This window comes from Cupressus sempervirens, chromosome 3, assembly GCF_028749045.1.
Source record: "Cupressus sempervirens isolate cs-2001-9-10 chromosome 3, ASM2874904v1, whole genome shotgun sequence".
In the NCBI taxonomy this organism is placed as follows: Eukaryota; Viridiplantae; Streptophyta; class Pinopsida; order Cupressales; family Cupressaceae; genus Cupressus; species Cupressus sempervirens.
In genome coordinates this window covers 256,126,763-256,198,851 of record NC_143120.1, presented here as the reverse complement: position 1 = coordinate 256,198,851, position 72,089 = coordinate 256,126,763, and the positions used below count along the sequence as shown (strand labels likewise).

Here is a 72,089-nt window from a genome sequence, read left to right as displayed (position 1 = left end):
AGTTAAAGTAATAAGTAATCACAGATAACATCTTAAGATTTACATGTTAAATGTTTTTCGAGCATTCTCAGTATTTACTGAGTTACAACATTTTTAGTGTGTTTACCGAGCATTAGCAGAATTCAATTTTTAGAGATTATTTTTGTACTGACATCTAAGGGATTTGGGATTTATTTTTGCAGTAGAAAATTCACCCCTCCCCTCTTAGTTACTTCTCTTATATTTCCAATAGTAAGGTCTTCCTAATTACGGCCAAATACAATAGCAATTACAATAACAGTTCTACAAGATCCCTCAAGATCCAACCCTAACACTAGCTAGTCTAGATACACACTCTAATATAAACCTCTAAGGAAGATCTAAGCTTGTGCTCACAAGCCCACCAAGAAATCTCCTTATTTCCCAATCCTTAGCTACTAGCTCTTCAGAGTTCACTCTTCTGCCACGTCCTCTTCTCCAAGCTGGATGATTATGAAAAAAGACTCCACAAGACCCCCTACATATACCCAATTAAGCCATAGTTCAGCCTAGTATGTTATAAATTAAATAAACCATTGCATTAAATGCACATTTAAGCCACAAGTTGGCTAACAACAACAATTAAATACAACCAAATTAAATGCCAAGGTCATCTCACACTAGAAACCAAACGCAAACAACTTGGGCAAAGCTGGAACCAAGACATGACCAAGCATTAGAAAACCATTTCTGAATATCAACAAATCCACTAAGCATAATTGAGTTTTCACAAGCCTTGTTGAGCACTAGTATGTGCCCAATAACTGAACCTCTTCATTAACTAAGCCACTCGGGCAATACTGCAACCAAGTGCAACCAAACCATGCAATGTAAGTCAAGCTCCCTGTGTACGCCGAGTACCTTCACCAACTGAGTACCACTAGGACATGACCAATTAATTTTATTCCAACTAAACACCTCAATTAACATTGCAGCCATAAACAACTCAGTAATAACCAAGCCACACCTCTTCCTTTGACTAAGTCCTTAAACTCCAAGCTCAAAACACACCAACATGCATGATTGCCAACAATTCCAAGATGCTTCTGCATCATGATTGAAACAATCTCATACTTTTTATGGAATTGTATCCATGGATCCCCAAAAACACCAAGTCTTCTCCAACTTTATCTTCTTTCTCACATATTACATCCCCAAACACCTAAAAAAACCCAAAACAACATAACTAGCACTTGCACCATTGAAAGGTGCAAGGGTTAAGCTGATAGTATTATATACTTTTAATGATGCTTTTGAATAATTACTCATAGAATCCTTTCTCCCTCCCTATTTCCATCTTATATTTCCTCTCTTTACCTTTTTCTCCTCTATTTGTATATCCTAATTCTTCTATTCCTCTTGATCTACTATATCTATCTATCTATCCACTATCCAACTATCATTCCATATCTCTTTATCACTCTCTCTTTATCTCCCTCATTTCCTCTTCCTATTTCTCTCCCTCCTACTCCTATCCTCTTTGTCTCTGCCTTCATACATTCCCTCCACTTTGATATTTGATTTTGATCCACCTTTCTAAATATTGTCTCTCTCTCTGTTTCCTGGTCTATTTTTATCTCTAGCAAGCTTTTCACCTCTCCACTCTTCTTTTTTCTTTATATTATTAATTTTACTCACTCTCTCCTTATCTCATTATAATTATATATCCTTTTAACTACTATTTTCTATATGAAATGGACAATCTAGCTATTTGGAATCAATAGTTCAAAACTCTCTCTCTCTCTCTCTCTCTCTCTCTCTCTCTCTCTCTCTCTCTCTCTCTCTCTCTCTCTCTCTCTCTCTAAGTGTGTGTGTTTGTAGACCTTGCTATTTCTTTATCTTTTATGTTTGTGTGATAAATACTTTCATGGATAAAAATAGGAGAAATCATGACAAAAAAATTTGGCAAAGTGGTTACACTACTAGTGAAATCTAAAATCTGAACTTTGAATGATCTATAGGTGTATAGGCAAAGTGGTTACACTAATAGTTAAATATATATCAAATGATTATGTTGTTGTATATTTATGAATTTTTTAATTCTCTCTATTTTTGCATCTATGTCTATCTATAATTCCCACTCTCCCTAAGCACCTCTATGATCTTTCCTTTATATGTTTCTTATAGACACATACACTCCTTTCTCCCTCCTTGTCTCTATCTTATCGTACCCCTCTTTACCATTCACCTCTCAATATCTATATTCTATTTTCTCAATTTCTCTTTGATCTACTCTATGTATCTATCTATATATTATCTATCACCTTAGATATCTTTATCATTCTATCTCTTCATCTCTCCACTCTCCTCTCTTCTCTTCCTATTCATCTCCCTCCACTTCCTTCTTTTCCTTTTCCTTCATATTTATTTCCCTCATATACACACTCTCTCCCTAGTTTTTATCACTATCCATCTTTACATCTCTCCACCTCTCTTTTTTCTTCATATTATTCATCTTACTCACTCCCCTTGGTCTCTCTCCCTTTATCCCTCCCTAATCTCCCTACCCATCTAACTATCATTTGTGATATAAAATAGACAACCTAGTCTTTTAAAATAAATAAGACAAATCTCTCTCTCTCTCTCTCTCTCTCTCTCTCTCTCTCTCTCTCTCTCACACACACACACACACACACACACACACTCACCCATAATATATTATTTTACTTTTGCTAATATTAGTTGATGTCTGTATCAAATGTAAGAACTACCAAAATTTTAGAAATGACACCAAAAATTCTCAAAGCTATCATTTTAAAAATTCCAAGAGAAACCATTTATCACTATTATTTAGACATTAATGATAATTAATTTGTTATAAACAAACATTATATTTTTATTATAGAAGCTATCATTTAACACTCTTAGTCCCTTTTAAGCCTAAAATATGAGATCCTTTTCACCTTCACTCAAAAGAGACATTGAAGAATAGGGATTTTTTTCTCCCAGTCAATAATTTCAATCTAATAGTTATTAAATATTTTTGGAAACTTATAAATTTGTTCAAATTCAATTATTTTCTTGATAATTTATTTTAGAAATTTAATTTAAATCCCCATAATGATTGAATTATTGACCTCCATGCATAGATGGTGCAAATTTTAGAACTCATGTTGACATTCTTGTTGATGTTATCCCAATTGAGGAATGGTAACAATGTTGGTTTATTTAATATGTAACTTACTATTTCTATTATATGTAATTTTATGACTTTTGCTTTGATGGATCCTTTTGTTAAGTTGTTTTCAACAAAATGGAATGCAAACATCTGAAAAATGCAGAAGATCCTATCATTCTTCCACATGTAACATATACTTAGTTACTATTGCATAAATTTTGATATGATATATTTCCAAAAATGGTATTGTACCAATATATCATAATTGTTTTGTCTAGGAATTTGGGTCTTTTAAATGCAAAATCTTTGGCCAAAGGGAACATTTTGGATAGGAAAGCAATAATGAACATAAATGGATACATAAACATGGAGCTGATTAAACAAATAGTCAATAAAAACATGGAGGCAATGGTGATAGAATAAAAAAACTCTACAAAGTTTCTAAACTTTATAATTCAATTGTTATTGGCAGATCATTGAATTAAAATGATCCACTAGAAAATGTATTCATTATATTTTTGTGCTTTTATTTTAATATGGACTATAGAAAATTGATGCAATATTTAAAGAATATGTTTATGATACCTTCTTTGACCTTATCACTAAAATATTAATAATGGATTGTTGTCTTCCATTGAAAACATATAGAATTAATTACAAGATCTTTTTCAATTTATTAATACTAGCTAAACTTTAATTGTCTCAAAATTTTCACATTACACTGCTTTGTCTAAATTGTGGGCAAGAAATCATATTATATATTCAAATAGTAGTACCAAAGTCTTCCAATTTAGTCATGACATTATTATAATTCTAATTATCATCCATCTTTTCATGGTAATGCATTTTTTTAAAAAAATAGCCTAGTCACTTGATAATGTATATTGCAGGCTTTAGGATTTTTGGGAGGAATAAATTTAGCTTTATTGCTTTCTCTTGTCCATCTTCATAATTCAAATTTTGGTGCCAATTCATTACCATGTGAATTCTTGATTGGACTTCAAATCTTTTTAAGTAGACTGTAATGTAGTGATAGCCTCTTCAATCGTGAGAGCATCAGACAAGTATGTGTTTGGCATATCTTAGCCCAATCAATGCATCATATTCCTCAATTTTGTCTACCATTACCTATAATTAAATAAACTCTCAATGCTCATTTGGTTATAGGAATACATATTTTGGATTTGTTATTATGGATTAGAAAATGAGCATATGTATTCCTATTCTCTGTTTGGTTAGACAAAATTGAAAATTTTGAACCGAGAAATTCAACAACACTCCTTAACCCATGTCTAGCATTGATTTCTATGATTGTGGGGCACTTGTGAAGAAATATGATGACACATTTTGATTGCGTGAAGAAATACTTTGTCCTCTCGATGAATCTATAGGCATTTTGCAGCATATTTTAGACATCTGTGATTTTCATTTGGTAGGGTGCATTCGTGGGATCGACTATCAGATTGTTGTGGAAATGCATGTTGATTATGGCTTCATTGAAGTAATGAACCCTAATATCGTTGTGGAAGTCTAGGAGCGGGTAAGGTGTGAGCTGGTTGTGGAAGTTCACACGGCCTCTGGTGTTCAACACACAAAGCTCCCTCTCTAGATTTGTGACATTCCATGACAAACCAGCATGGTACAAATATAAAGAGGGGCAGTCATTTTTTTCTCTCAATGTGTTGCAAGAAAGGGTCACCATGGCTCAAAGAAAAAACCAATAAAAAATTGTTGGCTTGATGTAAAACAAAATGACAAAGACTAAAGCAATGCATGAAAACTTGAGAACGGACTTGAAAATATTATGTTTTTTGAAAAAGTAAAATTATAATAAGAATACATATTCTAATTCCACCTATTTCGATGGAATAACAAATGCTTTTTTTTTTGTCAAAATTAGAATACATATTTCTATTCTCAATTCCGATTTAACACATCCAAACGAAAGATTAACATTTTTAGAATTTATAAATGCATATTCTAGTCTAATTATTATTGCACATTCGCCTTAAACTAAACAAAAACAATGCCAAATGCTTAGCATTGATGTAGAGAAAATGACCAAACACACACGAGTTGTCCATAATGATGGTGCAACTGCAAACAACAAATATTTCATTAATCCATATGTTTGTCATTGAATCCTGCCTGTACTTAAACTGTAGTTTTTGCTTTACAGCATTAGACAACCACTGGAAAATTAGGATTTCTGCCATTTTCCAATTTTCTTGGCGTCTGACAATGCTAGAACATCAGACAATTCTGGCGGCAACTCTACGCTAAATAAGCCTATCGGCTTTTATATGTAGAAATTAAGGTGAAAATCAGATGTATTGTCACTGTCAAACTCATTGCTATGAAGCTCAAAATAGTCATGCTTCCAATTGCCACTTACATGCCTGTGCACACCGCCTTAGCTATCATATTTCCACTAAGCTCATTTCGCACTCTTATAGAACCTTCCATGTTCAATGATGATGGAATATGTTAAGCTCCCGAAGGTAGTTCAAGGGAAGGCGGTGATGAGTTAATGACTCATCCTCTTTTGTCAACCTAGTGATGGAACATTGTTCTCTGATGATCTCAAACCCACCTTATGTTCACAATGGTTTCATTGGTGTTTTGATTCCTTGACATTTTTTAAATCTTAGAAGAGAGTAGTGAGTAGAGGAATGATGGAGGCCAACCGTTCTGGTGTTGATGATGGCTCCTAGTGGGACTGGTGCTATCGACATTAATAGAAATAATAGTGAATGTGACAACACATCAAAGCAAAAGGCTCTGTCTCGTAGCAGATTGTTTTTTCTTCTCAGTGACAAGTTTGGCTGGTTCCTTGTTCCCAATACGAGACATTAAATTCTTCAGCTGAAGTACCTTATATAAGAGGCCATTGGCTAATTAAATTAAATATGTAATTCTAGATTTAGTGTAGCATTAAAAGAATTAGGAAATAGAAGAATTAATTTAGGAATATAGTATATACTCTTCAAAGGAAGAGAAGATGGAATAAGACTATGACTATGAAAAAAAATTATGAATCAATGTTAATAAAAAAAATTATATTTATATTCTATCAAGATTAGAGATCTTTATAATAAATGAAAAAGGGTGTAAGTCAGAGGAAATATACTCTACGAAAATGTTTGCCAGCGAAATACTTCAGTGGAAGCTCGTAAAACAAAAATTGTGAAATTCAAAAAATAGTCACGAAAAGGGTCATGGGAAAAAATTCTTAAAGGAAGGAATGAAGTTCGGAAAAAACCCTAAACTTGGTGGCTCAAAGCAAGGCTTTCACAGGCATCAACCTCCTACAACATGTGTTGCATCTCCTATTGAGACCACCAACCCATTTTTGCCATTAGTAAATCAAGGTAGACCAAAAATTTTGAAGCAAAATGAGGTACTGCTCAGAGGAAAGAAGGCAAGAATCAATGATGGAATCATTCCCAACCATGATGATTTAATCGCGCCACATCCAAATCTAGAATCTAAGGTACATGGTTTGTGCCCGATCATTTTCACTACTGAAAAAATAGACTAGCAAATTAGATTCTATAATCATACCAAATAGGCAAAGGGAGGGTTTCAACAGAAGTTGAGTTCCTCTGTTATCGCAAGCCCTAAAACACCAAACCCTTATATTGCCCTAGCAAGCCCTAAATCTTCTCCTGTGTATACTCTACCTCGCCGAAGAAAGGAAGATTTCAAAGCAGCCGCCCCTAGTGAACATCTAAATAAGGGTCCAGTCTGCATATCTTACTACCCTGCACTTTCTTATCCTGATGATGGATCATGTAGTGTGATCCGAAACGTTGATGAAATAAACAAACACAATCTAATCCAGAAAACTCAGTACTTTACAAATGGATTGTGGAAATCTGTTACTGTTAAATAATCTAAATAAGGGTTTATTTCAAAAGGTTGCCAAGACAAAAGAAAATATTATTATCATTAGCAATCAATGCAGTGAAAAATGTTGGCAAGAATGTCAGGAATAGGTGTCTTTGCCTATTGGCATAGTCTGACAGCAAAATTCAACAACCTGATAGATTGGTTGGAGGATTTTTGCCAGCACCAGGTAAGTATTACTCACTTCTCAGATAGACTAGCTTACATACATTGCTAAAACAAATTGGTTAAGAAAGATCTTTTATATCAATCTAATTGCTTTTTCAAAGGATATGCAATCAAATTCTTTGAATGGTTTCTAGACTACAAGGAGGAAAACTTAAACTTTTCCATTCCAACTTGGATTACCCTTCAGTCATTACCACCTGAATTGATGCATTTAGAAATTTTTAGGAAAATAGGCTCCTCCATGGGAGACTTAATAGGAATAGATGTTTCTTTTGAATTCTATAATACCATTAGATTACTGGTGAATTGTAAAGTAAACTCTTTTTCTTTTGAACCTATTAAAATTATTACCAATTCAGCAATATACAATATTAAATGTCTCAAAAAAGAAATTGAGATATTTGATATTATCAAACTAGATGATGAAAGTAGAACAACTTTTAAGAATATACAGTTAACATCTGATATTAAGGATGTCTTCCCTATGATTAGAATCAAAAACCAAAAAGAATAGCAAAAGCATGAACTAGACCTCTTGAGGCCATAGCTGAAATCAATGGTGGTAAAAGAAATAGATAAAGAAAATAGTCCCAAGAGGCTAGATAAGTTTGCTTAGTCACTCTCAAGTATCAGAGAATCAAAAGTAACTCCAAAGGAAGGGCATAGGAAAATTAAAATTTTGGATAAGGAAAAGCAGCAAGTATCAACTCAGGGGAAATCAGGAACCCGGGAAGAAAAATCTAGAAACAAAAGTAAAAAAAGAGAAGCAAAGGAAAAGAAAAAATAAATAATATGAAAATCTATAGTTACAACAAGGAAAAGGAAGACTCCGTTAAGGAAATTAGAGACTCAAACATGGATCTCTTAATTATTAATGCAAAATCTCCACAGGACATAATAGCATCTGAATCAAACTAAGATCTAGTAAATAAATTAAAAGACAAATCTCGTTTAGACAAAGCAAAAAGAAGTTATCAAAGTTTTGGCAAACAACAGAGCTTCATAAAAATAGTGAAAGCAAGGATAAGACAAGTAGCCACAATTAGGATATTGGAGCAATCACTTAGGATTTTTGTGATTTTTTGAATAACAACACCAGCTACTTAGAGGATTCAGACAAAGTAGCCAAAGAAGATGAGAATCTAGAACAACTCATTAAGGACCTAATCCAAGTGTTCAGCTTTGAGAATGTAGACAAAAGCAACTCAGCCCAAAAAGAAAGCTTGCTAAAAAGAGTGCTTAAATTAGGAGGGGAGGATTATTCCTTTGAAGATCTAAGACAAGATATGATAAGTATAGAAGAGGAAGACAAAAATAAGAGGCAATATTCAGATAATAGCAAAAAGGAAGACAAAATGGAACAAATTACAAGCAAAGCAAAATAATAGAATATTATTGCAGAACAAATTCTGCAAGAACTAGAATATGAGGAAAGAAGTGATACGGAAGGAGATCAAAATGATACTATTAATAATGCTAAAGAAAATATTGAACAATTGGGCATCCTAATGAATCAAGAAGGAATTAAGGATCAAGATATGGAAAATCAAAAGTCAAAAGAGGAAGGAAATCACTGAAAGAACTCAGAGAAGCAGATGGGCAGGCCAAAGAACAGCAAAAGATTAGTCAAATTTTTAATACTAGGAAGGGGAAGGTCCTTCCCAAGGCAACATGAAGATTACATCCTGGAATGCTAGAGGCTTAAATGCCCTAGCAAGCAAAGGCTTTTATGTCAAAATTTAAAAGCCTTTGAATCAGATATAATTATGTTACAAGAGACTAAATTGAATAAGGACGAAGGTCATAGATTAGAAAAGAAAGTAAGAAGTTGGAAGATTCATCTGCAAGAGTCTAGAGGGGCCTCATGAGGTCTAGGCATAATCTGAAATCCTAGGAAAGTCATCCTCAACATCATCAAATCAAGACATTCATGGATCAACGGCACTATTAAAGGTATCAAATCTAATTTACAATTCATTTTGATTAATGTATATGGTCTGATTCAAAATGCAGATAAAAAAGTTGTATGGGAGGAAATTAGTTCTTTTGTAAATGAATATAGTAATGAGATCATCCTTATTGGAGGAGATTGCAATATCATATTAAGTTTAGATGAAAAGGTTGGAGGTACACAACAAATTTCCCCAGCCTCTATAGATTTCAAAAACTGGGTAGATAGCAACTATTTAGTTGAAATTCCCACTAATAATGGGAAATTTACCTAGAATAACAGAAGAAAAAATTTGAATTACATAGCTAAAAAACTAGATAGGTTCCTTATCAAAGATCTTAGTAATTTCAAATTTGATATTCAATCCTCTATCCTACTCATAGTAGGATCAGACCACTATCATGTTTAGATTGTCCTATCTGAACCCAGTAAACCATACAAAAACCCCTTCAAATGTGAAAAAATGTGGTTTCTTGATCAAAATTTTACGAACCTCATTAAAAATTGGTGGATACAAGATAACTTTAAGGGTCAAAAATGTTTATCTTTGTATCCAAAACGAAATCTATTAAAGCAAAAATTCTCAAATGGAATAAAGAACACTTTAAAAATATCTTCAAATAAAAATTAGATATTGAAGAAGAATTATGTAAACTAAATATTGAAGTAATTAAAAATGGTATGAATAACAGTTCCTACTTCTTAGAGAAAGAATTATTAGCTAAACAGGAGAGCATCTTAGAAAAAGAAGAATTTTTCTAGAGAAAAAAGTCAAGAGAAAAATGGCTAGATGAAGGTGATCAAAACACCAAATTCTTTCATAATAGCACATTATTTAACAGGGCCATTAAGAGTATCACCAAGATTAAAGACTTATTGAGAGTTGTCACAGATAATCCAAACACAATAGTTGAAACTCTCGTTAGCCATTTTCATAATATTCTTAATAATTTTGATAGCTCCAATATGGTAGCACAAACCAAAATGTTGGAAGCTATTCCCCAAATGATAACAATAGAAGACAAAAAAAGTTTAAACAAACCTATTACTATGGAAGAAGTTAAGTCAGCGCTTTTTAGTATGAACCCAAATAAATCACCAGGGCCAAACGAATTTCATGCTTTCTTATACTAGAAATGTTGGGATATCATCATCGGTCTAAACTTGTGGAAGGCTATCGAAGCCACAAGAAATGGAGTTTTATTATTATTTGAGATTAATTTTACATTTTTAACCCTTATACCTAAAACTAAGAACCCAAAAAATCCAGGAGATTTCAGACCAATAGCTCTGTGTAATACCATATATAAAATCTTCTCCAAAATTCTATCTAATTGATTAAAACCTCTTTTATCCAAACTTATTTCTGAAGAACAGATAGGTTTCATTCTGGGACGAACTATTTTAGATGGTATTTTAATTATCCAAGAAACCATTCACTCAACCATTAAGAACAAAACCCCAAGTATGTTTACGAAACTAGACATTCAAAAAGCCTATGACATAGTTGACTGGAGATTCTTATGCAAAACTCTAGAAGCCTTTGGTTTCTCACATCAATGGATCAATCTTATATTCCAATGTATCTCAACCACCAGAATTTCCATTCTTACTAACAAAACTCCAAAAGGCTTTTTCGAAACCTCTAGAGGGTTAAGGCAAGGAGACCCCTTATCTCCTTTCCTTTTCATTACCATGGCTGAGGCGTTTGGGAGAGCCTTTTCTAAAGTTCATAAGGAAGGAAAGATTAATGAATTTTTGTCACGGACAACATACCCAACATTACTCATCAAGAGTATGTTGATGATACTATTCTTCCAAGTGAAAGCACAGTTGCAGAAGCCCTCAATATTCAATCCATTATACAACTATATTCGAAAGCACTAGGACAAAGAATCAACACCTCTAAGTTTGAGATCTTTTTCATCAACACCAATCGAAAGGTGGAAAAATAGATTTGTAATATCATGGGCTTCAAAAAGGGTAATTTCCCATGTAAATATTTAGGAATTGAGTTAGAAAATGGAAATAAAAACAACAAATTTTGGAGTCAGGTCCTCAAAAAATTAGATTCAAAATTTGGAGGATGGAAGGATAAATGTTTAACTAAAGTAGGGAAGACCACCAAAATCAGAGCAGTTTTATCAGCCCTACCCATATATCCTTTATCTTGTCTTCCTCTCCCCAAATTTATCAACAAAAAGTTAGAAGCTAAGCTCAGAAATTTTCTATGGAAAGACTATGAGGAGGATAAAAAGTTAGCTCTCATCAAATGGGATAAGATGAGAAAACCTAAGGAGTTGGGAGGTTTAGGTATCAAGAAATAAAATTGGCAAAGTGAAGCATTAGGTGCCAAGTTAACTTGGCGGCTTTTCAAGGAGCAAGACCAAAAATGAGCTAAGATCATGTATAACAAAAATCTTAATGCAAATGACCCCTTCTCCATTTTTAGAATGAAAACTCTTCCAAAAGGATCTGATAGCTAGAATTTTATAGCAAAAAGTAGAGCACTCATTACTAAATACCTCTCATGGGATGTGGGCAATGGATAAGAAGCTCTATTCTAGGAAGACTCTTGGGATAGCCATCCCCCTATTGATTCTCTGGGCTTATCAGATAGTAGCAAAGAACTTCTTATTAACCTCTGGGGCACCAAAGTGAGTGATTATAAGACACTCTTGATGACAAGTGAAGGAACCAAGTGGGTATGGAAACCAGTAGATAATTTGGATTTAGATCTAGCATTTAAAGAAGCCTTCAGGAATAATATCCACAAAAGGAGAATCAAGCAAGTACCTAGGGAAGATAAACTAATATGGATAGCATCTAAAGAAGGCAAGTACATTGTTAAAGAGGGGTATAGATCAATTATAAACTCACAGAAATGGGAAGAAGTAAATATCCCACTCAATCTATGTTGGGATGACTCTTGTCTACCTAAGGCAGGATTCTTTCTCTGGTTGGCATTTCAAGAGAATATTCTTACTGCCGAAAAATTACAAAAATGCAGTATTCAAGGACCTTCTAGATGTGTTCTTTGTAAGCAAGATAGTAAAGATGCAAACCATCTTTTATATAAGTGCAACTTCGCTCATTTTTGTTGGGAATGACTTAGACAAAGGATGATCTGGATCTCTCCTCTACCATTATCATTAAAAGATCTCCTGTTAGGATGGCCAATAGGTCAAAAATACGGAATCTATGGTAAGCTATGGAACATTAGCCCATCCATTCTCATTTGGAAAATCTGGAAAGAAAGAAATAGAAGAATCTTCAATAATCAAGAATTGCAGGCAACTGATCTTATTAAAAAAGTTAAAGCTAGTATAATAGAAACACTTAATTCCCATATCAAGAAATCTCAATTTGAAGAAGGATCTTTCTCCTCGTGGGATGGTTTAATTAAAAATAATTGGATAAACTTGATTAATCCTCCTCAAGTATACTTAGCTAGGAATCAAGAAGCCAGACACAATTGTAAATGGAATCCTCCACCCTCAAGTTGGGTTAAACTTAATTTTGATGGTGCTTCTTGAGGTAATCCAAGGCAAGCAAGTATTGGATGTATCATTAATAATGAAGAAGGTAAGTGGATTATAAAAAGAGCCAAACATATTAAACCTACTTAGGACTAAAATTATCCAATTATGTCTAAAATTAGGACTATCTAAGGTAATTATAGAAGGTGACTCTCAGATTTTTATTAACGCGACTCTTAGATTGTTATTAACTCTCTATGAAAAAGAATAATTCCTAATTGGGTCATGAACTCTAGATTAGAAGAAATTCTCAATTACTTAGATCAATTAAAAGGATATCAATTGAATCATATTTTTACAGAAGGCAATTCTAAGGCGGATAAACTAGCTAATAAAGGTGCAGATGGTTTCAATTTGATCAAAATCAATAAAGATATTAATATTAATTTAATACCTTTCTAGTGTCCAAATTTTTAGCTCTAGTCTAGTTATTAACTCCCTTACCGTTAGACTTTAGGTTTCTCATTTTATATAGGTATTATTCGCTTTTAATTTTGGCCCCCTATAGATTACTAAGAGCACCTTTCCCTTTTAAGATCCATATAAACTTCTCTCAAGAATGGCTTTCAAAGTACTTAAACATTTTCAGGTCTTATATTGAGCCAAGAACTTATCTGAACAACTTGGATTCTATGGACTTTTGTATGCCTAACATGGAGAAAACTAGCAAAGAAAGGAATTCATTCATCTTTCCTCTGAATTTCTAGTCTGACAACCCTAATGAAATTGTTGAAGTTCTTATGGTGTTAAAAAAACAAGAGTAATTTGCTCTCCCAAGCATCGTTTTTGTTTTTATAGGGTTTTTAGTGCTCTCGGGTCCTGTTAATATTCCGTTTTTATAAAATGTAGGATTTCATGATTATTATAAGTCATTTTGTTATAAGTTTAAGTAGAACTAGCAGATATTTTAAACTTCTTTGTTGGTTCAATTACAGTTGTTTCATGTCTCAGACAACTCCTAGCAGCACCTGAACTATACCTTGAAATTATAAATGTTAATTAGTTTAGTCTATCTTGAAGCTTATTAAGTCTTTCAAAATTTAAAGCTTACAACTATTTTTCAAAAAAGGTTGACTTATTTCAGTAGAATGCTCAACTATTATTTTGCTATATTGAGATTTCGACCAATTATTTAATTTATTCCCTTTACAGCTTCGTCTCTATATTTGGCATCATTTTTGCTTTTATAGGGTTTTTAGTGCTCTCAGGTCCTATTAATATTCCATTTTTATAAAATGTAGGATTTCATGATTATTATAAGTCATTGTGTTATAAGTTTAAGTAGAACTAGCAAATATTTTAAACTTCTTCATTGGTTCAATTACACGCTTAAGCATTTGAGGTCATTTTGCGACCAAAAATTGCGACCAAGTTTTTTAAATGGGCAATTTTTTGTTTTTTTTTAATAACTAGCCCGTGTTGGTCGCAATTGCGACCAATTAGTTTTGTCAGAATTGCGACACACAAGGAAGCATAAAACAAAAAAAAAGGGCAAAACATTTCATTTGGCTTTTGCGCGAGGTTCATTTGGCTTTGGCGCGAGCGAGGGTCTCCATCAACATTGGCTTTGCTACAGATCATTTTCATCTGGCTTTGGCGCGAGGGTCTCCATCAACATTGGCGCGAGGGCACGTCTTGGCGCGAGGGCACGTCTGATCTGGTGCGTTTGATTGTAGAAATTTTGAGGGCACATCTGAAATTTTGAGGAGTTCCATGTGATTCCATTAGTATCCTGCCTACAGCAGGAACTAATATGTTTTAGGAGAAAGTTGGATCTTTAACTAATTTATGAAAACCATTGCAATGTGCCTTTAAAATAATGTATTGGGTACCGTCACATGATCGTAAAATGGTTAAATTCAATCGCACATATACTTATATATTATATCAGGTGCATTTTTTTATACTATTCATTTTACCATGCTACTTACTCAAGGACAAAAGTCATTATATTTATTATTATTGAATTTAGCTTAATGAAATGAATTTTGGTGGGTCTACAATCTTACTATTTCTTGTATATCAATAACTAAAAGGCTAATGAGTGTTGTCATTTAGTTTGGTTTTCTATTTATATTACCATGTTTGTGGTTTGGAGCAATGGTTAATAGATTCCTAATTTCTGATTAGGAATATATGTTTGGGTGCATTTCATTTCTATTTCCATTTGAAATTGCTTTCAAACAGTCTACTGCATTATGCTTTGACATCAGCTGATGGGTTTATGATAGTTTGCATTCATATTAATTGGTTATTGTATAAAATTAAAGTTGGCTCAATGTTTTGATTTGTATAGGCATAACATTCCACTTATTCTCATTTGTGAAGGAACTCCAACTGATCATAGTACCATTTTTATCACTAACCATTTATATCAGATAGTGATAAAAATGGTCAGTGGGTCATTCAGAACATCGACTTTTCAAAGAAACAGCTTTTATCTCTAAATTTTTGATATTTTACTTGAATTAGATGGTTGCAAAGGCATTTATAGGAAGCCAAACAACATTACATAAATCTTGGAAGAGATTGCTTCTCATAGTATTGGGGAACAAATGAGTTGGGTGGCAGGCCACAACACTCATAGTTGAATGCCATTTACACCGCACATCTTTTTCCAAATCTTTTATTCAACAAGACCACATCACACACCATAATAAAAATGGACCTTCCTGAAACTTATTCAATATCTCAATTATATAGCCCATGCAAGACATCGTTTAACATCACAGTCAAAACGGTCATCATGTGGTCAATCTTTCTACTTATTACAGTATACTACGGGTATGTCTATTGAGGGAATGATTGGAAAATTGCACAGAAAAATGTAAAAAATTGTATAAAACATGGGTGAATACATAAATCTTAAAATGGTGAAACTAAGGGTAGAGATTCTAGGGAGTCAAAGAGATGTTTAGTGACATGATTAGCTTCCGACATAGATCAGATTACATAATTAGGGATAAGAATTGTATTCTGTAACTCTTTTTTGGGGCATCCTTTTTATGATATGCAGTGTATCATCTCATTAGATTCTTCACTCATACTATGCGACTTTCCACGAACTGCCTATTTGGATTATGTTCATGATCTCAACTATTAGGGGAAACTCTGCACACTCTGTCTTCTCTCGATTGTGTAGGGTTCTAGAATTTTGAACACTTTTGATCTCCTTACGACTTGAAGAGCCTTATCTTTATCAGGTCTTCTTCCTTTGAAATGGATGTCATCTGAATTGACACTGAGTTTCTTATCAAATGCAATTGGCTACTTTGCATAATTCACACTAATAGAAATAGCAACACCAACTACTTGTTGCTCTGCAAGGAAAAAGTGAGCATCTTCTGCACCCCTTTCACAACTTTCATGCAATCTTTTATGTTTGTTACAAAGTGCACTCCACATTTAATGATTCGTCTTGATATAAGTCCTCTCCTTGGAAAATAAAACGCTTTTTCATTCTTGAATAGGGCTTGACTACTATTCTATTTATCCCAGGAATGCCATGTAAAACTCTCTGCCATATACTGACATATTCAGGCTGTATTGTGTTTTTTAATGGACACTTTTAATGGATTGCTACCAAGTCACTACTTTAAGAATATGCTCTCTTTCGTCAAGATTACTTTCTAGGACAGTTACTAAACTTTTTATGTCAATACTTCAGTTAGAAATATGCTTTCTTGTTCAGCAACACAAAATCTGCCTTGTCTTCATAATTTTGTAAAGTTCTATGATGCTCATCTTGCAAAATCAACCTTGACATTTTTAAAAATTCATTGAAACATAGTGCATATTTCTTGTTTCTTGTATCATATTTCATTATTCCACAAAGTTTTGCTCATGATCAAATCATACAATTACATAGCCTAACAGTTCCTTAAATCAAATTAGCATACATATAGAAAAAATGCACGGAGATGGCAGGTTGTGAAAGCAATCATATAGGGCTGCAACGTGGGTGGCCTATATTAATCCTTGAAACTTGCCATCTAATTCTTGTCATTTTATCTGGAGAAATCTTAATTCCACCACCTATTCAGAATTTGTAACTGCATGCCAATCAGGACAAAACAAAATTCTTAATAGAAAGTAAGGTCACTATGGTAACATTTTTCAATGCCACTTTTATAAATTCAATTGTGTTTATTTTTAATTTTAAGACTTTAGACTGCTCTCTTTTTTTTTCAATTTAAGACTGCCAAACACTTCAATCATTCAAGTTCCTCAGTATAGCCACCCAACATAGACACAAATCTATAATTACAATGGACCAGTGAAAATTTGAACCTTGATGACAGCCTCACCTATCTATTTTGACCTAGCTCTAAATAGATCACCATAATGTCAATTAATATTTACTTTAATATATTTTTATTATAGTAATATATTATAAGAAAAAATTAAATCTTTACAAAAAAAATTAATACCAAAATATTTCTTATGAAAAAGATATAGGCTAGTGTAAATGTAAAAAAAATTAACTAAAATTTTCAGATGTTAAAACTAGCACATATGTGAATTTAAAAGATTTATTTATATAATCTATTAATATTTTCTTTAAAATTTATCTCGACTCCAAGGAAAAAGCTAAGGAGTGAGCAAACATAAATTTGAGTGGTAAATGGATCCACCTAGGATTCTATTGGAAGCCAAAGTGGATGCCCGTATTGTTGTTCTTTTTACTAAAATAGATTCAAAATTCATAAGCTTGTATTAGATAAAAGGGAAAACTTTATACAAATTGTCAAAAACCTGTGACTATCAAATATAGGGCCTTTGATCATTTCTACCATAAACATTCAATAGAAAAATCTCTTGTCCATAAGTTTTGGCTTCCTTACACTTACAGACACCTCAATTCTGATTTATATATCTGAATTAAGAATCATGAAAATTAATTATAGTTCATAATTTTTTTCTACTTTCTGAGATCTATATAATTCTGATGATGGGTGTGATTTCAAAAATTGATAAAAGCAATTTGAGACAATCAAATTAAATTGTAATTTTTTTATTTTGGAAATCTTAGATTTGAATCTATTGAAACTTAATACATAATAACAAAAACATTTATAACAAAATCTACCTGAGCTTTGAAGACAAGTGGTTCATAGTAAACTGACAAATCCTCAAAATTGAGTATAGAAATACTTTCAAGCCACTCTCCAGACAGAACCTCTTCCACAATCTCAATCCTCTCCTCTCTTTCCACTTCCACACTTTTACTTGAACTCACATTGAATGCATACCTCACCTGACCTCTTGATTACCTTTTCTTCCTTTCACACTAAGATACTTGTGTTGGTAATAATGGCAGTGCAGCAAATGCTACACACTTCAATTTCACTGCATTTACCAAAGACATTGGTTGTTCCTCTCTACTTTATTATACTCAATTCAATATCTCTTGCATTTTGACATTTATATAGCAAATTAAATGGGCCATACTAAAATAAATGAAAGCTAAATGGTTTCAGAATTCAGCTTCATTTCGTGCAGATATACATTGAATCTTATCTTATACGTGGGTCCATTTTAAGACACATTTCTATACATTGGCAAAGATTTGGAATGCCTTGGCACATTCCTCTGAATTATTGTGCAGTGGATAAGATGGACTAAGCTATTGAAAGAGATTGATGGTAAATTCTGTGGACTCTAATTTGCATGAAACAACTGTGTATTACAAGTGGCTTCTACAATGGAGGACAAACTGTTTTTGACTCTTGTAAAACAACTGGCTTCTATCATGGAAAGTGGGGAAGCTAAATTTTAGGGGCTTCAAATGAAGCCAAATCTTTGAATGAAGTTCCTAAGGGGCTTCACTCGAAGCCTCCATGCCGATATTGGTGTGGGGGCTTTGAATGAATCTTAGGGCTTCATTCGAATCTGACATGCAGACCTCATTCATACTCCTAATAACCGATCGGAAAAGCTTTTAAATCCAACATTTTTTCTTTTTTGTCCCATGGTTTCATGTATGAGTTGGTGGACTAGGGCGCTAAGAGGGAAGTCAGTAACATCATACCTTGCATCAGCATCTCCGTCTATGGTGCAGGAGCACCTAACTCTTATGAAGTACAACTCAGCAACTGTTTGACAAGCTTTAATAGTTGACATGTAATGGTTGATTGGTGTCAAGCTACTGTGTATGCATTAATCCTGGTCTTGAATGCAAAAGAAACTGTGAATTCACTAAATAGGGTCAAACTTATTTTTGTTGATTTAATAGATTTGATCTGAGAATGATGGTCTAATGATTTGAGAGAAAGAGTTGAGAGACAGATGGAGAGAGAGATAATACAAGTGATAGAAAGACTCCTAGATAATATTCTTGAGGACAATGTGTATTATAGTCCTTACCATGTTTTCCTTTGATCTACCAAAAGGATGGTGGCATCCTGCAAATGGCATGGCTCTTTCTACCACTTGTATTATCTCTCTCTCCATCTGTCTATCCATTCTTTCTCTCAGATCATCTGACCAACATTCCCAAATCAAATCTTGACCCTATTTAGTGGATTCACAACATAAACTTCAAATGCTTCTCCTATCAAATATGTAGATTTCACAATAGCTAAGAAACATAATTGTAGGCATCATGGTCACATTTTTTTGGAAACGTAATTGGGTTGTGTACCCAAGCAATGCAAAGCAACTTCCACACCTTCGATTCCAAGTTGAATTCATCTATAAGAATGATCGCTTGCCAACAATTGCTGAATACATCTGTAGCTCATGAATACAAGGTCCTCCAACAAATGTATTCAACAACTGTTGGCAAGTGATCATTCCTAGCTCATGAATACAAGGTCCTCCAACAAATCTATTTAACAGATATTGGCAAGCGATCATTCCTAGTTGCTTTTGTTTTATAAGGTTTGTCTCAATCCCAATAGGTTGTAGTTTCATTTTCTAGATGCACTTCGTCGCTTGGGTATACAACTCAATTACATTGCTTCCAAAAAAATGTGACCATGATGCTTACAATTATATTTCTTAGTTGTTGTGTCCTAAGATCCCTTATGACCCTTTACGATCATTTATGATTCCTAAGAATAAATCTTAGAGCTCTTAAAATGTCGTAAAGGGTCACAAGAGACTCCTAGGAGGGGCCATGATGAGCTTCCACCTTCACATGGTTGGCCCTGTTAAGTAGAGAATGCTATAGTTTTCACAAAACAAAGAGACGCTCAATAATTTAAGGTCTTAGTCCATAGACAAATTAAATTAGACTTATTATCCAAAACACATAAAAAACATGCACATAAACATGGTACGCACTAAATAGAGATAGTTGGAAGAGAATTTTAAAAAAAGATTAAGGATTATGTTATTTTAAGAAATATTTAAATAACAATTATAAATTGAGTTAAATCAATAAGTATTCGTTTCTACCTTTTCCAATATAAATTTAAATATTGAATGGTCTCTCCTTTTTATCTTAATCCTTCAATACTCATAACTCTTTATTGCATTCATTTTGATCATTCACTAAACTTAATTAAATTATAATTATATTACATGTTATTTTAATTTTTTATATTTTTACTTTTTATTTTTATTATTGAATGTCATGTCGAAAAGGGGACATTATAGTGAGATGCATTACAATATAGCAAAATAACAAGAACATTATTGAAACAAACTGATACAACATTCAGATTATAAAATCAGACTGCTGCAACAACACAAATTAACCTAACAGAAAGCATAGAATACCATTCCCACTATGATCGAACATTTACCCACTGAACTACACCTCTTCTAAATAATGTAAGATGCTGATAACACGTTGATACTGCCATCACACATGTCAAATTAGACTGATACACACTAAAAGCCACCCCAATCAATTGTAGCTAACATCTGGATGCACACTTATAATTGATGTCAATTAGAATATTGAAGGTCTAGAATAGGGCATAGTGGCTACTGATACAGCAGGTACAAACTTGTAGAAAGCTCACCAGATTTGCCAAAGTCTACATAACTAAGACTTAGCATCAAAGGTTCTCCCTAGGCACCTCGAAACCACCAAATATTGGCCCCAAAATAGGAGCCCTTCATCTTCAAGCTCTCACATACTTGCTCCACTTGGTATAGCACCCCATAAAGGTCATCTATTCACTTTCAACTTGGACAGCCTACAATATGGTCTTTGTATACAATTCATTTTTTGTCGTTTCATTATATGGTTTGAACAAGTGTGGAAAAAAATTAAATTTTTATTATGAATTTTCTGTTCACCAATCTATGTTAAACTAATCAACAAGGTCACTTTCCTAATACTTTATGAACTGGATGCTATTCGCAAGGTCAGTTTCCTAATACTCACTATAGTACTTGCTATTCAATTGAGATAGACGCGGCTCATTAGTTTGTTTGTATTCTCTTTGGATTTTGTTAAAGAAGATAGCTAAATGCTATATGATGAGCTAAAAGTTCTGTGGTGTCAACAGGCTTGTGCATCTCTTGAGCCAAATTACCAGCCCCAGTGACATTTGTTGTTGTTCAAAAGCGGCACCATACTAGACTATATGCAAACAACCATGCAGATAGGCATTCTATAGATAGACTTGGGAACATCTTGCCAAGTCTTCAGTACATAATAAAGTAACTAAATGTCATAAATTGTTTTTTTGATAGTCGATTTGTTTAAATATTGCCCATCAAAAATTACTTAGTACATCTCATCTTTTTTCTGCACAGGAGCTTGCAGTCCTGAAGAATTTGATAGCGAAGAATTTAAAGAAGATATTGTAGCAAAGGTATATTTGGTGTTCTTTTTTAAGTGAAAATGTGATTGCAAATTTTGTATATTGTCATATTTCACTTGCAGAAAGGTCAAATTGTAAATAGAGGTGAAGTTGTATGGATTTAAGTTTCTTCTTCATTATTTATAATGCTCTCGATTCCTCCTTTGTAGCTGTAAAAATACTTGTTTATTTTCACCTTTCCATATACCCTTTACCAGGTTCTTCAAGATTCCAAAATATCTTGGGCTGACCCCACTCCAGCATGTCCTAACTCCTACTTGGTTCAGAGACCTAACTCCTTTTTATATGTGTCTTCCTCTTACTACTCCATCTGCAGGTTGCAAACAAATTATCCTTCTTCCACCAACGAGTCATTCCATTCAAGAAAGACCATGTCTGACGATATCAATGCACAAAAAAATAGGGAGGCAATTGCTAGACTGTAGTCTAACTTAAAAAGAAAAGGTAATGGAAAATGTTATTGTCCTTGCAAAATGTGTAAGGGCTTAAAGACTCGAAGATATCTAATCACAACAGCTGAGCAACATTGTAAGCAACATGGTCACATTGAAGGGGGAAACGAGTATCACCCATTGTCAACAGGCTTGTGCATCTCTTGAGCCAAATTACCAGCCCCAGTGACATTTGTTGTTGTTCAAAAGCGGCACCATACTAGACTATATGCAAACAACCATGCAGATAGGCATTCTATAGATAGACTTGGGAACATCTTGCCAAGTCTTCAGTACATAATAAAGTAACTAAATGTCATAAATTGTTTTTTTGATAGTCGATTTGTTTAAATATTGCCCATCAAAAATTACTTAGTACATCTCATCTTTTTTCTGCACAGGAGCTTGCAGTCCTGAAGAATTTGATAGCGAAGAATTTAAAGAAGATATTGTAGCAAAGGTATATTTGGTGTTCTTTTTTAAGTGAAAATGTGATTGCAAATTTTGTATATTGTCATATTTCACTTGCAGAAAGGTCAAATTGTAAATAGAGGTGAAGTTGTATGGATTTAAGTTTCTTCTTCATTATTTATAATGCTCTCGATTCCTCCTTTGTAGCTGTAAAAATACTTGTTTATTTTCACCTTTCCATATACCCTTTACCAGGTTCTTCAAGATTCCAAAATATCTTGGGCTGACCCCACTCCAGCATGTCCTAACTCCTACTTGGTTCAGAGACCTAACTCCTTTTTATATGTGTCTTCCTCTTACTACTCCATCTGCAGGTTGCAAACAAATTATCCTTCTTCCACCAACGAGTCATTCCATTCAAGAAAGACCATGTCTGACGATATCAATGCACAAAAAAATAGGGAGGCAATTGCTAGACTGTAGTCTAACTTAAAAAGAAAAGGTAATGGAAAATGTTATTGTCCTTGCAAAATGTGTAAGGGCTTAAAGACTCGAAGATATCTAATCACAACAGCTGAGCAACATTGTAAGCAACATGGTCACATTGAAGGGGGAAACGAGTATCACCCATTGGTATGTATTTTAATAGTTTATAAATTACATGAGACATGATTTGATGATGACATCATGGTCATGGTTAATATAAGGTCATCATTTTCATATAGGTCAACATCCCTGAGTTTCATGTTATGGACCATGACAATTCGGAGAATGCGGTTTTCCAAATGAGGGAACATGGAGGTGTGAATATTGAAGTAGAAGGTAATGATACCATGGAAGAAGATCATGATGATGAAGATCACGATGATCAAAATGATCATGATGATCAAGATGATAATGATGATGATGATGATGGTGATGATGACGCAGAGTTTGATGTACCTTTACTTGAGAAGGCAGAGCAGCCCCTATATGAAGGCTCCAAAACAACTCTTCTTGCTGTTGTATTGCTATTGGTGAACTTGAAGGTAATGAATGGTTTATCCAATGTAGCAATGACACGTATGTTAAGGTATGCCATCATCTTTCATTATTTTACTCGTAGTTCCCTTACAATTAACATTGGGTTCGTGTAGCAATTAATATTCTTTAAATTAAGAAATTATATTTTTTGTCATAGGTTGATAGGTGAGTGTTTGTTAACACCATCAAACATTCTACCTCGCTCGTACTGAGAATTATCTACCATCATGAAAGATATTGGAATGGAGTATCAAACAATAGATGCATGTCCGAACGATCATATTATATATTATAAACAGCATGAATTTGCAACACAATACCCTACTTGTCATATCAGTAGATATCAATCAGATCGATTAACAAAAAAGGTGCCTCGCAAGGTTCTTTGGAAAATTCCCATTATTCCACGTCTGCAACGATTATTTAAGTGCAATAGCTTGGCACAATTTATGGATTACCATGCACATAATAGAAGTCAAGATGATATTATGCGAATGCCTACAGATGGTTCGACATTTAAGGAAATAGAGGAAAAATGGCCACACTTTAAAGAAGAACCTCATAATCTCAAGCTTTCATTGGCAGCAGACGGTGTCAATCCTTATGGAGAGATGAGATCTACTTACTCAGTGTGGCCTATTTTTGTTATCAACAATAACATACCTCCTTGGTTATCCATAAAGAGAGAGCACATAATGTTGAAACTGATTGTTCCAGGTATTTTTTGATTTAGTGGTCATCTAAATTAATTTATTATTACTAATCCATCAAATGGTCAAAATAATTATGTAATGTTTTTGCTCATTCAACTAGGTAAGTACCAAGTCAAAGATATCAACGTATATATTGAACCCCTTATCGACGAGTTGGTGGTGTTATAGAATGGGGTTACTATGTATGACATTTGTAGACCAATAGGACAAAGACAATTTCAATTTCATGCAATGCTTGTATGGACAATACACGATGCCCCTGGGCTAACACATTTTTGTGGTATGCTCTCTTCTTGACACCTCTTTTTTGGTATGTCAAAGTTAACACATTTAATCCAATTATACACGATCTTGTAGGTCTTCAAACAAAGGGTAAATTTGCATGTCCAGTTTGTAGTCCAAAGATGAAATCTCGTCATTCAAAAAGTTTAAGAAAGTAGGTGTTTGATGAGAATAGACACTTTCTGCACAGAAATCATAAGTACCGAATTATCGAAAAACATCTTTTCAATGGTCTAGAAGAGACTACATCAAAGCCACAGAGAATGACACCTCGCCTATGGAAGTTGGCATACAATAAAATAAATCGTCGAGGTCATGTCATTCCATTTGATGCTTTTTGTTTCAAATTTATATTTTGATATTGTGTTTTGTTTACTGATGATGTGATTGATGGTTGTGAAGGTCGTCAAGATATCAATGTCCAACTTCCAAAAGGACTAAAAACTTATCCTACACAATTTACTAGGTTGTCGTACTACAAGAAACTCCCAATTGTGCATTTGTTTGATCCTATGCATATTGGAAAGAATGTAGCAGAGACATTATGGAAAATCTTGGATGGAAGGCGTGACAAAGATCAAATTGTCAAAATTTGTAGTGACATTGAAGAATCCAACCATGCAATGAAAATGGTATTCGACCAAATAATAATGGAGACCAGATTGATACAAGTGCCCTTAGTTGGTTATTGTCAGAGCAGCAGAGCAATGCTATAAAAGAAGTCATAAAAAAAATACGATTTCCCACAGGATTTGTTGCGAACATAAACAATGTCATATCAAATAAAAGTGAATTTGGGCCAGGGTTGAAAGCACACGATTGGCATACATTTATTAAGGTAATTCATGTTATTTTGTATTCACTATATATTTATATACTGCATGTAGTTTCAATTGCATTCTTTTATAAAATATTGACAAGATCATTTTACAAATGTTGCAGTACGTTCTACCTCTATCTCTCCCACACCACTTTGCCAACAATGTCAAACAGGTTATATATGATCTTGGAAAATACATGAGGTGGTTGTCATCTAAAGAAATCAATAAAGAAGATATAAAATATTAGAAGAGAAAAATTCCTCTTCTGATGTGTGAAATGCAAAAGTGTCTACCTCTAAGTTTTTTCAATGCACAAGAACACTACCTCATACATCAAGTTGAGGAGATTGAATTGTGCAGACCTGTACCAACCATGTCAATGTGGATGGTTGAGAGGCACTTGAAATTTTTGAAAGGCTTGGTTCGACAGAGAGCACATCCCGAGGGTTCTATGGTGGAGGGATATATGGTATACCAGACCATGGTGTACATTACTGAATATCTTCCTAAGTTTGCGGCAAACATCCATGTAGATCGTATTTGGGATCCCAACTCAATTAACAAATTCAAAGGGGAGTACTTGATGGGCAAAGGTAGATCGAGGAAAGTGAGAGGTAAATCTAAGATTTTATTGTAGTTAATTAATTCATATAAATCTTCAATATAAGTTATTTTTAATTGGCATATTTATTTGAAACAGGTGGTCGAGAGTGGGATGCAATACATTTGTATATTGCAAACAATCTTGATTGGATGATGGAATGGATTGAACGATGTCAACAAAATGGTTGCTCATTAACATGGGAAGGTGTTGCTTCATTGGTTATGAAAGCTCATCGTAATGGAGATTCCAATGTTATGCCAATGGTAGTTGATCTAGTAAATGGTTTAAGAGGTGGAGAGGTACGTAGAAATTTATTAATGATCATAACTCGACGTATGTTTTGTTTCAACTCATGATGCAAAAAATTTACACAGACTTCAAAAATTGCAGGTCAAGCACCACAAAGCTATGTGCTATCATGGCCACAAATTCTGCATAAAAAGGTTGGATGACACAAAGAAAACTTGTGATTCTGGGATAGCTGCAGTTTTCGAGGTCACCAATATATCATCTAGAAGTGACATACATCCTCAACAATCTCAAAATCAATACTATGGCATCTTGGATGATATAATTAAGTGTGAATTTAACACCTTCAAAGTAGTTCTATTCGTCGTCAAATGGTACAAGTTACGACTAAATCAAAATGATCTAGATAGAACGGTTATTCAACATGATAATGGATTTACAATGATCAATACAAGGTCGTTTGAGCCAGTTGGAGATGAGCCCTATGTTCTTCCAAGCCAATGTGAGCAAGTGTTTTACTCAGAGGTTCCAAATAAATAGGGTTGGTCATTTGTTGTTAGACATGATCCAAGAGGAAGGTTGATAAAGTATAACGTTATGGAAGAAGAAGATATTGAAGATGATGAAGAAGCAGATGATGAAGATCAAGATGATGGTGATGACGATGATGGTGATGGTGATGGTGATGATGATGATGATGATGGTGATGATGATGATGATGGTGATGGTGATGATGGCGATGATGATGGTGATGATGGCGATGATGATGGCGATGATGGCGATGATGATGGCGATGATGATGGTGATGATGGCGATGATGATGATGATGATGATGATGATGATGATCAATGACTACAAACATCGTCACCCCTTCTGTTGATGATATTGCATTCCATATATAAGTTAAATTTGTTCATGTTTACAATGTTGCATATTGTTCATGTTGTCTTCTAAGTTATTTGTAGCATTCACGTATCATGTAATTTTTAGCGAACTTAAGATAAATTATTAACATATGCAGGAAATTTGATTATATATTTATTGTGTTCATTTGTAATGATTATAACATATGTTATTTATAGTTACCAATGTTTATGTTGTGTCTGATTATGACCCTTTTTGCAAATAGTCAATTGACTACAAGTACATCGTCACCCCTTCTGTTGACATGTTTGCGATGTTGCCTATTGTTCATGTTGTCTTCTAAGTTATTTGTAGCAAACGTGTATCATGTAATTTTTAGCTAACTTAAGGTAAATGATTAACATATTCATGAAATTTGATTACATATTTATTGTGTTCATTTCTAATGATTACAACATGGGTTATTTATAATTACCAATGTTTATATTGTGTCTGATTGTCACCCTTTTTGCAAACAGTCAATTGACTATAGGAGATTTGACCCGTTTGGCATGGATTGTGCATAGTGACATGGATCCGCAGGTATAAGTCAATAAATAGACATAATTTTCTTATATTCTTCTTGTTTATAATTGAGCACGTATGTTATAAATAGACATTATATAATCATATAATGTATATATAGACAAAGAAGGTTCGTATAGAAATATAATTGTATAATCACTTTCAACTTACTACATTTTATATATGTCACTTTCACTTTCCATTTGATGGATTGCAGGACCCACCAAATAGGTACTTGTCAGATCTATCTACATCGAATGAGGGAAACGAGGAAATGGTAGATGAAAGATCTACATGTGGTACGGCTAAAAGAGGGAGGTCAACTAGAGGTCAAAAGAATAGAAAAAAATTGATAAACGCATGCAATTTTTCCTTGCTAATGGGGGGTCATGTTCTTATGATGATGAGACCAAAGGCGACATCAAGGTGTCCTTTCGGTACTCACACATTGAGAAAGAATGGATACCCAATGAGCTACCTCCAATTAACATAGATTTTTGTGTTAATGAGAGGATATATCGCATTGCTCCATCCTCATTACATGGTTTGGGCCTATTTTCCATGGATGGGATAAAGGTATGTTACAACAAAGTTGTCGAATTGTTCAAGTATGTCGGTCCATGTTACAATTACAATGATTGGATGCGGATTGTTCGATATAAAAAAAGTATGCGTAGGTATGGGGTATCAGCTAATTATATACAATGGAAAGAAAATGCTCAAAGTAAAAGATTTGCTATGTACATTGATGGGAGACCAAAAGCAATAGGTAATATTGTAGGTTTTATAAATAGTACGCGACCTTCTTCAACTAGTAAGCAACCCAATTGCATATTTGAGGTGCGTGAGGGGAATGAAGTTTTTGTTTGTGCAATAAAATCAATAAGTGCAGGGGAAGAACTGCTAATTGATTACCATTTAAATCGCATAGATACGAACAAAGTTACTATCATGAGGGTTGTAAGTACTATTTACCATTTTGTTAATAAGTTTTTTTTTGTTGTCTATTGCTTTCAGTTAGCTGAATTTTTTATGTTTAATCTTTGTGACAGGATGATATGGATCCGACAGATGATAGAGGTCACCAGGATGCTACTCCCACCCCTTCTTCAGCGAGGGTAAACCTTTTTGAAATTGTATAAATTAGATAGTTGAAAAATGTTATATTATTACATTATTTTATTTATGATTTATGAGTTTTTATGATAGTTTTACTGATATTCCTCTCACAATTTGATGTTCAGGATAAGGGTAAAGCAGCAGCAGTAAGCACCGAGCCACTAGCTATGCATTCTGATGAGGATATTGCTGATACTCCCAATTTCATAAAAATGTTGAAGAAAAAAATTAGGCAAATTAATTTAGAAGCAATGAGAATTTTGGATGAGGCAAATATGGAACCCGGGGAGATGAGGAAGAGGCTATCAAATTTGAAAGTGCAAGCTCAACGTTATGAAGTAAGCTCCAATGAATATTTAGTTATAACAAAAGTTCAATAAAGATTTATATTTTATAATCTTTTATGTTGTGAAGTAAAATATGCAATATGTGCAAAAATACTTTATTGATGCAATTTTTTTAAAGAGTTGTAAGAAACTTTAACTACTAAATTCTTGTTATACAAGAATTTTTGGGAATTGATCCAGAACCTGGTCAAGGACAATGCAATGAGGGCGGTAGTAGAAGAGCTCGGCTGCCACTGGTAAAATAATCTTTTAGTTGACAAGTTAGAAGGAATTTTTTATTTTGAACATTCAAAACTTCTTAACTCTTACTTTTATTACTTCAGAATGTCTTTGCTAACAATGTATTGTTCAAGTCATCTAGTGTAGGAGACTCCTACGAGGTTGACGAACGCTCGTATGAGATTGTTGACTGTAATGTCGGAAACAAGGGGACATCTAGCTGGTAAACCCTTGTTTTTCTATATTTGGTTTTGTGTTAATTATGAGTTGATAATATGTACTTTAATCTTGGGATGCATCACATAGTGTATTGTTTTTTCTGTGGTAGGAGATGCACCATCTGGTACGCTGCCAAATGTGGATCATAGTACATCTATTGGTGATAATTCACCGTTATTTCTTGGAGCTACCCATGTTTCTAGCACGGGATCTATGGAGACATCATTGTTGATTGATGATAATGAATTAATGCCTTTGAAATGTCCTAAGCTTCCAGGTACTTTAAATAATTATTTTTTATATTGTAATAAGGATTTTCTTGCAAGATGTAAACATGATAGGAAGTGGTGAATGCAAGGGCTTTTGATGTGGAGTGATGCCTCATGACCTTCTTTAGTGTGTCGTATTGTGCAAGTTGTTTAATTATTCTGGAATTCCTTTTTATTAGGGGTTTCGTAGGATCATCTGAATTATCAATGACCTTTTGTCTATACCAGTAATTCTCTAGTTTAGTAATTTGGTACATTGCAATTTCATGCTTTCAGTAGAAGATACTAACCAATTTTTCTACAGAGAACCGAAAGTGGGAGTCTTCTTTCATATTATTCATTTTAATGGTTTTTACTATTAATTATCCCATGACATTTTTTGCAAGAAACGATACATTTTATAGGAGGCTTTATGACCTCACGCTGTGAAGATTCGGGCCCACCATACGTACTAGGTTGTTGTACATCATAACTGAACTAATTTTATCCCACTATTTTTTTTCATATCATTAATTGGTACAACATTTTTCCTTTCATTCGAATCTTTTCCTATACTAGCTATATCTAACAATTTTGTGTTTTTTCTTAAAAGGTGGAACTACCAATCTCAAGAATTAAAAGATGAGCTCATCAAAGATATAGAGCATGAGTTTGGTAGAAATATTTTTGATCGTAATAAATTGTTACAAAAAGCTGCCAGACATCTTAAGGTTGTGAGGGACACATATAGAAAGAGCCTCGTCCACAACCCGAAGTACGAGCGTCCTCCCTTTGTTTCAATGAGGGACTAGAATGAGTTCATTTTGGATGCAAAGGAGAAAGGGCAACGTCCAAAAGAAAGTACAACAGCAAATCCAAAAAAGGTATGCAATAGTATTAACTACTAGTACATTAATGAGCAAATTTAGGGTTCAACTTCAGTATCAACAATTTCAACTAGCTCAATTTAATCTATCTATTGATGAAAGGTATGTAATTCATATGCTGACACAATTGCTTATAAATCTCAATCTCAATCTGGGCATAAATCCTACATAAGATATATTGACAAAATGAAGCCCTTTATTCATATTTAGTGACAAATTTTAGAGCCTATGTCTCCTATGGGTTCTTTTCTCAAATTTTATCTTCGCTGAACTCAAACTCGAATTTAACTAAGAAATTCCTACTCAAAGTTGTGACAACCAAATCTTGTGATATGATGTACCATGTTAGATTTTGAGTCATAAAAATAGGCAACGCCTTGACCACTATACTTGTTGACTTTCCCTTTCTTTTACAATAATTGCTCGCTATCTTGAGTTTCCTATCCCCTGTTTTCTTTTGGGTCATGTGTGCATCAAATCTGCACTCAATCTGCATGTAAATCCTGATGAAATCCATCATTGAAGATATCAAATCCCATATTCTGTAGTATTCTGTTAACTATGATAACAATATATAATGTTGTCATTAGTGATTGTTATTTTATACTGTCATCAATTCCATTTTGTGCTTTGTTGCATATCAAAAAAGAAGTGCATATACACTATACATCAGATTTAAGTGTGAAGCATCACAAAATCTAATCTATATCTTCAGATAACAATGTAGCATGAGAATGCTAAAGAATTTAAAGCTGAGCATTTCCACCACATCTAAAATCCATTCTTATTTTTTAGTATTTTTCGTTGCTGCTGAAGCTTTGATCACATGGATTATGTGTCTATACCCAACCAATAAATTATCCTTTTTAGGGAATCCCTGATTTTTCTCCTGTGGAAACTCTAAAGATGGAAACTCATTAAGAGATTTTTCCTTATATCACCTTGCTTCCAATCTTTCTCTTCCATTCCTTAGCTCTTTGCAAGCTCACAAAAGGCGTATCAGCTTTGGTAACATGTTAATTATTTGTGTGTAGACTAATTCAAACACATATTTCAGTGAAGTAAAGAGACAAAGTACCAAGCCTAACACATCTACCTTGGGGGAGCACTCTTAAAATACAACATAATGTACAAAAAAATTCACAGTGTGTACAAATGACTTTTCATGTGATTTGAACCTTCACCTGCACCTCTTGTTCCTTCACATTCTCATCCTTTTGAATTCAATATTTCTCGCTATGTTGTTTTGTCAAAATCCCTAAAATAGGAGTTATTTCTCCAACATACTACCATGCATAATCCTCAATTTTTCTATTTAAATTTTGTTATTGTAAATATGAAAGATATGTAATTCATATGTTGACACAATTGCTTATAAATCTCAATCTCAATCTGGGCATAAATTATACATAAGATATATTGACAAATGAAGATATATTGACAAACGAAGCTTCTAATATGTTCTCTCTATGACCAAAGGCACTCACCCTTATAAAACCTTCACCTTCAATTTAATCTATCTATTGATGAAAGGTATGTAATTCATATGTTGATACAATTGCTTATAAATCTCAATATCAATCTGGGCATAAATCCTACATAAGATATATTGACAAATGAAGCTTCTAATATGTTCTCTCTGTGACCAAAGGCACTCACCCTTATAAAACCTTCACCTGTGGGTCCAAACCCACTTCCTGGAGTTGTAACTATATGTGCTTTCTCAAGGATCTCAGTAAAAATATCCCATGAATTTTGACTAGGAAATCGAACCCATACATATGGCACATTTTTTTCCTCCAAAGAAATCAAACCCAAGTGAAGTAAATGTTTCCACAATGATTGTAGTATTCTCTTTATATCATCTAACATATTTCAAACTTTTCATAGGTTGTACGACACATCAAAGGCAACAAAGGCGAGGCTGGAAAAGGTTGGGCAGCACAAACTTGGCTCTGGGGGATATTCGAAAATCAAAGCACGCGTTGTAAGTAGCAATAAATGAATTGCAAAGAAAAATTATTTATAAAATGAAAATAATTTTGTTAATTAATAAAAAAATGTAGGGCATCAATTTTAATCTGGAGGCCACAAAAGAACACAAAAAAATTGCCTTCAAGCGAGGCTATGCAGTGGTGGCTAAATGCCTACGGCAAGCTTCCATTGCCCCAATCAAACAGTCTCCTACATCATGTATACAGGTAAATATGCAAAAAAATATATTATAAATTGAATACTTGAGAAACAATTTATTTGATAATAATGTGCATGACATTGCAATGTAGCCTGTTAATCCTGACACAGATCATACGCAGCATCATGAAGCCCCTGATGTGCATTGTACCGTCGATGGAGATGCTCATTTCTTATTTAAAACTAATTATGTAATTATTAATACAATTTAACATATTTAATTGAACTTGGTGTAACACTCTAGAATCATGTCGTGCTGAACGAGTGCTAGAGGATGTTCAGACTGATCAGCAGGTAGATCATGTGGCACATTCAGGTAAAGAAAATCTATGTTTTGTTCTTTTAAATTAATTTTTTGATTTATAGTTCTTTTACTTAAATAAAAACTCATAATTCACTAATATAAAATGGTGGGAATTTAACCTCATGAAGTACTTGTTATTGCAGCAGACCCCCCTTTGGTGCAGCGGCCTCATGGTGTTCCTCAACGAATGAGGAGGAGACATGTGTTAGAACCAGTAGAGGAGGGGGATCCTGTCAAGGACATTGATATTCCTCTTAGAAATTTTATGAAAAAAAGAAACGACAAGAAAGCAAAAAAGACGTGATTATTCATGAATGACTTACTCTTGAATATTGTTAATGAATATTGTGTTAATGAATTATTCATGAATGACTTACTCTTGAATGTTGGGTGTTAATGAATTATTCGTGAATGTTATGTGTTTATGAATTTTATGTGTTAATGAATGTTATCATGTGATTATAATGATTGAATGTTATATTTCAAAAATGGATGAATTGAATGTTATTAAATGTTAATGGGGATGACGAGGACATTGATATTCCTCTTAGAAATTTTATGAAAAAAAGAAATGCCAAGAAAGCAAAAAAGATATGATTATTCACGAATGACTTACTCTTGAATATTGTTAATGAATATTGTGTTAATGAATTATTCATGAATGACTTACTCTTGAATGTTGCGTGTTAATGAATTATTCATGAATGTTGTGTGTTTATGAATTTTATGCGTTAATAAATGTTATCATGTGATTATAATGATTGAATGTTCTATTTCAAAAATGGATGAATTGAATGTTATTAAATGTTAATGGGGAATTTAGAGTGATGTTAGGGGAGGGGGAGGGGCCAAATGAGCTTCCACCTTCGCGTGGTTGGCCCTATTAAGCAGAGAATATTTAACTATTCTCGAAACCAAGTGAAGCTCAAACTTTAAAGATAAGCTTATAGTTAATAGTGACAACCAATTAGCAAGTCAAAATGAAGTTCTTCGTTATAGGTACCTTTTTAGTTTTTAAAGCACGATATCATGTTTTAATATTGTATAGTTTTTTTCTCTTAAGTTAAAGTATTCTTTTACTATAACAACATAATTTATGACCATTTTAGTAACTATTCTAACATCGCTTTATGAAAAATCTTATTTCTCAGATGTTGAGCATGGTTGCAGTTGTGCAATTGGCATTTCAGAGTATTGGTGTGGTTTATGGGGACATAGGAACATCACCACTTTATGTGTATGCGAGTACTTTTCCTGATGGCATCAAACATCCTGATGACGTTCTTGGGGCTTTGTCTTTGATCATATATTATCTCACTCTTTTGCCCCTCATCAAATATGTCTTCATTGTATTGTGGGCCAATGATAATGGAGATGGTAAGATTATAACAGTTATAGTTTCACTTTGTTTTTAGGTCAAAGTTTGATCTTTTTGATGTGAAAACATGTGTTCTAAGTTTAAAGGGATGGTTTCTTTTGCAGGTGGAACATTTGCTCTTTCTTCTTTGATTTGCCGCCATACAAATGTCATCATGATACCCAATCACCAGGAAGAAGACAGGAAACTCTCCTCATATACACTTGAAGTTGCAGGTAGACAACCCAATAGAGCCATTAGGATAAAGGAAGCTCTTGAACAAAGTAACTTTGCCAAGAGATGTTTGTTAATACTAGCCCTTGTGGGGACTTGTATGGTTATAGGAGATGGCGTCCTCACCCCTTGCATCTCTGGTACATATTATTGTTTTTACAATATGTAATGCTTTTTGTTGTTATTTTTCAATATATTGTATGCTTGTTATATCAATGTTTCAATAGCGTGATCTATTATCATATGTTAGAAATCAAATGATCTCGAAGTCTACTTAATTCACAATAAATCCCTTAGATTGTACAAAATTTGTTAACTTTTCCCTTTCATTTGTTCAAGTAGTTTCACTAACACTTAATTTGTTGATATATTTTAGTTCTTTCAACAGTGGAGGGAATCAAAAGGGTGGACAAGTCGCTCAACCAAGGTGAGTTTTGGGCATTTGCTCACATTATAATATTTGAGATGGGTAGGAAGAGTGGGTCATTTATTGAAATAGGAAGCACCCAATGCATAAATTTGGTGTATAAAAGTTAATTGTATATTGGTGCATCCTAGACATTAGACAAATTGGATAACAATTGCTCATACCTTCCAAAAGTATCTGACTTTATTATGAGATAATTATCTCTTATTATGAAGTCTTGTAGTCATGTAGTTGAGACTTATCTTGTCATCCACACATACATCCCTAACTACTAGTTAACTTTTTCCACAAGATTTGTATAAGACTCCTCTAGCATTATTCTTTATATCAAGAATCTTTTGGTATACGTTAAGGTATGCGACATTCAGAAGTGGTTGTCATTTTGAGATTTGATTCTAGGAATCCTCCATACAACTATTATTGAGACTTAAACTCATTTCTTTGGCAATGATTTATTGCATTTAATAAAAGATTATTCAATTGCATTCGATAACTGCTCATGTCTAGTGTAAGATAAGATGGCCTCATTAACTGGTTGATCGGTTGTCATTTGGAGGATTAACCCTATCTCAAATTTGACTTAATCAAAGATGAAGGGATCCCTATTTTTTTTCTTTCCTCCACTTTGCTTGGAAGAGATTTCTTATTCTGTCTTAACTATTAGCGATGAGCAATTTGGAAGGGATGACCTCTAATAGGTCCTATAAACACGATTTTATATCCCTAATCATGGGATTTTTTATTCTTATGATTCTCAATCTATTCCTGGTAATTGGGAAATTTAGGTATTTGTAAAGCATTCCAAAATTGCATTTGGAGTCTTCTTTATCTAGTTTACACAGCTTGTGAGATTTGCATGCCCTACTTAAGGGGATGTCATTTGTGCTTAAGTTTCAACAGTTTTCTCTGATAAATCTTTGGGTGGGAAATATATGTTTTATCTGCATTAGCTGTCATGATGGTCTAAAAGCTTAACATTTCATAAAGCCTGAGTGATAAACATTTCATAAATGATTGATGATTTAAGGCTTCTTGTCAACAAACAGGTGTTTAAAAGTCTTGTTTATTTTCAGGCATGGTGCTTGTTTTGGGGATACCACTAAGTACTTATTACCATTTTGGGAAGGTTATGGTGAGCAGAAAACATGAACATGAAATTAGATTGATAAACTAATGACATTTCATTCTTTGTCCTATTCCTCAATTTCATGCTTGGGTTTTATAACCCCAATTGATCTTCCTTAAAACATTATTCCATTTCTTTTATGAATTCTGAAGTCAAGAATCTCTGAAATTGTAATGACTTTGCAAGGTATCCCACCAAATCTCAAATTCACATTCTTTTTTTTCTATCTTAAAGTCTTGCCTGTAGGAAATTGTGATCTTGTGTTGAATACACATGTTAACCTGCAAATTTATCTGACTTTCTCTTTGGACCTGCTTTTGGTGTAATCTTAGAACCCATATTCTTGTACTCGAATTTGGAAGGCGCGCTGGAGATGGCATAGCTGTGAAATGCCTGTGTTTGGAAAGTTGTTTGGTTTTTATCTTGATTGATGAATAGTTTGCTGTCATTATGTGGATAATGGCTTCGGTTACGGGCATCTTATCTTTCCAAAAACTATCATACCTAATGACCTGAGAACATCCTAAAATTTTGACATGTTATATCTAATTTAGAGGAGGAAGAAGTACAAACGATTCAAAAGGTTGTCTAGAATGAGAGAGTAGTGTGCTTCCATAGTTTTCATCTGTCTTATTTTTGTATATTGGAATGACTTGAATATTTTTAAATGCAGGAAGAACTGCGCCAAAAAGAACGTAAAATCGGGATGAATTTCGAAGATTGCTGGAGGATCATAAAGCAACTAGCCTGCTTACAGCAAAGACACACTTCATTTGAAGCAGGCTCTTTGCTTTATGATCCTCCAGTTCTTTGATAAAGCAAAGAACCGGAGGATCATAAAGCAAAGAGCCTACTTCAAATACATCTGGTTCACCACCCAAGGATTTGTTTGAAGATGTTGCAGAAGGGATGAAAAAATAGGTAAGAAAGTTGCATATATTTTAATGATTTGATTGCAGGATTTAATTGCACTTTCACAATCAAGCTTGCAATCATTATTACTCAAGGCAATGTATGTTTGATTCCTTTGATGTAACCATTTTTTGAATATGTATCTTTGGTAGTACCAGGAGGACAAATCAAACATAAAAGATGCTATGGAGTCAGGAAAGGTGTGCTTTTTGTGCTTTAAGATTTTCCATTGGATATAAAATATATTGTAATCTTTTTGATGTAATGATTGCAGCTTGTAGTAACATCAGCATGGACTCTTGACAAGTTCAAAGCCTCCATTGGGGAACTATATGATTTGGCTGCTACATCTAAAACAAATCTTAAGGTTTGTTCTGGTTACATTTCTAGATTTTTTGTCTCAGCTACAAAAGACTTCACAATAAAAGTATTTGGTATTTTCCTTTGAACAATGTTGTCACATATTGTTATGTTCCTACTAACTACTATTTATACAAACAAGGATCTTATCCTTATGTTCCATATGACTCTGGTTCCTAACTGATTCGATCATTGCATCAGCTATATTATGTTTTGACTCATTTGCACTGGTAAGTAGTTGCTGGAAGTGAATTGCTATCACAAATGCATTAGTCTGTTCTCATTAGTGGATAATGGATTTTTATTAGGTTAAACTGAAACAATTGCAAATGTTGAAAGTAATGCAAGTTGTTTTGGGATATATGATTTTGTTAGGTCTTACTGACATCCTGTGTATTGCTTGCAGCTTGTGTTTGAAGAAGTGATTGAACAAGTAAAGGAAAAGGAAGAGAAAGAAGCAAAAAGGAGGGAAAGGCTGGCAGATGATTTCACGGCTTTGCTTTATTCTCTGAAGGTTTACATTATTTATTTTGGAAAAAATCCTTCTAATGCAGTCTCTTTTTCCTCTACTACTTTTACACCTGGAGTAAAATTTCACAGAGTTTTGTACATTAAAAATCTTGAATATGAATGAATTTCTATTCTTATCATAAACGAATTTCTATCTATGTAATGATAAATTAGTTATATATTGTTTTTCCATTTTAGGAAATTGTTGCTTCCTCAGAATGGGAGGATTGCATACCTTTTCTCAAAGATGCGGAAGCATACAGGTAAAAGAGCCACTATCAGGAATTAATCTTATTGTGAGTAATTAAAGGTAGTTATCATGTACCTTACACTAGTAGTAGCTATAAATATATTGGATATGAATATTCAGGGCAATTAGTGATGAAAGCTTCTGTCAGGAGATATTTGATAAGTACATTGCAAATCTTCATGAAAAGGTTAAGGAAAACAAGCGCAAACGAGATGAAGAAGAGGTACATGACCTGATTATCATTTCCACTTTCATATCTAATTTTGCCAAGATCTAATTATTGTTTAAATACCTTTTGAAAGCATATTTGGGTGAGTATTGTACTGAGAATGCAAATTAGACCTCCTTATGAAGATAATTGTATTACTAACAAGTTATTTTAACTACTTTTACAAACTAGCTATTAGAAGTTAAATTGTTGCAAACTAGCCTTTATCAAGATCTGATTTGACCTAGATGCGATGAGTTAGGGTTAGTAGACTAACCAACATGAAAGGTCATTCCATGTTGAACTAGAAAAAAATAATTTTAAAATTTAATATGAGAGGCACCCACTAGATAAGATTTGGATGTTGTCTACAAGCACAACTCTTAACTATGAAATTGTTATAATATAGTGTGTTAAGATTTGGATGCCTTAGTTCAATTTCCTCTTGGTAGAGTTTCAAACATTAGCTCAATGCAATCCTTTTGGTTTAAAATTTGACAAAAAAAGTTTCTTAAAATTCTTATAAATGAAAAAAAGTTTGTAAAAGAAGCCCTCATATTTCCATATAGTGAAATTTCTTTTTAATTAGAAATTAGATTAATTGAAATTGTGAAATTCACTGTAATATGACCATTTCTACCACTTAGGATAGCCCATACATTGCGACTAGTCTTTTTCTTGTATTTGCAGCTTAAGTAGTTCACCGCCAACAATTTTTCTCTTCAGTTTTGCTACTGTTAAGTTAATCCATACAACTAATTTCTTTTTATCTGAGCTTCTCTTCAAGGCTCTCATACATGAGGAAAATGGGGCAAAATTAGTGCCTTGGCTGTATTGATGTTTTCACATATTATTCACCAGACCTGATTAGAACTAACCTATGAGAACTTTCTGTCGTAGCAACTTTAGCAAGCACATTATTTGTGGAGTAGGTACAAGGTTCTGTCTCCAGCATTGAATGCCTCGTAGATGGAGAAGAAGTCGAGTGCCAAGGTTTGTACATTCCATAGAGATTTTTGCTGTCTTGATCACATGGCACCATCATTTTTTTGTTTGAGGTATAATACAAAATGGCAACGTACAAAATGTAAGGTTGCTCAATCAAATTATATTAAGTTCCTCATTTGCAGGAATAATTTAAACAGTTAATACTACAATATATTGCATTATTATTAATCAGTTTTGGAGGATGATGAAAGATTTTTAGGATAAGCAATCTATGGTTCAGAACATTTTATTGTGCCATCATAAAAAAATCAACTCTTCAATGGGCAAGTGAACTGCAACAGTTGTCATCCTGACTATAATGATTACACATATATGTATACATTATGGTTAACTTCAACAAAAGTCATTCTATTGGCACAAGATTCATATGCATCGGTCATTTGTGAAGCAAATATTAGCCCAAAACAGTTGGAACACAGTCATCAATGTTAAAGCCAAAAGAAATACAAAAGTTGTCAACAACACTCTTGACATTCTCTATGTATATCCTAAACAAATGTGCTATCATCAAATGCACTTAATGATGATGTCAGCCATTCCAATATGCATGCAGCTTTAATGTTAAATGAAGATAATTCTAATGTAACAATCAATCATTCTAGTGATTCTTTTGGCCACAACTTCTTCCAGGCTAAAATCTCTTCATCTGTAATTAACTTCTGAATGCCTCCATAAAATTCTTCAACCTCACCTCCTACTTCATGATGACATTTCCTATTGATTGGAGCACGTCTCCATCGAGAACTAGAGGTATATTGATGAAGAGATATTGAATCTTATTAATATAACAACTAACTTGATAGCATTAATATACATTATGGATGAAGAGATATTGAATCTTATTATGGACCTTATCCTTGGTGGCTATGAAATGACATCTAACTTGATAGCATTAATTTTGAAGTTTCTAACTGAATGCCCTAAGGCATTGGAGCATTATTAAAGAAAACATCAAGGGATAATATTTGAATTGTGGATATTTGTAAATTATGTTGGTTTTAGACAGTTATAGTTATAGTTATATATGCACTCTTATGATGATGTGATTGGGACTGTAAGTTTTTTTGTCACATTTATCTATTTGAAAAATAGATGAAATTATTGGCTTTCATTCCTGATAAATAATTATTTCCTAATTTTATTCTTCCCTACAGGAACCAAAATTTAGACGCGCTGTGCCAATTATTGCAAAGCCTTTGCTCTCATAGGAGCCTTCTAAACTCCACAAAATTTGAGTTGTAAAGTATAATTGCTCGGTGGAAACAGGATATCGTGCACATTTCTTCCTCCTTCCCATTGTTTTGTCGTCAAATAAATCATTTGACGAACGAAACAATGGAGTGGAGGTAGAAATGTGCATGATACCTTGACTCTCATGCATCAAGCAATTACGCTTTATAATCAAGTTTTGTGTAGTTTTGAACGCTCCTATGAGAGCAAAGCTTTAAAAAAAATGGGACAGCGCGTCTCAATTGCGACACATGTTGGTCTCAATTACGACCAATTTTCGTCGCAATTGAGACACCAAACTGGCACCTTTTACGTCGTGAGTATAACACCGACGTCGAAAGCTAAGGGTTTGTGGTCAAAATTTTGACAAAAAATTGGGCAAGTTTACGTTGGAATTGAGAAAATAACAATTTAGGTTGACTAGAGAAATTGATGAAATTTGTGTCGGTAAATCCACGTTTATGTAGTCAAAATTTTGATGCTAAATGAATGTGGCAGAAAACTAACCAAATTTGTGCGACGACGACTTTGGTCACTTTAGCGACCTACTCTTGTCGAAATTGAGACCTTTTCACGTCACAAATTAGGCCTAAATTTACTAGTGACAGTTGTTTCCATGTCTTGGACAACTCCTAGTAGCACCTGAACTATACCTTTAAATTATAAATGTTAATTAGTTCAATCTATCTTGAAGCTTATTGAGTCTTTTAGAATTTAAAGCTTACAACTATTTTTCAAAAAAGTTGACTTATTTTAGTAGAATGCTCAACTATTGTTTTGCTATATTGAGATTTCAGCCAATTATTTAATTTATTCCCTTTACAACTTTGTCTCTGTATTTGTCATGACTTTATTCTCCTCTGTCTATTCTCGCTATCCTTTTAGATGATTTTGGTGTATAGTGGATCATGTTGGTACATGTATATAAGTATACTCATAAGTATATATTGAATCAAGTTTAGCATATATACATATGCTTATATTTATGTATATAGGCCAATGTGCTCCTCTATAGTCTGTTTCTTTCCTCTCCTCTTCTTGCTCTCGTCCTTAGCTTTATTTCTTTGCATTGTTTCTTGGTTTTGGGTGTTGTCTTTTTATGGTTATCCTCTCTGTTTTGTGTGGCTTTGTTGGCTTAGTTTCATGTATATTTATTTGGTAGTATTTTTAATTTGATATATTGGCATAGCTAGAGGTAGGCCATATTGGTCATATATGGTCTTTTTAACTAGGACCTTCACTAATAGATATTTTAAAAACCCTCTTTCTATTATATATCAAGCTTACTGTTAAAAATCAACTTAAAGATCTTTATGCTTTATTTTTTTAAGATAAAGGTTTCTTTTACATAAGACTACAATTCATTTATTAGTGGCTGCAGGATGTTTTAGAAAATTGGATTTTCTTGCTCAATCTAATAGTTTGTGGGTTAAAGCCTTCTAATAAGTTTTATTAATTATCTCCATTCCTGAATCTGATTATGAAAATTATGTACCGTTATTGCCTTCTAATATGGCAATGAACTTCCTCTCAATAATATGGTCATTTTTTGCAGGCATTGAAGCTAGGAATTTAATTCTATAACTTCTTATGTTATTATTGCTTACTTTGGATGAATTAGGTATTCCTGTGATGAATGATTTTAAGCTAGGAATTTAATTCTATAACTTCTTATGTTATTATTGCTTACTCTGGATGAATTAGGTATTCCCCTGATGAATGATTTTCCTTTAGAAGCAATGGTTCTTGGTTCTAGTATAGGTTATCTAGGTCTTTTTATGAATTTGAGTTCGAATAGCTAAGATACTTATTTAATAAATCATTGCATCATTGATAAATAGTCATCTAATTGGAAAATTGGAGGATGAACTGACCAATGGTTTTATCTGACTATTATATTTGAAAAGCTAATGTCAGAAGGTCTCATATCTAATGCATATTCATTGGGTTTGATTACCTTCCACCTCTCTTTGCTAACCATACTAACAATTTATCCCTATCTAGCAATTTCTTTGGTTTTTCTATTGTTGGTTTCAGGGCTGAGCAAAGTTGATGCAAGAGTGCATGCATCCTTCCACATAAGATCAATCCTTTGCAAGAAGACTTCCAATATTTTAGTTATGTCGCAAATGTAATTTATTTCAAATATCCTTCTGAAGGATTAATTTGTAATTAAAACTTAACTTGATGGATGGATCCACCAAAGGATTGTGTGATATTCTTTAATCTGGGGTATGCCCCTTTGATGTTTGTATATATTTGGACTTTTGTCCTGGGCAAGACTAGAGGTTTTCTTCCTTGTTCGTTCCTACCAGTGCCTGTTTGAATGGAGGATCTGTAATATTATTTATCATTAATAAAGCATATATCAAAGCTTCGATCGTTTACTGATAAAAAGAAGAAGAAAAGATTCGAGATCTTTATAATTTTTGATCATATATATATATATATATATATATATATATATATATATATATATATATCTTTTATTATTTGGCTTAAGTAATGTTAGTGGATGTTTTGTTACCTAAATTTGAAATGTGCACTTGACTCCATGAACCTAAAAGAGATGCAAAAAAACACCTGTAACAAACAGATGGGGCAAAGTACATTGACTTGTATTTGAATTTTAGAGGTACAACTCCATCAAGTATGATATGCTTTTAACCAGAAGGTGAATATATATGGTTATGCGTTTAAAATGGACAAACTAACTACCAGTGAAATGGGAAAATAATATAACTGTAACAAAATTAACATATCAACAATAGAATTATGGTATTAGCAAGAAAGAGTAAACTTGCAATGCATATAATCATTATTCAGAGATAACACATTGCACACAATTGAATAATATCTTAAACTACTCCATAGAACACATAGAAATAAGGGCCTAGAGAGTGGCAACATCAAATTTCTATTATATTCATATGTAAAGTGAAAAGATCATAGTCTTTTTCATTACATATATTAAATCTAAGAGAGTGTCTTCTTTACAGAATTTTCTTCTTTTATCTTCCCCCACTTTTACATTTACAAAACTTCATTATATGGCACTAGGTGATAGTTACAAAAAAAGAAATTGTAGGCATTCTGTTATCAATAAAAGTAACAACTATATTCCATCTCGAGTGGTCTCCACACTTTCTTCATTTCCTGCTTCCCCACCTCCCTTTGGATTGACATGAAGTGAATTAAGGAGGTCCATCATGAAGTCCAGGGTTATGCCATCTTCTACATTTTCTAGAATTAAGCCAAGCTCTACATGATCTCGTTCTCGCTACAACTTGTAAATGTCACTCTAATAATAGGAAGTGGTGGTCCCAAAGTACTAGGTAGCAGTGTACAAGGTGGAGAGAATATCATATTGCTCCTCTTAGTTTCCTAGACATCTAGTTCAAGTATAGGTTGAGGGTCATCATGGTTATATCCTTTTTGTAGTGGAATTCCTATCTTAGCACAAGAGAAATTTATTGAATATAATGGAGCTTGCAAGATGATTGTTAATAATAAGGTGGCCAAAGGTTGCACTTAGAACAATCCTAATAAGCTCATTAGTACAATTATCGCATGGGAAATTAAGCTTGCATATGATGCCGCCTAAAGTAAATACATTTTCACTATTTAAAAAAATGCTTCTCTTAAAAGTTGCCTCTGGATCATCTTATTTAATGCAAAGTAATGCCATAATGTACTTTCCTCGAAAAGCTCACTAGCGGCAGGTGCTTGCTTGCCAAAGTTTCAAAGCATGAATCAGAAGTTACCAACTTAGGATAGAGGGCAATTGGGTAATGTAATCGCCAGGTCATGGAGATGTCAAATGCTTAAAGCAAGGTCACAACTTGTAAGGTTAATTCAAGTGTTGATTTGGTGACACTGTAGGTTATAAAAAGGAGTGTTGGGCAACTTTGATGGATGAGAAGGAAAGTTTCAAAACAAAGGGGTGCACAAAATGTAGCTAACATTGGCTATAAATATGGATGAGGATTGAAAGGATGAAGAGAACCCAAGAAGAGAAAATACCAATGCCTTATCCATTAGGCAAAAGAGTCAAAGGGAGGGAGGGTGATTGAAAGAGAAAGGTAATAGTGCACACAAAAATAGATAAAGATAACACTAAGTAAACACAATTGTACAATATTTACAAAGTAGAGGAAGGAAGTGGCCTTTAAGTGAATCCATTTATTGGTTGTGAGAAGAATGACCCTTTCCTCCATAGGTATCTATGTGTGTATGAATTAGTCTCACTAGAAATCAACTTGACATCCTCTATTCTAACTAGTTTAAACCAATTGGACTAGAAAGAATCCTTGAATGCTAACCTTTGTCTTCCCAAATGAAGAAATAGTGTGCAAGCATGTTGAAGTGAGTAACCTCTAAGAGGGTGACATTATTTTTTTTCAACCAGAGTGGGAGCTTGAATTGTGATAGATATGGCTAGATTATCAAAGGTGTCTAGGCAATCCATAGGAGGTCTGTTTCCTTCACCTCAGTCAACTTCTTTGCACCAGAATTACTATGTGCTCAATCATGGGATCAAATTGCTCATGTGGAAGCTCATCATCCTTATCATTTTCCAAATAAGGGTACTCATGGAGAATACTCTGTTCATAATCATCCCCAAACTGGCTTTGTGACTCTTCCTTTGAGGCAAAGCTTGCAAGAGAAGGGGAGCGGTTTGTGATAATACCTTCTTTATATGCACATGACGCTCCATCTAGGGTCTTGGGTTTTTGAAATTCTGAATTTTTTAAGTAGCAAAGCATTTGCCTTAAACATTTTAAAGTATAATGATTGAGAATCTTTAGAAGGATATAATTTGAGTTTCTCGGCTTCAATTATGCTTTCCCTCAAAGTATTCTAGCAAGATTGAAGCACCTTATTGTGTGTATGACTAATTTCTTCTAGGAATTGGGAGACATCTTGATAGAGACTCATTTAGGCTAAAAAGGAATTTCTTTGAAAATAATAACTGGCCAAAGACCAAAAATATGGGGGAAAGAAGCATCATACGAAACCCAACTTTGAAGCTCAATAGTCTCCCTAATAGAGTCACCAAAAAATATGTCAGTAAATGTTTTGTTACCTAAACTTGAAATATACACTTGACTCTATGAATCCAAAAGAGATGCAACATAACACTCACACCAGACAGATGGGGTAGAGTACATTGATCCATCACTAAATTCTATAGGTACAACTCCCTCATGTAAGATATGCAAGGAATGAAAACTCTACATGCTTTTAACTATAATGTGAAGGTATATGATAATGTGTGTAAGATGGACAAACCAACTCTTAGTGAAATGGAAAAACAATATAAATAAAACGCAGTTCACTTATAGACAATAAAATTATAGTATTGGAAAGGAAGAGTAAACTTGCAACATATATAATGATTATTCAAGATAACGCATTGCACAAAATTGAATAATCTGTGAAAGTAATCCATATAACACACACAAACAAGAGCCTTGAGAGTGGAATTTTTTGTTTGTTTGTTATATTCATGTGTAAAATGAAAATATCAGTCTTTTTCTTGAAAAATATTAAATCCAAGAGAGCACCTTCTTTACAACATTTTCTTCTTTCATCTTCCTCCCCTTTTACATTTACAAAACTTCCTTATATAGCACTAGGCGACAATTACAAAAAAGAAAAGAAATTAAAGGCATTTGTTGTCAAGTAAAGTAACAATTACATTCCATTTTGAGCGCTCTTCACATTTTCTTCATTTCTTGCCTCCCTACCTTCCCCTAGATTTACATGGAGCAAGTTGAGTAGGTCCATCATGAAGTCCAGGGCTTTGTATGAAACCGAATTCTGAATGATCTCTTTCTCTAGCTCATAAATGTCACTATGATAACGAGCAATGGTGATCCTTAGGTCCTAGGTAGCAGTGTATAAGCTAGAGAGGATGTCTTATTCCTCTTTTATCTATGTTTTGTAAAGCTATGGTTGAAGGACAAGTTGAGGGTCATTATGGTTGTATCCTTTTAGTAGTGGAATTCCCATCTTAGCAGGAGAGAAGTTTTGAATTGATGGAGCTTGTGAGATGATTGTTAAAGAATAAAGTGGCCAAAGATTACACTTATATCAATTAACTCATTAATGTAGTCATCGCATAGGAAATTAAGCTTTTGTACAATGCCACCTCATGAAAAGACTTAATTTCACTATTTTCAAAAGACACTTCTTTTGAAAGATTGCCTCTAGATCATCTTATTTAATGCAAAGTAATGCCATAATGTCCTTTCCTTGAAGAGCTCATTGAAGTTTCAAAGCATGGATAAGAAGTTAAACCAACTTAGGATAGTAGATGACTAGGTGATGTAGTCACCAAGTTGTGGGGACATAGAAGGTTCAAAGCAAGGTCACGACTTGTAAGCTTATCACAAGTGTCAATCGAGTGACTACAAGTTATAAAAAGGAGTGATTGGACAACTTTGATGGATGAGAAGGAAACTTTCAAAACCAAGGGGTGCAAAACATGACTAATAAATGGAGGAGGTAGTAATATTACCAAGGAGGGGCATATATAAATTCGAGGAATGGATCTTTGTTCCAAGAAAGGGTAGGGGCCAATGTTCTACAAGCCTTTGTGAAACACATTTGGACCTGTAAACTTCGAGGGAATTCATTACAAAGTGGGTATCTAGGCAACTTGGATAACATCCACCTTCCATCATTAAGTTAGAATAGTAATAAGATAAATAACTAATCCAATTATGGAATATTACAATCCAAAACCTACTCAAGAAATTTAAGATAAATTAAGAAAAGGTCCAACACGAGACATTGCATTATGTCAAAGAATTCAACTCTATGTAGGAACATGGTGATAACGGATACTTAGAATTTACAATTAAAGGAAAGACCAACTTCTAATTCCTCAACTAAGGACCAACTCTCATCATTTGAATTGCGAAACTAGAAGATGGAAAGTTCCCAAAGAAGTGCCAGAGGAAAAAAAAACCTATAATATTTGTAGCAAAGAGGTAGTGGAAACATGGTGACGTTTTATCAAAGAATGTACAATTTATGAAGATATTTACACTTACAGATGAACAATTTGAATATTTTTTTGCAGAAATAAAATTAAGCAAAACAACTTTCTTAATGTAGATCCACAACATAAAGATCAACCTAAAAAAAATCCAACAAATAGCCGCCACTTGTGACTTAGTTGGTTGGGACTTAAGATTTGCTCCCTCAAGGTCACAAGTTTGACTCAACATCATAGTAGAGAAAATTTGGGGGTCAGTTTCCTTTACGTGAATTATGTGCCAAGTGCTTGCTATGCTGGCCTAGGGTAGAGGACTAAACTCTGCCTTAGACATTTTAGCTGCCACTTGTAGCTCAATTGGTTGGGACTTAAGGTTTGCTCTCTTGAGGTCATAGGTTTGATTTAGCTTCATAGTGGAGAGAGGTTGTGAGTTAGTTTCCTTTGTAGGAATTATGTGCCAAGTGCCTGCTCCACAGGCCATGGGTATAGGAATGGACTTTGCGTCCAACATTTTAGCTGACACTTGTAACTCAATTGGTTGGGACTTAAGGTTTGCTCCCTCAAGATCACAAGTTTGACTCAGCTTCATAGTGGAGAAGGGTTGTGGGTTAGTTTCCCTTACGAGAATTATGTGCCAAGTGCCTGCTCCGCTAGTCCGTAGTATAGGATTGGACTTTGCTTCTAACATTAGCTCAGTTGGCTGGGACTTAAGGTTTTGCCCCCTGACATGAGCTTAGTTGGCTGGGACATAAGGTTTTCTCCCTTGTGGTTACAAGTTCGACTAAATTTCGTGGTGTAGAAGGGTTGTAGGTCAGTCTCCCTTACAATAATTATGTGCCAAGTGCTTGCTCCCCTAACATAGGACTAGACTTTGCCTCCAACATTTAAGGTGAATAGCCATATCCGTCTGGTGCAAAACTCAAGCTTGAAATAGTCTCAAATTTGAAACCACCCCATATTCGAATGGTATATGTGTGCTGCGAGTGTAGTGCATGCCCACACCCCGAAGATTAAAAAAAAAACAAATTTCAACAAATAGATAAATTCCTTTTGCCTTAATCTGTCATTAAAATTTGAATTCTGCTATTTCCTAATCCATTTTCACATGCCGCCAACACCTATTTTTTTCCTTTTCCTTTTTAATTTTAAAAAGAAGAGCCCTCTTGCTTTTTATTCATTTAACAGGGCCATCTGTCTGTCAAAATTCCTGAAAAGTGTACAAGGATTGAAAGAGCCATTATGAAAGGAAACCCATCTGCATCTCTGAACAATTCTTTGACTTTCAGCAGGAGAAAGAAGAAAAAGAAGAGCGAGGGTTTTTTAATATATCTCCTGTACGGACATGCGTTGAGGCTGAATATACGATACTCAGTTCGTACTCTTGTTGAGCTCTTTCGAAGTTCGTTGGAGTAAATTATAGAGCTCGTTCGAAGCATACTTTTATTTGAGGTATGAATTGCAGTTCATTTTCTATAATTCGTTTCATTAATTGAGCAACACTCAGCAAATGTTATTGCTTGCAGTGTCATGAAAGTTAGACGGTTTTAGGTAGAGTAGAGTATGCTTCACACCGCACATAATTTATTTTCCCGCAGTGGTTTCATTTTTCCATTTCTTTTTGTTTTCTATTTTCTCTGAATAAAATTTTCGTGTTCTATGTTTCTTAGTAAAGCTTGGATGATGTATGTTTTTCAGTAGATCTTGGATGCTGTGCATTTTAAGTAAATCTTGCTTTTATTTTTGCTTGGCAAATTTTGTATAGATTTTAGTAAATCTTGGATGAGGTTTTCATCTTCTTTAATAATGGGGTGTGGCCTAAGGAGCAAGAGTAAATAAAATGGTTGTACCTAAAGCATAGTCATAATCGGCTTACCTCGGGAGCTCTGATGCATTGCACTGGTTGATTACCCTTTGATGCACTTTTTTCCGTTAGCAAATCTTGGCTGGAGCTCTGTTTTCACACTCAATTTTCGAGTAGGCCGTAGGGGTTCTGAAAGGCAAATTTTTTATGTTGATTAACGGGCATTTAAACTTTCAGCGATTGCTGTTTGTTACCTTTACGCCACACCTGATTTTATAGTTCACCTTTCAACGGAGTCTTTTGTATGCTTGGAGAACGTTCTCAACTGTCGGTGACAGTATAATACGACCCTTTATTATCATTATACATCATGCACTATATACATTAGAGATATTGATTACCTTATTCGGCGTAAGGGTTCTGAATCTGGATCATACTCTAATACATACCACCCATTTCTTATACAACTTACAGCGCATGTGAAGTTATTGCCCGCCTTTAAATGAGGTGTGCTCACATTCCAAGACATTGGCCTAGGTGACACTGGAATATATACCATAATCGCTGCACTTTAACCTTCTTATGTCTCCATTACCATCGTGTGCCACCTTGTTGCTGGGAGAGATTTATACCTGGATCATGTTCCTATGAATGCTCCTATTCACACTTAGACCACAGCCCTCAAGACTTTTTTCAGTTGGTAGTGACTCTTTTATTAACAATGGTGATATCTGAACTTTCTTTTATTGGTAGCCCATAGGTAGGGCTCAGGCAAAAGCAATTTATTTATGAATTTTTACTGTTCTAGTTGTTGGACTAACTGCCAACGTTCCCCTTCGGGATTCGTGACATGGCTTAACCACCTCTTGTGTTCTATAAGTCTAGTGGTTGTATCGAGTATTGGCAAGTCGATCTATTGATGCACCGACAACCCTAACTTGTTACATGTGGTATCAGAGCTTGTCACAAGTTTGAATCTCCTCGGGTAACGCTGAGGGGGGAAATGTTGGACTAACCCCCAATGTTTCCCATTGAGACTCGTGACATGGCTTAACTGCCTCTTGTGTTCTATGAGTATAGTGGTTGTGTTGGGCATTGACAAGCTGATCTTTTGGTGCAACGGCAACCCTAACTTGTAACACTAGTGAAATAGTAGCCTTAAGTATGTTGAGGTTATCATAAGTACTTAAGCTTTTGTATGATAGTGTATTTGACCTTTTCTATAAACTGCATTCTTTGACCTGCTGAAGTGGAAGGCTTTTGAGTCACCGTGATATTATCTCTTAAGCTTGATATTTAGATTAGGATGAGCCAAATGTGGGATCCCTATAAAGTAACTTTGGGGAAACTAATTAGCTGAGGTGGGAAAGTTTATATTTTGCTTTGGATTGTATGAGCAGAACTTGCCGTCCTTACCTGTAATTTAATGATTTATTCATTCTTTTTTGAATGCCAAGGGATTGTAGTTACAGAGGGTAGTTGATCATCAGTACCGATAGTGATTTACAGGCACTTGTTTGTATTGGCTCTTCTTTGTACAAGTAGTGATATGCAAAGCATCACTTCCAGTGTGATGAAATTATGATCTCAAGTAAGCTGAGGTTTTTTTTTGTAATACCTTTTAAGTTTTAAATTTAACTATGCCAATGTTGTTGACCTCAGTTGTGTTTTTTTACAAACAGAGCACCGGATTCATAGACTAGGGATATGCCAAAAACAATAAATTTGTCAAACTGTGTCTATAATGGTACGATTTTCTTCTTTTTAGCTGTAATGGAAGAAGTAATACTGTAGAATATAATTTTTAGCATAGGGTATGACATCTCAAGTCGTCTTGGTGGGTAGACATGAGAGCCTATTTTGAAAATGTTGAGCATGTAGTACAATAAGATGATTTCTTCTTCAACTTTTCTTTCACAGTAACCAGCAGATGCCTTACTGACACGAGCCAACTGCTTTTAATGACATTTAGATTATGTTTGGAGTGTGCACTTTGTTTCAACCCTGCAACAGATTATGTGCTAATTTGAGGGGATTTACAGATAGATGAAGGAAACTAGAAAACCCTAGTGATGACGAGATCAATCACGATCATATTGACCTTATATCATTAGCAGTGAAGGCTCTCTTTCATGCATGTACTTTTCTTACATCATCTACTAGTGTATAATATGCTTCAATTCATTGTGTTGGACCTGCAGCAAAGATCTGTCAAATTTATGATGGGATTTTGATTGATCTTAGAGAGCAGTGATGTCAATTGTGTGGTGATGTGATCTCTGCAACCTTGAGGAGCACTCAGATGTTGTATTAAAATATCTTCAGTCAGCTCTAAAGCCTTTATATTGAGGGATCCTATCACCTTTTGTCAGCTGTAGAGTTATTTTCTATGTTAGGTGGTGACACCTATATTTGGCCATCTAGGAAACATCCTGGAATCTCGTCCAGTGCTATCCCCCCATCTGTAATAACCCTGTCAAAAAAAAAATGTATTTAATTAATCTGTGTAATGGGCCAATTGATTTAATTTATCTCGGACCCATTTTTATTTTTGTCTTCGTAGTTTGTGTTGCCGTCAGCCATCTTTGTACACCCTCGGGAAGTTTCTTGACAGGTATTTAACCATGGCTTGTAGGTAGTCAGTAGGTATACTTTAGATTATATTTCTCTGTACTACAAATTCCTGTTGTTCGCCATTTCAGAAGTGAAAGACCTTCCCTATTTGGCTCGTGTGGTTTCGATGGGATTCAACCCTCACCCTATTCCGTTTGTGTACTTGGCTCGGAACTGGAGAATCAGAACATCTTGTATGTGGAATGTTTTTGTTTAGCGCAAGAGTTTATCTATTTGATATCTGGTTACCTGCAAGTCGTCTGTGTTAAACATATTGCAACTTCACAACATATTGCATCATCGAATGACTCTATATTTTTCCTTGCTGTCCCATATCTCTGTGCATTTCCATTTCCGTTCGTTGTGACACCCTCACCCCGTACAGCCCTTTCCTGTTGACCGTACTGCTGCAGTACACACTGTACGGCCTGTTTGCCTGTTTGCTAGGATCACCGTATGACTTGTGAACACCGTACAGACTGCCTGCCCCCCGTACAGCATCCTGCACGTGGTGTATGGCCATCCTGCCGTATGGCCTTCAACTCTAACCATACGCCATCCTGTCATAGTGTACGGCCCTTTGTGCATTCTCCACCCACCGTACAGACGCTCATTTCAGACCTTACGGCCTTCCTCCAGCAACCGTACAACATTATTTGGTTCCAGTTTGAATTTTGCCTTGCACTCACAGACTGTACGGCCTCAATTCAAGAATTGGTACATTGATTAAAGGCTCATAGCAGGTATGGCATATTACACCATCACCATCCCCGAAACACCGCAGAGCATTTTAGAAACCAATACAAGTCAATTTTTATCTTAAGACAGAAAATTTGAAACAAATCCAAGTGGGCTTTGACATTAATCATATTCTGGGTTGCCCTATTCTTTTTCATTATTAGCTCTTTTTCAAGGGAACTTATCACATATGGATGTCCCTAAAACTTGTGGATCAACCTCTGTTGGTTTTTGGTTGTGGAAACTTATCACATATGGATATCCCTAGAACTCGTAGATTGACTAGTTCCACTGTATTTCATGGACCAACCCAAGAGCCATTGGCATAAAGAGAAGTATGGTATTTGAATATTCCTAGAGCTTGTTTTCTGTTCCATATCATTGGGCATCCCTAGAGCCTACAGGTTGGTAATTCTCTGCACTAAGCTTTGTGGTTCATTGTATGTATTTTTGGTGAAAGAGATCTTAGTAAATGGAACCATTTGTGACACTCCGTGCATTTATAGGTACAGGGAAAATGTCTATTATGTTATGGATGTATATTTATGAACCATGCATGATCTTTGAGCTGGTAGTTTTTGATTTATGTAGCACCTATGATAAGATTCTCTTTTTATTGATTCCAGACTTCAGCAAGGGAGCTATTAGCTAAGAACTAAGATACCCATTCGTTGACTCCAGCTTTGGATACGAAAGCTGAGGTGGGCGGATTCGTGATGCATCCAAAAGCCCTGTGGAGGCTTCTTGGAAGCCAGCCATAGGCTTTTGGATGTGAATGGAAGCCAAGAGAGGTGTGGTTATCGAATGAAGGAAGGAAGTTGGGTTGGGCCCGTTGCGGATATAAACGCTGCCCATCAAGCAAGGTGGGATAGACCCTTACACTTCCTTGCATTCTGTGGTTGGAATCTCCTTCAGTGGAGAGAAGTTGCTGGCCAAAATGTGCTTGAGATCAAAAGTTGGCTTGTGCAGGGTGTTGAGTATTTTGTTGATGAAGTCGTCCACAGCATTGCAAATGCTTATGAATAGGGATCACCAAGAGGGAGGAGGCCTTTCTATTTTCACACAGCATGGAACCAAACAATGATGCCATGTGGCTTGCTGATGAAATGTGAGGGTTATTTTGGCTTGTATAAGTCTTGAGGGAAAAGGCAAACAAATTTCCATTTTCCAATTAAGTAGCACAGGTGGTCTTCCCTAGACTGCTCTTTTTATGGGATGCAATTTGAGATCATGGCATTCTGCCTAGCAAATAAAATTTGAGACGTGTTTTCTATTTTTATACAACAAGGAATGAGATGATGGTGTGTCGTTCTGAGATGAGTTGACTGGATTGTTTTGGCCTGTGGAAAAGTTGCAGGTGAAGGTCAATAAATTTCTATTTCCCAGATAGGAAAGTAGCCCATGTTGTCTCTCCGAGTCTCTTTCTTTATAAGGGATGAGAATTGCAGTCATGGCATTCTTTCTGTGTGTGTCTATATATATATATATGCCAACACACATGCTTCCTCCTGCATCCGCATCTAATTTTTTTTCCTGCATCCCGTATCCACTTCTTGAATTCGCATCCGAATTGGTAACTTAGGGTAAGAATGTAGCACTAGATTGTGAGAGCTGTCGTCCAACACGCCTTCACATAAGTTATGAAATAGTTTATATATTTTAACTTTTTAAAGTAGTTGCGTCAATTTTTTTTGTCTTTTGAAGCCAAAGTCATTTGAAATTTGGGTCTGTTTGTAAATTGGTAGCTTAGAGAACATTTTAAGACTCACCAAGTTACTAGCATATCTGTAAAAAGATCAAATTCATTTGGAAAATCATTCATGGAAATGATTTCTAAATAAGAGATTTTATCAACAATGTACACAGAATTACTGCTATCAGACTCCACAATCCGTGCTAAATTTTTGTTAGAATATCTTTAGTTGTGTGTAAATTTTTATTCATTAACATTTTGAATCAGTCGGTGATTTATCATTATGATAACAAGAGTTCAAAGGACAAGTGACAAAATAATAAATACGTTGCAGACCCAAGATAATAAAAGGATTAGAGAGAAGGGGAGGGCCAAAGAAGCACACAGAATGAGGACTCCACTAAAAAACTATAAAATGAAATAATTAAGCAAAAACTCAAGAGCACAATAAGAAAAACAAAAAGGCATAAAGAACCTAAAAACTTATAAAGACCTCAAAAGTCAAAACTAAAAAAGACCCAAAAATATAGGCATTTATAAAGTGACATATTATGGTACTTATAATGGATATAATTAAGAAATATAAAGTGTGGCAATGTAATATAATATATTACAATCTCATTGAGAAAGTAATTCTCGCAACTCTCAGCAATGCGTGATCTGAGCAAATCGTGTACCTGTATAAGAGTACATTTTCAGACTATGATTTTATTTCTATTTAGAGTTTTTGGCTGTAAACCTTTAAGTCATGGTAACAGAAGATCACCATTGAATCCTAGGCACTGTAAAAGTAAACTGAAGCCTGGAATCCTGTGCAGAATCAATAAACAAAATTTCAATTTGTTAAAGTCAAAAATTCTTTGATAACTCAGAATATATCTGTATTCAATGAAGAAGAAAAAGGATTATAGTATCTAGTTTTGTTGAATCTACAACAAGCTCTCTATGAACCAATCACATGCTGGTGTTATTCAAGCAACAGTTAATGGTATTTTTTGTTATGTACATACATTAATTGACCTGATGACATTGTAGCATTTTTAGAATGTGGATTCTCTATTTTGACCAATGACTTATTCTACCCAAGATTTTCTTCTGCATTTTTGCTCTTATTGAATGTAACTAGGATATTCACAGTAGTGATACAGTGAGGGCCAGTTTAGCACTTAAATTCTCAGGTTCTCGAGTACTTTCTCTCAACATTATCAACTATTGAGAAATCTTGCAATGTTGAAGAGGAGATTTTTCATGCCTTAGCTGATTATATAGACAAGTTGTCAGAAATCTGAAATAACATTTTTTGTTGGTATTCTTTCCAACTATTACAAATGGTTCTTCCTAAAATATCTAAGGAGAAGGTATAAGAATCCTTACTAATGGCCTTTTTTAGCTCTGGATGTTTAACATTTTGTGTCAAACACTTCTCATGTAAACCTCTGAATTCTGATTTTCTGAGTTTGGTATGAACTTCTGAGTTTTGTTGTTTGAATTCTGGACTGATTGTGTTGCAATTACTTGTATCAAATAAGAGGCAAGTTGCAAGAATTGGCTGAGTTTTTTGACCTGGCGAGTTTTTATGACTTTTACTGGTGCAAAAAATTTGCAGAATTTTTGGCAAGAACTTGTTGAGTACTTGCTGAGTTTTTGTTAAAAACTCATTCGTAGTTTTATAACAGCAGTTAAAGGCAAAAAAAGACCCAAATCAGTTTCATTTCTCATTTCGTCACTTGTATTTTGCTGAGAGGGGGAAAGTCTTCCAAACACTTGCAAACTGATTTCGATCTATTTGGAGGCGGGTCTGAAGCACATTTGCAGCGGGTTTGAAGCAGAGTTTGAAGAGGATGACATCAATGATTTGAAAAGGCAGGCTATGGAGGAAGGTGTGGATTTGGTTTCACACTTGATGACATTGAGTTGAATGAGTAGTTACTGCTAGTGCCAGGAGAAGCTAGAGGCAGAGCTATATCTAGGATTGACATCGAGCCACAATCTGAGTTAGACATACTGAGCAAGAAGGCAATCATGGCCAATGCAGACTTCTAAGATTAGACCCTCTAGTTCTACCTCTCCCTTAGTTTTTATTATATAACTGAGAAGAGGACGATGTAGTTGGAATGATGTGTTGTTGTTTTGCTTCTAGCCACGAGTCTTCCTCAGGAGAATGTGATTTTGTACCCACTTTGGGTTTAAATATATGTAGACTAAGCTTGTTTGTTTTGTCTTCTCATTTATTGACTCATTGAATGTATCTTCTCGTTGAAAAACATGCATTTCTAATTAAATTTAAGCAATATTTTAAGTTGCCGAGTTTTTGCTGAAAACTGACTGAGTTTTCCCCGAATTTCGTTGTCAGACCTTGGCAAGTTTTTGGCTTTGGCAAGTTTTCCAACTATGAATTTAACGGCACCAAACAAACCCTTTATTGATGAAGTCTGAGGTCTGATTACAAATAAATCAAGTCTGATATGGTATTTATCAGATTGTAACAGCAAGTACAAACCTGAAGTCTTTAAGTGTTCAACAATTCAACATACTTGGGTGATGCTTAACTCCAATGGCAATGAGATGAGCAATTTAGAAGACCATGTAATGATGAAACAAACTCAAATCTGGACTCCCAACAAGTCTGAAATTTCTGTAAATAACTGGAAGGTCTAAAACACAATGCTGATCACAATTTGATAATGCCAAACCCTCCAGAATTTCCTCCAAATCCTAGCAGTTGTAGATCTGCAAATAAATGATATTTCTAGCCCTTCCTCAATGCCAAAATCCCATCAAACCCTCCAAAGAGATTTTAAGCAATCTGAGAATTAACACATTGGTGAATTCTGGATGAACGCACAAAAAGGATGGATTTGGGCTTCTGTCCAAACCACCGAGAAACTCCAAGGATTTTTGTCCTCAGATTTCTTCTGTTGAAAGCCAAGCTCTCAAACTTTTTAAAGAGAAAATAAAATAAATCAAGTATATCAAATGGCTTCCTCAATTCCCCTTTTATATTCCTCATGACGTTTCTGGAAACCCTATTTCAAATTCCTACTTTTTTATATTTAATATTTAACTTGCATATCGGAAATTAATAATATAGTGACCCCTTCATATATTTTCTTTATTAATATAAAGTCACTTTAAAAGTTTAATATCTTTATAACTCCATAAGCTGCACACCATTTGGCATAGTAATTAAATACTCTGACATTCATATATTAAATGCACACTTGACAGCTTATATCCCCTTTAATTATAAAGATATTAATAGAATTAATCATATTAAAGTTAATACTAGATTAGACTTGGTTGAATTAATAAAATCAATAAATTCCATTAAATGCCATATATCAAGCCAACAACTGATCCTACCAACTTTCCAGATATGATCGTGGTGCCCTCTAACCATCCAGATGACTTACCATAAATAATATGGGCCTAAATGTTGAACTAGCTTACTAAAAATATTGATAATCAACGAAGCCTGAAAGACTTTTGGTAGGCAAATCACAAATAAATTGATGCATTGAGATGAAGAGTACCAAAAGAGATGCTCAAATGGTCAGCTGAATAACCCTGAATCACCCCGATCACCACATTAGACTAGGGAGACCTAATAAAAATAACTATGCTTAGGAAGGCGCAAAATGGGGACATCACAAAAGTTTTTTTCTTCCTCAGTGAGCTCTAGAATCTTCAGTTTGAGAGTTTCATATTCTTCTTGGTCAGCATTAGAGCCTTTTGCATGGAGGAAACTTAATATCCTTGTTCAGAACCCTAGACTTTTCCTTTCAAGTTGACCTTTTGTGATGTCCCTGTGTCTCTGGGTTTAGTGGATGGGTCATATTATATTAAATTCGATCAGTCTCTGATTATTGAATAAAACAGAAAGTAAAACAATTAACTATGGCATTATTCAAACATCTAGAGGCTTTCGGTTTAGCAGACATGCCATAGTATAGTACACATAATTGCAGTTTGTGATTTTTGATAAAAACAAAAAGAAAGACAGTTATAGCATTATTCAAAAACAGAATACAAGTCGGAAATTAAAACATCTATTTGTTTTATTACTGTAAATATCAAGATAAGTTTTATAGAAATAGAAAATTTGCAAAAAATGAGCTGATGGCACAAGTGAAATGAGAAATGCAAAAAGAACTTCCTTACACTTGCATTTACATGAATTTATTTGGATGAATAATAATATAAAACAGACTATTTTTACGTATGTACATGCAAAGTTGTAATATGATAATAATCTAGTTATGCTTAGGTTCAATTCTGCTGTCATGGAGACACTCAGTAAATATACATTGCCCTTCTAGTTTAGATTTCTATGTTATGGAAGCTGTCTGAATCTGATAAATGCTTGTTCTCTATAGGAATAAATTTATGTTTTGCCTCAAATCTGTTCAGAACTTTTCATATGTAAATTTGGAAATCTAACCAGTTCCCTTTCACTTCCATATATAGCTGAACTAGATCTAATGCATTTTAAATGAATAATGGACCTCCACTATTGATAATGATGACTTGTAAAATCCACTTTTTGTGATTCACCCAGCATAGACTTAGGAGTGCTGTAGATGCTCATCCGGCATGATATTATTTGCAGCAAATGCTTCTTTTAAGGTCTGTACCATTAATCATATTTTAAGGTATCCACTATCTGTTGTGCTAGTCCAATATAACTTTGCCTGAAATACCTCTTTTTTTTGCACGTTGGATTCTGTGTAGATGTGACATTTTTTTATTTTGTACTATCATAGATCTTTGTAATGCAGAGGTGCATGTTCTTTCAGAGTTCTCGATGTTTTGGACATACAGCAGTTGTTTGTTCTCTTCTTTAGTTGGCTGTTTTGCCTTTTTGGGAGTTCTGTGCTTTTATAAGAATTTTGTGAGTTCTGTTGTTTTTCATGATTTACTTGATTTTCTGATCTGAATTAGGCAGCTACATTTGGTGTGCAAACTTGAAAGCTGCTTATCACAAAGGTTCTTGTTTTTGCGATTTACCTGATTTGTTGATCTGAAGCAGGTACCTATATTGGTGTACAAACTTGAAAGTAAAGCTGCTTATCACAAAGGTGATCAATTTTAAGTTATAAGACAACAGGAGAGAGGAACCAGCTAAAGAACTGGCCATTGGACAAGCTATTGAAATATGGAAACAGGGGCTGTAGATGGGTCACATAATTTAAAGATTGTTCCAGGTGAACCATCTCAGCATTGCATAGAGTCGCATATGCTAGCTGAGCATGATGCCGAGCCAGTTTCTGAGGTAATTAAATGCCTTTATATGCATGAAAACTTTGTGATTGAAAGGAGCAACAGATGCTTCAGAATTTTCATTTGCGTTGAGCCTTTTATGGTTTTGTCTGATAATGGGAGCTGTGCTTAACTTGAATTTTTGGAAATATTGTTTTATGAACTTTATTATTGTCCCTGTTTTCTGGTATTAGATCAATATCAAGTACTTGCTAGATAGTAAATTGAATTTTAGTACAACTGTTCATTTTTGTCTTCAGACTGTTGAAGAGGTTCTTGAAGTAGAGACAGTGGAAAATGGAGCTTCAGACATGGCTGATAAAGCCCTTGATGGTGAAGAGAAACTTGAGCAGTTGACCATTGACCTAGAAGTGGAACTTATGCACACAAATGATAATGAAGAGGAAAGCACTTTACCCAAAAAAATGCTTAATAAGGATGCACTTAATGAGCAGGAAAAACTGAGAGATTTTGAATTAGAAACAACAATGTGGAGAATGTCTTTCAGTGAATCTGCATCTGACGTCTTCCAATTTAAGGGTGACACAAGTTTATCGGAAAAGCTAGAAGAGATAACCAAATATGCTTTGGCACTGAAAGAAAATGAACTGTTCTTGAAGGAGCAGTTGGCAAAAGCAGATTCTAAGATAAGAGGATTAGAAAATAAGTTGGATACACAATCAAGGCTTTTGGAGCAAGAAATAAAAATAAGGGCCCCAGAAGAAGATGAATTACTTGATGATAAGGCTATGTCAGCTAAACTAGAAACAGATATGAAATGCCTTAAAGTGAAGGTTTTAAATTTAGAGGGTCAGTTGAAATCTTCACAAGATGAGAATGAAGAATACAAGAAACTTGTAGAACAGAATGAAGAAGATTGCATCAAGTTGTTTGAAAGGGCTTTGGAGTTGGATAACTTACTTGTAATAACAGATTCAAGGACGAAAGAAATGGAAAAGTTTATAATATTACTACAGAAAGAGATTTCTGGGCTTTGTCAAAAGCTTAAGTCTACTGATAGCAGACGGGAGCTTTTGAATAGAACAGAAATAGAACTGCTTAATGTTGAAGGGCAACTGATGCACTCAATCAATCTGAGACCTGAAGAAAAGTTAGAAGATCATCTGGTCATGAATAAGGAGCTTGAGGCTTCTTTATTTGAATCAAGGCAGAAGGAACAAGAATTGCAGGAAACTTTAGCTGTTGCAAAAGACCGAATATCCAGCTGTGAGATGGCAAAGGGTTCTACTTGTAGACTTCCTGAAAAAGAGAATTCAGTGGAGCTTTTTCAAGGTGCTTTAAAGGATGCACAAGAAAAAATCAAAACTCTTGAACTGAATCTGCTCAATCTTCCAGGAAGAGAAATTAAGCATCAAAGCAGGCTGAAAGATTCTGAGCCTGTGGCACAGTTATCAGTGCAAGAGAACTCCACACATACATCAAGTAGAGTTAAGAAACTTGAACAGCCGCTGGAGTTCCAAGCAATTGATGCAGAAAATAAGTTGCAAGTAGAAAAAGATAGGTGTGCACGTGCAGACACAGAAGTCAAAGAGCTAAAAATGAAGCTAAGTTTACTTGTAGATCATGTGAAAGAATCTGAGGAACAAGCATCACAGGCATATGTGGCAGAGATAGAAAAGGAAGTTGAACTGCAAGTATTGCGTGCTAAGCTGGCTGAGATGGATATTCTTTTACAAAATCTTCAAGTGAGATTTATGGTTGCAGAAACAAGGGCCCATGGGGCTGAAGCTGAGCAGTCAGCTTTAACCTTTACAAATTCAAAGTTGAGTGAAGAACTTGCTAATCTACAGGCTCATATGGACGAAATACAGGCTACATTACATCACATTGACAGTGAAAAAGAGTCAGTTGCTTACCAGCTTATCTCCACAACCAAGAACATAAATGGCTTGACCAAGCAGCTGGCAGCTGAAAGACAACACCTTCAGAAAGAGGTATGTCTTTTTGCTTGCAAGAATTCTATCAAGGTTAGCGCATAGTTCCACGCTTTTTCTTTTTTAACCATGTTGTATTTCAATAACCAGCAAGGTGCAAGCAAATGAAAGTAGAGAGATTTGAACAGAAAAAAAGGAAGAAAATAAATAGCACTGCAATGTTTTTGAGGAGAGGAACAAAATGTGGTGGGTTTTTGCCTCTCTTAGAATTGGAGTAACCCAGAAAAGAGAAGAAAGAAAGTAGGAATTTATGGACATTTTAATTTTTAACCAAATAACTAGGTAACTTGCATAAATGCCCATTAATTATTAAATAAAGTTCATGTTAGTTAATTAAACTTGTATTATTGTCAGTTTTTTAATGTTCACAATTGTCCAGACTCCAAATATACAATATATGCTAAACTTGTATATAAATTAATAGGAAATAGACAATTTCTGCTTGCTATGACTCCTGTGAGTTGTACTTAACAGTAGAACAATAGCAAATGATTTTGGTGATTATAACTTCTATAAATAGCACACACTTCAGCCCAAAAGAGAAATCAATTTCTGGCACTTATGGTTCCCTAGAATTGTAGTGAAGGCATGGGCAACCCAGGAAATAGAAGAAATAAGTAATTTATTTCAATGTCCTACAAATGGCCAAAATAGGTTAGTAGGACTCAAGGGCACATCCAGTTACAGTCTTCAATCAGGACACAAGGAATTTTAAGAAGCAGAACTAATGAAGATACTTTTGAGAAACAAACAATAGTGAGGAAACCCAATAATGAATCTCTTCTAATTTTGCCTATGGAAAACTGGTTTAGTAGCATGCTGTGTTTATGGCTATCATGGCTATCTAGAGTCCAGTAAAGGGTTTTAGGACTTTTGAAGGAGTATCTAACTATACAGTGAGCTATTTAACCACTTCAAGTTCAAACATCACAAGCTATACTGTATATTCTGTTTGTATAAGATTAATAGAAGGTATGTTTTCCACATTGAAGACTCTGTTGCTTGGAAGACTGTTCGAGCGTCATTTTTATTTGTTGTTGATAATATCGTAGTACTAGAAAAACTCACGAACTGAGAAATTAGTGTAAGTGAAACAATTAGAAATATTAAGTATGCTGCAAAGATTTGTAGTCTATGCGAAAATGTAACAACCCGTTTTGATAGAAAATACACAAAGTTTCCATTTGACAAAATTGTATGTCGGCAATTTTTTCATTGACTGGAAAGGTAAGCTGCCTTATTATGGTTCCTTTCTCTTTTGCAGATTTCCTCCTTGGTTAGTGATAATCTTGATTTAACAAGGAAGTACATGAATGCAAAAGAGGTCTCAGACACTGTTCTATCTGATAATGAAATTAATGTAAAGAAATCAGATGCACAAGATGCAAGTTTTACAGAGAATTTGAAAGATATCAAGGTTGGATGCAGCAATAGATCGAGCATGGATAAGAATATTGCAGATCTCCACCAGACGTTGGAACAGGTTTTGCCTTGCCTCTTCTCATATTTAATGCATTCTACCAAATTTTGATACGCATGAGACAAAATCTCCTTTTATTATTGATGTACTATGAACCAGTACCTTTATTTTTTAATTTAATTCCAAACAGTTTAAAAAAATTTTACTAAATAAAAAGTGAATGTTAAAGCAATTGGTTTTCCTCCAACTGGGCACTCAATTGAATAATGTAAAATCATTTATTAATTATTTGCAATCTTTGTTCAACAGAAAGAATGTACAAATATCCTTATATTAAAGGTAGCTTAAATGCATCTAGACCTTTATGGACGAGCACCTGATGTATTATTTGGAACTTACAGGATCTTAATAGAGTAGTTAGAGGCTTGGAGGATGCTCAGAGGGAATGTCAAACTGTTCCTGTTTCTGGTTTTGGATTCTCTGAACATGTGGACTCTGGGAGGAGTTTGATCCCAGCAATAAAAACAATTATCAAATCATTGTCAGCGGTTGTTCTTGTATTAGTTATTGGCTTGGTTATTGGAAAGCTTATTTAGTCTGTGTTGTAAAAGTTACCCTCCAGACTTTTATTCTTGAGCTCTGTGTTTAAAAATAACTTTCTTTCATCTTTTTTGGACATTGCATCAAAGGGTCCTTGAAGTCCTGTTTAAAAAGTGTAAGATAAAATAAATCTTTTAGTAAATTTGTATATGGTGGCTGTTAAATCCTAAACCATTTTTCAAAGATTACAACCTCTCACTTATTGAATTTGGCTTGCTGCATAAGCCTGAGCTAGAACAAACATTATGTTCTGAAAGTTTGGGAATTCTTGAGATTTGTAGCTACTATATTTCATCTAATCAGTTAGTTTAAATCAAATTTCTTTCACAGCCATTTTATACAAGTTTTAGATGTTCTTGCAAATGTAACTCAGTTGAAATAGGGAATTTTCAAAATGTTCTCATAAACAAACTTCATTTGAAGTGGAAACACAAATAATTTGAACCAGTGTATTTGTCTGATAAAATTCTCAAGGATTATTTTTTCATAAACTTGTAGAAGGAAAAGGAAGAGAGGGGCACATATTATGGAGTCGTCAACAGAATTTTCTTAGTGACATTGTTTCCATATGCATGAATAATGTTCGGACTGTCTTCATCTGATAAAATTCTCGAGGATTATATTGTCATAAACTTGTAGAAGGAAAAGGAAGAGGTGGGCCATATTATGGTGTCTGCAACAGAATCTTCTTAGCGACATTGTTTCCATATGCATGAATAAGGTTCATGGTGTCATAAATGTAAAGCTAAAGCTTCATGGTGTATGAGTCTCTATGGAAGTTAACAAGGGGATTTATCACGGTACACAGATTCACTTTTCATTTACATTCATTATTTGGAAATTTTGTACCAAGGTATTATGTGGTTAAGAATTGTACCCAAGATTTTCTATGGTGTTCAAATTTGACATTCAGGTTTGTATATTTTGACCAGGGATGGGAGCAAAGTTGCGAACACATTCTTGCCACTCAAATCTAGCTAGTTCATAATATATGATGCTGATTATCAAATTAACTTCACCGGTTGCTTTTGTGTATGTTATTGACTATAGTAAACAGATATAATCTTCTTTTTAATAAACTGATTTAATCTTTTTACAGGACTTAGATCTAGGGTTTGTTCATTCTTTCTATAAGGGTTCATCTCTCACTGTAATCATCTTATTATCTTTTGTGCATCGATAATAAATATATTTTTCTTGATCTCCATTTGTGACAGGTATTCTGCTTGCGATTGATTGCAAGGTCTTGGGTTGAATTAATAACTTCAACACGGTAACATAATAACAACCTATAAGCAAGTTACTTGTACGACCTTAGAGGTGATCTGTATGTTGTTCATCCATGTGCCTGTACAGTTGTGCTGTTTGTTGGGAAATATTTTTCAGTTAAAAAATAAGAAATTGACATTGGGGAAACAAGCCAGTTGCTGCCTATGTACACATTGCTGTCACGTCCAAACGCCCAATTACCGCTACCTTTCCCCCCCAATTGCCGCCATAAAAAGTTATTAATGGCTGATTACACATGTATTAATAGTTGATCATTTTTTAGTTTTCTTGGTTGCTGATTGGTCCATTGTGCAAAAAGTACTAGAGCGGCTATTAGAGGGTCTAAGTGGTGGGTATTTAATCAGATCTCAAGTTTCGTTTTTTTAGATTTAAAAAAAAAAATGTGAACATCAATCCATATTTAGAAATCCAAGAGGAATTCCTTGCATTGAAGGGCCTATACTACTTTATTGTTTCATTTTTTTAATGAAGTCATTGCAGGTCAAAGCCACATTACTTTCATCGTTCCATTCAAAAAAAAAAAAGGAGATTCAATTTAAGAATTGAGGGTTGTATAGAGCGACCATGGGTACAAAGCTTGAGCCCATAGGTGTTATTGAGAAGACAAAATGAGGAGAAAATGGGTTTAATAGGTGTGATTACAACCAATTAGGTGTTCTTTTTCATTTAGATTACAACCAATTAGATTTGGACTCAAATTGGATCCCTTATTTGAGAAGCAAGATATCTTGAGAGAATTTTAGTTGGAGAGTTAGCTTATTGTCTTGTGTAGATTGTGATAGAATCTATATTTTATTCACCAAATTGAAGTCTTTCATTGCGGTTGCTATGATGTGTGTCTATATATGCACACACATCCATGCTTGCCAACCTTGGTTATGACCATTAAGTTTGTGTTTATCTTTAATGCCTAAAGATGCATGTGGTGCAAGATTCATTGTCTTGATGAATTTGCTTCATCCATATATATCTATATACATGCACACACTCACATGCACTCACACATCTATGCTAGAGATCATGCGGTCCAAGATTCACATTGTCTTGATGAATTTACTTCATCCATCTTTAGGGATTAGATAAATTTGGTGCATATGGGTAGATTATAGTTTTCCAAATCATGTGCTATTGTTTCTTCATGGGGCACTAGAGACCATAGAAGGCTTCAAATGGAAAATATAAGAAATAGAAATACAAGGAATCCAAGTCACATGAGAAAGCTAAGGAATCACATTCATAAGATGCTAAAAACGCTTCTTCCTATTCTAAGAGAATTTCATCAAGGACAAACTAAATGGATAGGACATGATAAGCATCATTGTTATGCAAAGTGGATTGGTGAGATGAAATATCTACGAAAAAAGCAGTAATTCAATTAGCTACCTTTGTCTAGTTCATACTTTTGTTCCACTTAAAGAATTGCATATCTAGGTCAACTTCTATAGCACATGGAGAAGACAAGATGAAATGACATGCTTCTTTGCATCCACACGTCTTCAGTCTAGTTGACGGTTCTAGATTCAATAACCTCTCATCATATGGATTCATATCCAAGTATGTTATCTTCGTATGAGCCTTTTACTTCAGCACACGTTTTTATGGGGAATAACATTTTATGAATGTTACTTGGAAAGGATATATGAATGTTTATAATGACACATTTAATGTACTTTTAGTCCATTTATTCTAGTCTCCTCTATATTTATCACATAAGATTCAATGCTTATTAGAGACTTGCATAGTAGAGAGAATATTGCAATTGACATGTTGATCATGTATTAGGATTGTATGAGTCCTCACATTTGGCGAGCTTGCATTTCGGTTGATTGGTTCACCTTCTCATGTATCTTGAATATATTATATATTTGACGAGATGTTTGTTTGTTTGTTTGAATGTATGTGTGCATCATCCACCTTAGTTTGTTAAAAAAAATTGAAATAGAGGGGTGAAAATTTATTCAAGTTGAAAGAGAAACAAGGACAAACAGAGAAAGGGCATCAGACATCCTTGCCAAGATCAACCAAGTGATCAAGTTGATGGGACAAGCCCATTGGAAGTTGAGTCTTATCAACAATGTTCGAATTACACATATGGTCAGAAGCCCACTTCGCCAAACAATCAACAACACTATTCCATTCTTTGGGAATATGAGTGAAAGTAATAGACTCCAAAGAAATACACAAATTATGAATAAGGTCTGCAATTAAAGCTAACTTCCAACTAACAACTTAAGAATGTTGTTGATTCAATAGATGTATCACCACTTGTGAATCAAATTCATAGATAAGCCTTCTCCAACCAAGGTCAAAAGCATTCTTCACAGCATACAAAATAGTTATGGCTTCCATCATGTTGTTAGTGTGATGACCTTTATAAATAGAAAACACAAACTGGACATCCCCCTTCCTATCTCTACCAACGCCACCAATGCCAGTAGGGCCTGGATTTCCCTTGGAAGACCCATTTGTGTTAATTTTAAGAATATCCTGCGGAGGGACACTCCACTTTCCCACCTTATTTATCTTTCACAAGGGATGTGTACACATCAGCAAATTTCCATTTGAGGGGGGAATATTTAGACGATTATTGAAAATATCCTCCCTTAGTTCCATGGCCTCAAAAGTGTCACATTTTGCAAAAACAATTTCCCCCAAAGAATGGAGAATTTTCCACTATAAGTGAGGAACCTCTAAAAACCCATCCTTAAAGATATGACGGTTCCTTTCCAACCAGATATGCTAAATAATAAAGGAGGGTCCAAGAGTCTAGGCAACTTGAAGAAATGAAGTCTTGACATGAGCCTTACCCTAATGAGCAAAGAATTCTGCCAATGAGGAAACATGCTAACAAGATTGGTTCCACACATTCCACCAAGAGTGCCAAATATGTCTACTGAAAGAGCATTGGAAAAAGAGATGACAAATATTTTTTTCACTAGTTCGACATAGAACACACATTGAGGGTCCTTGGAAGCCACACTTGCATAAATTATCCCACATAAGACATCGGCTATGGACCACCAATCACATAAAAAAATTACATTTGGGCCAATAAAACTTGTACTGGACTTGCTTCCACCAAGGCATTTGAATGTCCCCCAACGTCTGTCGAAGAAGTTCAACATATCCTTTAGACACTATAAATTTTTCAGACAAATCTTCGTTGTCCCAAGCAAGAACATCATTACCAACCAAAGTAGTACACTCACGAGATTGCAAAATTTGAAACAACTCCTTCCTATCCTCCTCAGATCCTCTTGAAAGCCATTCAGAAGAGTGTTTCCAACGAAAGGAAGGAGCCAAACCTCTAACAAACCCTATCTTATAAAAATTAGCTGTGTCCCAACCAGCAACATTAAAATTGTGATACCTCTGAGTGGTAAGAATAGGAGGGTGCCCATCCTAAGAGTCAAGCCAAAATAAAGCTTGTGATCCCGAGTGACAAATCCAAAAGAGACCATTTTTAACCAACTGAACTCCAAACTTTAGCTTATTCCAAATCACGGATCCTCTCCCTTCTAGAGGAAAGCGGTGAACTTCAACCACATCAATATCTGGAAAATACTTATGGGTGAGAATACGAGCCCAAAATTGATGTTGGTTAGTACACCAATGCCAATAAGTTTTGTAGCAAGAACTTGTTCATTTAAAATAGTTGATCGTAAGCCAAGGCCACCCTCCTACTGAGGTCTACACACCATTTCCCATTTAACTAGACTCAATTTAGAAGTTGAAAGGTTTCCACTCCAAAGGAATTGATGGGACAAAGCATCAAATTCTTGAAGAAAATACATTGGAGCATCCTGAACAAAACACCTGTAAATAGGAAGGGCTTGAATAACTATTTTTAATAGAGTCAGATGAGCAACAGTTGATAGCCATCGATGATTCCAATGATTAACCTTTTGCTGTAGTTTATCAAGCAAAACTTGCCAGGAAGATCTAGGATGTCTACCAATAGTAAGAGGAATACCCAAATAAACAAAGGGAAGAGACCCAATTTGAAACCTCAAAATAGCAGCAATACGCCTTTGAATAGCCTAGGGAGTATTGAAGAAAAAATGGAGTATTTGTTCTCATTAATTTTTTGTCTCTTAGTTGCAAGATATACATCCAAAGCATGCCTAAAAGAAGTTGCTTCCTGAAGACGGGCTTGTCCCATAAATGAAGTTTCATCCACAAACTGAAGATGTGAAATAAGAGGCAAGCCGACATTCCATTTCTACCCATGAATCAAACCCTAGTGAGCATGAAGCTTAAGAAAGCGGCCCAAACCCTCAGCTAGAATGATAAAGAGATAAGATGAAATAGGATCCCTTTGGTGAAGTCCTCTAGAGGCACCAAAGGGCTTTGAAGGAACACCATTCACTATAACAAAAAAAGAAGCTGAAGTAACACAACTTATAATCCAATTCACCCACTATTGGCAGAAACCAAAGGCCAAGAGGATCTTTTGGAGAAAAATCCTTTTGACTTTGTCATAAGCCATAGCCATATCCAACTTAATGAACATAGCTCGCTCTTTTGATGTATGCATAGAATGAATAACAATTCCATCAAGAATTTTCTTACCAGCCACAAAACCACCTTGTTCCTCTGAAATCACAACTGGAAGGCATATCTTGAGTCTATCAGCAATCAATTTGGTGATAATTTTGTACACAACATTACAAAGAGCAATGGGGTGAAAGGAGTCAAGATTGTTAACACCTTCTTTCTTAGGGATAAAAGTCAGTAAAGTACAGTTCAATGCACAAAGCATTTGCTTATTCTGAAGGGATTACTTAACCACCTCCAAGAGATCCATATTTATAATTTCCCAAAATTCCTGAAAGAATTCCACAGGGAAGCCATCTAGGGCTGGAGCTTTACCTTCATTCATCCCAAACACAAACTCTTCAAGTTCAGATATCAAAATTGGACGAAGAAGAGAATCATTCATAGCATTGGTGATAAGAGAAGGAATGCATGAAATAATTAAGTTCTCTTCCTCAGTTGCAGGCTGAGAATCCTCAATAAAGAGCTTAGAATAAAATTGAAGGGCTTCCTTGGTCATAGCAGACTAAGAAGAAATCTTAAGTCCTTTAGTAGTAACAAGAGAAGAAATATACCTTTTATTATAGCGAGCCTGAACAAAATGATGAAAAAAAGCAGTATTTCTATCCCCTTCTTGCAGCCAATCAATGCGAGCCTTTTGTTTCCAGTAAATCTCTTCCCGAAGTTCCCATTCTTCCACATCTCGCATAGCCTAGGATTCTGCCCTGCCAAGAGCCTCTGTAAGCCCAAAGTCCCTGATTTAGCGAGTAATCACTGCAAGATGATTTAGAGCATTCCTCTTTTTAGATTGAAGGTTCCCAAAGAAAGAAGTATTCCATCTCTTAAGATGATATTTGACATATTTAAGTTTCGTCAAAAAAAAAAACATAGCCATGCCATAAGCTGGGCCACCCTCTCTCCACCACTTAGCCACCAAATCATAAAGGGATGAGTCTTGGAGCCACATAAGCTGGAATCTAAAAGAAGGGTTCTTAGGGAGTGCAACAAGAGAAGAAGAGAACTTAATCGGCCAATGATCAGAACCTCTCTAATCAAGAATTTTAGAACTTGTAATTAGGCCACTGCCAACCCAATAACATGAAACAAGAAATCTATCCAAATGTTTTGAGATAGCTTCCTAACCATTTTGTCTATTATTCCAAGTGAAAACCCCATTTGAAGGCTTAACATCAATAACATAAAGAACATCCACCTGGGCTTGAAAAAGATCAAAAGTAGGGCCAAGCCTAGGCCAGCCTCCTCTTTTCTCCTCAAGAGTTGAAATATAATTAAAATTGCCTCCTAAAATCCAAGGAAAATAAGGAGCACAAGAACACACATACCTAATGTGATCCCAGAGACGAATCTTCCCACGAATGTCAATGGGGGGATAAACATTTGTCACAAGAATAGTCTCGCCAGAGTCCAAGGCAGTAGCCACCATAGAGATTGAGTAATGACTAGAAATCCACCAAAGGGGCAAAATCTTACGAGGATCTCAGAATAGAGCCAAACCTCCAGAATTCCCTTATGAACCAATACTTTCACAGTGACCAACATACCAAATACAAGGAGCATGTTGATGCATAACCTCAACAGAAAACCTTAGTCTCTTGAACACAAAAGACATCCAGAGAATGAATTGCAATCAAATCATGAATAGCTTTTTGATGATAGGTGCTATTCAAACCCCTCACATTCCAAGAAAGAATGATCATTGAGGGGTTTGAGAAAAGTTAGCATCAATAGGTTTAACAAACCCAAATTCCACCAATAGATCTCCAGTCATTTTTATCTTTTCAAGGTTTGTCTTCTGCTCTTTTGAGAAGCTATCTGCAGGACTTTTCTTAAGGGGTTGTTGTTGCACCCCCAATCTATGAGATGTACCCTTATTATTTTGAGATGAAACTAAAACTTCTTTAGCTAAATTTGCCAAAACAATATCATCCTCTATAGAATTATTTAAAGTCACTTGAGCCTCCTATTGTCCTTGAATAGCTTGAACTGGTTCTAGTTCAAGAGCTGGTACAACCTCCATACTGACCCCAACACTATTAGAAGTGACCACATGTGGAACCCCTTCTTCCAAAGCTAAATTCTCTAGCACCTCAACCTTGTTAAAGCTTCCATCTATCTATCTATCCTTGAATGGCCTCTTCTGACCTTGTCCTTTAGCCTTAGTTTTAACAAGTACAAATCCTTCCTTGTCCTTTGCCTGAGGTTCAACCATCATGGGAGCTTTCCCTTTGTCCTCTTTACCTAGAGGAGGAGGTGCTGAAGAAGGGGAATGAGCATCCTTACAAACTTTAGGGGAACGTTGTAGGAGATGGCCATACTCATGACAAAATCAACATCGAAAAGGTAGAGATTCATAATCTAACTATTAAATCCATGATGAAGATCCCAAACAAATTTCCATCGAATCTAGTAGGGGATTATTTAGATCTATCTCAACACAAATCCGGGCAAAAGAAATCACCTTTTTATCAAGGGTTTGTGTAGCAACTATCACAGGCTTTCCCAAGAGACTAGCAATTTTATGTAAAATGTCTTCTCGCCAAAACTCCAAGGC

At 34.7% G+C, this 72,089-nt stretch overlaps 2 protein-coding genes across 3 annotated transcripts; both read left to right on the top strand.

The window, feature by feature from the left end:
* The first annotated feature begins 34,114 nt into the window (after positions 1-34,114).
* On the top strand, positions 34,115-49,748 carry LOC149565847 (potassium transporter 19-like). The gene is made up of 3 exons (XM_089816391.1): positions 34,115-34,361; positions 34,467-34,715; positions 49,651-49,748. Exons 1-3 carry the CDS (start codon positions 34,115-34,117, stop codon positions 49,746-49,748), a joined length of 594 nt encoding a protein of 197 aa, XP_089672517.1.
* On the top strand, positions 48,681-63,876 carry LOC149565846 (uncharacterized). Of its 2 annotated transcripts, none has more exons than XM_089819342.1 (5): positions 48,681-49,061; positions 59,487-59,729; positions 59,977-61,671; positions 62,936-63,154; positions 63,493-63,876. In XM_089819342.1, the coding sequence occupies exons 2-5, from the start codon at positions 59,613-59,615 to the stop codon at positions 63,685-63,687; spliced, it is 2,226 nt and encodes a 741-aa protein (XP_089675468.1). In that variant the 5' UTR covers positions 48,681-49,061; positions 59,487-59,612; the 3' UTR covers positions 63,688-63,876. The 2 variants fall into 2 exon arrangements, with proteins under 2 accessions (XP_089675468.1, XP_089675469.1); XM_089819343.1 differs by lacking the exon at positions 48,681-49,061 and adding an exon at positions 59,253-59,348.
* The last annotated feature ends 8,213 nt before the right edge of the window (positions 63,877-72,089 follow it).

Coding starts and splice junctions, on each gene's coding strand:
- LOC149565847 (XM_089816391.1), top strand. CDS start 34,115: ATGAAAAATCTTATTTCTCAGATGTTGAGCATGGTTGCAGTTGTGCAA. Junction 34,362..34,466: donor GGCCAATGATAATGGAGATG/GTAAGATTATAA, acceptor TTTCTTTTGCAG/GTGGAACATTTGCTCTTTCT. Junction 34,716..49,650: donor CCTCACCCCTTGCATCTCTG/GTACATATTATT, acceptor TTAAACTTTCAG/CGATTGCTGTTTGTTACCTT.
- LOC149565846 (XM_089819342.1), top strand. CDS start 59,613: ATGGAAACAGGGGCTGTAGATGGGTCACATAATTTAAAGATTGTTCCA. Junction 59,730..59,976: donor ATGCCGAGCCAGTTTCTGAG/GTAATTAAATGC, acceptor TTTTGTCTTCAG/ACTGTTGAAGAGGTTCTTGA. Junction 63,155..63,492: donor TCCACCAGACGTTGGAACAG/GTTTTGCCTTGC, acceptor TGGAACTTACAG/GATCTTAATAGAGTAGTTAG.